We start from the raw sequence: 66,815 nt of genomic DNA, 5'->3' as shown, positions 1-66,815 counted from the left end.
AAATCCCTGGCTTCTGTGAAGGGGGGGGGGGGGCAAAAGAGAAATATAAATATGGGACACTCTGACAGTAGAGAGCTTCCTTCTACGACTGTGAGGCTTTAGAAATTGAAAACAGGGAGGATGATTAAAAAACCGGGGCAGGGGGGGCAGACTACTTAAATGCGGAAAGATCTCTGGTGTGTTGGGGGGGAGCACAAGGACCCCTTGACGCTGGAGAGCTTCCCCCTCTATAGGGCTCCACAAATGGAGGGGAAATAATTATGAGTCCCCTTGAAGTGGGGTGACCCATAAAGCCCCTGTGAACTACAGCAGTGCAGGAGTTAGAGTGGTGGGGTACCGCAGGGCTCAGTCCTGGGCCCAGTGCTCTTCAACATTTTTATTAATGACTTGGAGGAGGAGGTGCAGGGAATGCTGATCAAATTTGCAGATGACACACAATTGGGAGGGATAGCTAATACTTTGGAAGACAGAAACAAAATTCAAAGTGATCTGGATAGACTGGAGCGCTGGGCAGAAAACAACAGAATGACATTACATAGGGATAAATGCCAAGTTCTGCACCTAGGAAAAAGAAACCAAATGCACAGTTACAAGATGAGGGATACGTGGCTCAACACTACTACGAGCGAGAAGGATCTTGGAATTGTTGTCAATCACAATTGTTGTCAATCAGGGGACTGGAAACAAAGCCCTATGAAGAGAGACTAAAAGAATTCTATGATTCTATGAACACTGGAGGGGCCTGCGCAGGCACTGGAGTCACAGCAGCCACCCAAGGGTGCTCAGTGCATCTGATAGAATCATAGAATCATAGAATAGTAGGGTTGGAAGGGGCCTACAAGGCCATCGAGTCCAACCCCCTGCTCAATGCAGGAACCCAAGTCAGAGCATCCCTGACAAATGGCTGTCCAGCCTCGTCTTGAAGGTCTCCAGTGTGGGAGAGCCCACCACCTCCCCAGGTAATTGGTTCCATTGTCGTATTGCTCTAACAGTCAGGAAGTTTTTCCTGATGTTCAGCTGGAATCTGGCTTCCTGTCACTTGAGCCCATGATTCCGTGTCCTGCACTCTGGGATGATCAAGAAGAGATCCTGGCCTTCTTGTCTGTGACAACCTTTCAAGTACTTGAACAGCGCTATCATATCTCCCCTCAATCTTCTCTTCTCAAGGCTAAACATGCCCAGTGCTTTCAGTCTCTCTTCATAGGGCTTTGTTTCCAGTCCCCTGATCATCTTTGTTGCCCTCCTCTGAACCCTCTCCAGTTTGTCTGCATCCTTCTTAAAGTGTGGTGCCCAGAACTGGACACAGTACTCCAGATGAGGCCTAACCAGTGCTGAGTAGAGGGGAACTAGGACTTCCCGGGATTTGGAAGCGATGCTTCTATGAATGCAGCCCAAAAGAGCATTTGCCTTTTTTGCAGCCACATCACATTGTTGGCTCATATTCAGCTTGTGATCGACAACAATTCCAAGATCCTTCTCGCTTGTAGTGTGGTTGAGCCACGTACCCCCCATCTTGTAACTGTGCATTTGGTTTCTTTTTCCTAGGTGCAGAACTTGGCATTTGTCCCTATTAAATGCCATTCTGTTGTTTTCTGCCCAGCGCTCCAGTCTATCCAGATCACTTTGAATTTTGTTTCTGTCTTCCAAAGTATTAGCTATCCCTCCCAATTTTGTGTCATCTGCAAATTTGATCAGCATTCCCTGCACCTCCTCCTCCAAGTCATTAATAAAAATGTTGAAGAGCACTGGGCCCAGGACTGAGCCCTGCGGTACCCCACTCGTTACCTCTCCCCAGTTTGAGAAGGTCCCATTGATAAGCACTCTTTGAGTCCGATGCTGTAGCCAACTGTGGATCCACCGGATCGTTGTTTCATCTAGCCCACTTTGAGCTAGTTTGCTCATCAGGATATCATGGGGCACTTTGTCGAAAGCTTTGCTGAAGTCGAGGTATATGATGTCTACAGCATTCCCACGGTCTACAAGGGAGGTGACTTGATCAAAAAATGAGATCAGATTTGTCTGGCAGGACTTGTTTTTGACAAATCCATGTTGGCTTCGAGTAATCATGGCATTGTTGTCAAGGTGCTTCCAGATGGATTGCTTTATGATCTGCTCCAGAATTTTCCCAGGGATTGATGTCAGACTGACTGGTCTGTAGTTCCCAGGTTCCTCCTTTTTACCCTTTTTGAAGATAGGGACAACGTTAGCCCTCCTCCAGTCCTCTGGCACTTCCCCCGTCCTCCATGATTTCTCAAAGAGAATAGACAGCGGTTCTGAGAGTTCTTCTGCCAGTTCCTTTATGACTCTAGGATGCAGTTCATCTGGCCCTGGAGATTTGAACTCATTCAAAGTAATGAGGTGTTTCTTGACCATATGCCTGTCGATCTCCAGCTGCAATCCTGCCCCTTCAGCCTGTACTTCGCCTTTGCCAGGGGGGTCTTCTCCCTCTTTTGGGAGAAGACTGACTGAGCCAAAGTAGGATTTGAGCACCTCTGCCTTTTTTTTGTCCTCTGAGATCATTTTGCCATCCTTATTTAATAGCTGAACTACCATTTCTTTCCTCTGCCTTTTACTAAGCACGTAGCTGAAGAAAGCCTTTTTGTTGTTTTTAACATCCCTTGCTAACCTCAGCTCATTCTCAGCTTTAGCCTTCCTGATGCCATCCCTGCAATTCTGTGCTATCTGCCTGTACTCCTCCTTTGTTACTTGGCCTTTTTTCCACTTCCTATATGTGTCCTTTTTTGTTTTCAGGTCATCCCTAAGCTTTTTGTGAAGCCACATTGGCTTCTTCTGTTGTCTTCCACCTTTTCTTCTTGTTGGAATTGCTTGTGATTGTGCCTTGAGAATTTCCTTTTTTAAAAGCTCCCACCCATCTTGGACTCCTTTTCTCGCTAGCATCGCTTGCCATGGGACCTTACTGATCATTGTTCTGAGTTTATTTATTTATTTATTTCATTTCTATACCACCCGAAGCTCTCTTTATGAAAATCAGCTTTCCTAAAATCCAGGGTATGCGTTTGACTACACTCGGCTTTTGCTTCCCTTAGAACCAAGAACTCAAGTACAACATGGTCGCTTTCCCCCAGAGTTCCTGTAACTGCTACTTTATCCACTAAGTCATCTCTGTTGGTTAGGATCAAGGATAGCCAATCCTTTAGTTCCTTCCTCTACTTTCTGTAGGAGGAAGTTATCCGCCACACAAGTCAGGAATTTCCTGGAGGGGCCATGTTTTGCAGAATTTGTCTCCCAACAAATATCGGGGAAATTGAAGTCCCCCATTACTACTACATCATGCTTCCTTGAAACCTTGGCCATGTGCTTTTCAAAAGTTTCATCCTCAACTTCTCCTTGATTGGGTGGCCGGTAGTAGACTCCGACCACCAGGTTCCTTTTATTCTTTGCTCCATTTATTTCAACCCAGATGCTCTCGATGGGGCTACCAAGCTCCTCCTCCTGTATTTCTGTGCAGAGATATGTATTTTTCACATACAGTGCAACCCCACCTCCCTTTCTGTTCCTCCTGTTCTTTTTGAACAAGTTATATCCTTCAATTGCTGTATTCCAGTCATGAGAGTCATCCCACCTAGTCTCAGTTATACCTATCAGGTCATAATTTCCCTCTTGTATTAAGAGTTCAAGTTTGTTCTGTTTGTTTCCCATACTCTGGGCATTAGTATATAGACATCGAAGACCATGTGCTTCATAGTCTGGCTTTCTTCCTACATGTGTCTGAAGACTATTACTGGGCGCTATCAGAGCTGTTCTCTCCATTGCAGTGCATGTGCCTACGTCCATTGTTACCCCCAACATTACATCTCCCTTCCCCGTAGGATTCAGTTTAAAGCCCTCCTGATGAAGTTCTTCATGCTGTGGCCAAACACATTCTTCCCAGCCTTTGTGAGGTGCAACCTATCCCTTGCCAACAGCCCATCTTCCAGGAAGTATAGCCCGTAGTCCCAGAATCCAAATCTCTCTCGTTGGCACCACCTTCGTAGCCAGTCATTCACCCGGAGTATTTTTCGTTCCTTTCTGTCCCTCTTCTAGCTACTGGAAGGATGGATGAGAAAACTATCTGGGCCCCAAAGTTCTTGAGTTTTCTTCCCAAAGCTTCAAAGTATCATTTGTTCCCACATGGCTGAGAAGAAAGGGATACCTGTCAGTGGGCTTTATGAGCGCAGGCAACCTTTCAGTCACGTCTCTAATCTGTCCTCCCGGGAGACAACATACCTGGCGAGTCCACGGGTCTTCGCGACATACTTGGGTCTCGATCCCACGCAGCAAGGAGTCTCCCACTACTACCACTCTTCTCTTCTTCTTCTTGTAGGCCTGGGTTTCATCGCCTCTGTTTGACTGACCTTTAGCCTCTTGCTCACTCTCATGTAGGTTCCCCTGTGATTCTTGCTCTGCAGGCTGTCCTCCAGTCTCATCCGCAAGTACCTGGAATCGGTTCCACAGCTCCACTGCTTCTACTGGTGCAGAGTGGCGTCTAGTTCTTCTTCTCCTAACTGTCACCCTTTTCCAAGGAGTATCCTCTATTCCATTTTTCTTCACCTCAGCATTTCTCACTGCCTCATCTTGCTGTTGCTCTTCAAGCTTCTGGTCTGCCCTTTGCTGCTGTAGTTCCCCCATTCTGTCCAAGAACTCTTCGTGTTCTCTTATTCCCCGGAGGGTCGACAGTCGCTGCTCCAGTCCACTTACTTTTTCCTCCAGCAGCGTGATCAACTTGCACTTGTTGCAGGTGTAGGCCATGTTGTTCTCAGGCAAGAAAACAAACATGGCACACACCTTACAGGTCACCACCACTGGAGAGTCTTGTCCTTCCATAGCCTCTTTTCCCTTTTTGTGTCTAGCTTTGTGATTGTTCTAGACAAGCCTGTGCCTGCTCCTCTACTCAGCAGAGGTTAAAAGCAGAGTCCCACTGGTGTGAAAGTGTGTGTTACAAGACAAATAAATGGAAAAAAGTTAGTTAAAATAAAAAATAAAAATAATTTAAAAAAATGTTAGGGGCCTCCCCCTTGACCTCCCCTGCTGACCTCCCCTGGCCAACTCCTGTTTGCTCCCCCTGTCCGTCCGCTCTGGTCGCTCTCTCTCTGGGAGCTTGCCTGCTTCTGTAGTCCCTGGACCAGCTGGAGCAGCTTGCTCCGCTCTGCTCTGCTCAGCTGGGAGGCGGGAAACAGACTAAAGCTTCCCCCCCACTCAGCTGCTGGGAGTACTCAGGCCACACCCCTCCAATTCAGTTGGAGCTCTCAGAAGCACCTGGTGAGCTCACAGCCAATCAGAAGGATAAAGGGCAGCGCCCTGGGCTTCCTGCAACCCACTTACCTCTTAGCCTCTGCCTCCTTTGTCTCCTCAACCACTGCAACTCCCCTGACCAACTCGTTTGCTCCCGCTGTTCGCTCGCTCTGTTCGCTCGCTCTCTGGGAGCTTGCCTGCTGGATCTGACGAAAATGCAGATTGTTCATTGAATAGAAGGGAGTGAGTGGAGGGGAGGCTATTTCCAGAGGGGTAGCTATGTTCGTCTGTTGCATCAAAAACAACGAAGAGCACAATCCTATGCGTGTTTAGACAGAAGGAAGTCCTACCACTCCCAGCATTCCCCAGCCAGCTGGCTGGGGAATGCTGGGAGTGGTAGGACTTTCTTCTGTCTAAACACGCATAGGCTTGTGCCCTAAGAGTCTTGTGGTACGTTAAAGTAAGAGCGGGGAAGCTCATTCAGCCCAAGAGCCAAATTCCATTTCGGAGAAATGCTTGGAGGCTGCATTCCAGTGGTAGGTGGCCCCGAAGGCAAAAGAGGCAGCCCCCCAAATGCCAACCTATAGCTTAAAGCTCTTCTTGCTAGTAACTAAGCCTTGGAGAGGCATTTCGACCTTTTCGACTGACCAAAACTGCTCAAAAGCCAGGGAACCACCAAATGATTTGGATTCCTGCATTGAGCAGGGGGTTGGACTCGATGGCCTTGTAGGCCCCTTCCAACCCTACTATTCTATGATTCTAATAATAAATAGTCTAGAAGGTGTCAGATTCTTTTTGTTGCCTTTGTGACCTTATATGTTTAGTTAATTTTTCAATTAACAAAACACGTGGCTATTTACAGATCTGTAGGTTCTTTCCAATTCTTTGCTGTTAGTTGACAGAATGCCACCATCATAACAGTCAACATTTATTTTTCTGGTAAATGTTCATTAAGGCCGCTAAGATAGATAACATCAACTTAGGATCCATGTGTACTTCCCCTCCTATTATATTCCCCCCTCCCTCCAGAAGTCATGTATTTGTCTACATTCCCTCTACATATGTTGGTAGATACCCCTCCAACAGGTTGTTTCATATATATAACTTAAAGTTATCAAGGTTAAATACCACCACTCTACTACCCTCAAGAAGTTTTCCCATAGTTTTGGTGACACTGAACGATACAGTTTTTAAACCCTTCTTCCATTCAATTTCTTTTCCCCTATCTTTTCTTGTATGTCACATTCCCATATTTGTTTCGGACCGATGGTTGTTCCCCTTGATTCCATAAGTAATATCCTATGTATGTTGGATATGAGGCCTTTGGCTGGCAGTTCAGATACAAGCATCAATTGTGCAAATGTCACTGGAGTCCACCCAGAGAAGGGCCTTAAGTGTGGTGGCTCCCTTCCTGTGGAACTCCCTGCCTCTAGGGGTCAGGCAGGCACCAAAAGAGCTGAAAAGGTCTTTTTCAGGAAGGCTTGCTTGGTTAACCAGCCTCGGTTTTATTGGCACTGTTTTTTAAAGAATAATTTAACATGTTTCTTTCTTTCCACCTTTGTTAATTTTATCTCTTGTTGTTCACTGCTCCAGAATCTTACATAGGGAGCAGTATAGAAATGTTATAAATGGACTGTTTCTGAACTAAAGGGTTGGTACTAAAATGGGGTACCTGCTATAGTGGCCACCAGTTTACCATTGTGTTACCTAACTGGTCCTTCAGTTCTGGACTTGTTTCGGAGGTAATTTCCACAAATAGATCCCTTAACCTAAATAATCTGACCTATTTCTAGGTGCTAAATTGAATAAATTTGTCTTCGTCATAAAAACTCGGATGTGGTAAAACTAGTATAAGAGGGAAAACAAATGGGGATGTTATGTTGCCATTTTCTAGAAATGTTAAGTGTGCTAGATGCAAGAAGGAATTAGCAATCACCTCCAAACCTTTTGCTATAGAAATAGCAGAGGGGAGGCCTTGAATTTTATGTTTGCTAATTCTTATCGATTCCATATTTATCCAGTGGTGTTCTTCATTCATACAAATTAGAATCATAGAATAGTAGGGTTGGAAGGGCCTACAAGGCCATCGAGTCCAACCCCCTGCTCAATGCAGGAATCCAAGTCAGAGCATCCCTGACAGATGGCCATCCAGCCTTGTCTTGAACGCCTCCAGTGTGGGAGAGCCCACCACCTCCCTGGGTAATTGGTTCCACTGTCTAATTAAATTTATCACCTGCCTAATGTGGAATGTCTCAAAGTATAGTTGTGTATTTGATATTCCTTCATTTCTGGAATGTCTGTATAAGATCTTTTTAAATCATTCTATATTGTTTTATTATGAAAAAAATTGCCAGTTTAACAATTTCTGTGGGATTGCAATCAGCAGAACCTGAAAGAGGTATGAGTCTGGGAAGTCTTGCCAATTTCATCGCCTCCACCCAGGCAAGAGAGATTAATGCTGGTCCAATTTCTCATATCTTTTATTTGGTTAATTAAGGGGGAAACAGTTTATTTGATTAGCTTTGGGAGATTTACAATGACAGAATCTTCATTCACCCTACATCGCTAGACAATTGATTCAAACGGGGTGTGTATAAAAATCAGTTTTTCTGCCCTCTGACTACCGATGCCCCAGTAATAATTACATTAACATATGGACAGACAATGTAAACTTCCCCTTAACCTCGAGTTTGATTTTGGCAGAGGGGGAACCCCTTCCGAGCACACCCCTGCGGAGGACCTTAACACATTTGCTTTGACAAACTTTGAAAGACTAGAGCGTGAAGATTTTCCCCACTACAAATTATTTAATAAAATATAACGACACTTCCCTAAGACATCTTATATTGCAGCACTATCTCTTTGGATCAGTCCCTTGTTCTAATGTCAGAGCTACGTGAGTTCGTGTGAATGACGTGCCAATTGATGAAGCTGCAAATGGAGCAGACAATGGCATTCCAGAAGGTGGAGACTGCTGAGGAGAACACATCAGAGTCACAAGAAGAATCTGCCAGTTGATGAAGAAAACCCTCCTTGTGAATCTGATGTGTTCTCCTCGGTAGCCTCCACCTTCTAGAATTCCCTCTTCCATTGTCTGCTCCATTTGCAGCTTCTTCTTCAGTTGGCACATTATTCACACATAACGACAACCCAGAGGATGGGTTGAGTATAGGCTCAATTGTACATTGTTACGTGTGTCATGTGCTGACCATGCACAAACCAGGAAGGGAACCCATTCTTTGTTGGTGGGTTGTGAACTCTGGATTGTTCATGGTTAACAACTCAGTTAAGCACAGTGCAGGGCTCGCTCGTAACCACAACCCGCGATGCAGCGACAAACCATGCCCAACCCATACTCTGGGTTGTCATTATGTGCAATGCATGTCTTTACCTGCCTTTGGGGATCAATTGAAGTTAGTTTAATTTGTTTTGCCTCCCTGTGAAGTGAGCATAAACCTAGTTCTGATAATTGATGGAAAATCTGGTGTGACTTACAGCAGAGCTGCTTTATATAGGGAATGTATGGCAACACAGCACTTAGTATTGGAAGTAATAAATGCAGGCTAGAGCTAATTTAAAAGTTCAATTCAGCTTACTATATTAATGCTCTAAGACACATCATGAGAAGCTAACAATGTTTAACTACAAGCACCCCATAAAGCTGGGTGTGTGAGTGTAAGTGAGCAAAGACGTGGTTTAACAGCAACTGTTCCATTTCCATTTAAAGAGACATCTACAATATTAAGGAAAGTGAAGTGCATGATGGGACCTGGACTCTACATGCTGTAATGACTCAGCAATTCGGACAATCTGTTCAAGCCAAGTTCCAATGTGTGGAACCTAAACAACGAATGCCCACTCTGACGTCTCATGCTGAATGCTGTCTCTGGAGTTTCTCTGTTGCAAGATAGCCACTTCAAGGTCTGTTACCGAATGACCTGGATCGCTGAAAGGCTTCTCCAAAGGGCGGCCGGGGACACAACCGGACACCGTCATACAGCTCCACGATGGACACAGAACTACCTCCTCGTACCAACACCCAGAGACCACGATGCATCCCTACTCACCTCAAGCTAACCACCTGGACAAACCACACGAGCCACTGTCTACAGCCAGGCCCTGGGATACAAGCGCATTGGTTCCTGTCCCTCTGACAGAGACTCAACCCTACAGGACCACTCTAAACAGGCCAACAACACTGCAACCCGGCCTTGCAACTAACACCGCTACCAGCAAACTGTGGAGGAGCCTTTCAGCACTTCAGGATATTCTGGAACAATCTTCCAAGTGGTTGCCTTGCAACAGAGAAACTAGAGAGACAGAATTCAGCGTAAAGCCTCACAGCTGACATTCATTGTTGCATTCCATACCTTGGAACTTGGCTTGAACGGACTGGCTGAATGGTGAGTCATTAGTGTGCAGAGCCCAAGTCCCACCTTGCAGTTCATTTTCCTTTATATTGTAGATGTCTCTTTAAATGGAAATGGAATGGTTGCTGTCTACCTACCCATCACTGAGTTTCCCATCCTGAACCTATCCATTCCTGTATCTAACTGAGTGGGTTAGGCCCACGAAACCTCATGCCTTAGTAATAAAAACATTGTTCGTCCTAAAGGTACCACAGATTCTTTTTCAGGAAGAATGTCCTCAGGAAGAGGAGGCCTCACAGACTTGTGTGACCCCCAGCTCTAAGCACAGCGATCCCCATGAAGAGGATGATTCCATGAATTAAGTGAAAGCAGGGCTAACCTAGGCCAGCCCCATGAAGGGCAGTTGCCAGCCAAGTGTGTAACGCAGCAGCGAGGAGAAGTATCCCCATAAAGAGGTGGCTTCTCAGGGATCTGTTAACCAGAGTTCGAAACGTGGTCAGCCCCATGAAGAGGCAGCTTGCCAGGCAACTGAGACCCCCAGCTCTAAGCGCAGCGATCTCCATCAGGAGGACGATTCCATGACTTATGTGATGGCAGGTCTAACCAGCAGAGGAAACGCCTATGTGGTCTTTGGCCGGACCAGCCAAAGCAGTGTCCTGGGTCCATATGTTGAGGAGACAGACAACCTGGGACTGAGGAGTGAAAATGCACAATTACACAGAAGGAGGAACAAAACACCAAAACTAACACAGGATAGAAGTCACTAATTTCCATGTCCATAGGGGGACCTGTCTTTTCAGATTTCCCTGAAACTGAAGCTGGATTTCAATAGGGTTTCCCAGAGATGTATTAAACAGAGGTCTAAAAGGAGTCATCCCAAGAAAGGAGAGGCTTTTCTGGCATGTGTGAAGGCCAGCTCTGCTATTCCTATTAATGGCAGTTTGTCAAGGCATGTGTAAAGCCCAGGACTAAGCTCAACCATCCCCATTAAGAGGAGGTGAGACTGGCCTGTGGTCACAGCACAGTTTCCAGGCATCCCGAGAATAGAAGCTGCATTTCACCTTTCCTTCAATCCATCCACAACAGGAAAGCTGAGGAAATGTCCTTGCAGTCTTCAGCAAGCCCAGCCAAAGCAGGAGCTTAGCATTGCAAGTAACACCGCTACCAGCAAACCTGTTCAGGAGCCTTTCAACATTTCATGTCATTCCGTAACAATCCTCAAAGTGGCTGCCATGCATATCTGGAGCAAACAGACAAGGTGGGGCTGAGGAATGAAAATGCAGTTACACAGGAATAAAACACCAAAACTAACAGAGTGTAAAACTTACTCATTTCCACATCTAGAGAGGGACCTGACTTTTCAGATGTCCCTCAGACTAAAGCTGGATTTCAACAGGGTTTCTTTGCTCAGTTGATTTTCAGAACAGCCAGGGCTGGGTGGGCAAGGGAGAGAGATGGAGAACAGAGTAAGTGCCCAATCTACCCTTTCACTTGCCAGTCCAAAATGTAGTGTCCTGTGCCAGGGAAGAAGACCTCTGTAAAAACTCTCCACCCAGCCAAAGTATGGGCAAGACTGAGAGCTCACAGAAACTATGTCTTTGGCTATGCAGCCACAGCTGAACTGAGTCTGGCTCATTAGTACTCACAGCTGGGTCTTTCCCCTCATGAGTAGGTTCTTCCAGCCTTGATCTCTTTGATGCTTTCCTCCATTGCCCCTTGCCCCTTTTGGTGCTCTGTAGCACTGAAACTTTTAAAAAAGAAAAAAACTCTTTAACAATTCCTGCACAGCTGGTTCTCCCTCCTCATGAGTAGACTCTTCCTTTGAGCAGTGCCTTCCAGCCTTGACCCTTTCAGCACTCTGCATTGCTAAATGGAGCCATTAAAAAATATAATCTTGAGGAGCTGGTTCTTCTGAAACTGATTTTCTCCATGCAAAGCAGGCGCTTTACCAGGCCCATCCCTTAACCCCCCTTAGCTCTGTAGCACTCAAAGTACCAATAAAAAAAAATCCATGGGGTATATGTAAAGTGTGGGAATGGACTCGCAGCTTTCTTCAGTCGTGGGCTCCAGATGGGAGGAAGCCACGAACTAATCTTCTCCTCTGTTAATTTAGACTCTGAGTGCATGTTGCGAGTATTGGGTGATTTATGGCAGAGGCCTGTCTTGAAGGGTGGGGTGGGGTGGGGGGTTCCTGGGATTGCTGAGAGAGAATTAAGGACTGAATCGTAGAGGAGGAGCAGCGTTTCAGACCCAGGCAGTTAGAATCCCAGAAGCCGCATCGAGTCACCTAGCTCACCTCGCTAGCCACAGCGGAAGCATTTATTCAGCGCGTCCTGGTCTACTCAGTGCATGGGGAATGGACGGACGCTCGCCCACGCACCGCAAGCGGCCCCTCTGCAACACAGGCGAAGTCTTGTGCCGAGGGCTGACTTCCACAGATTGCACCGCGGGAGCAGCTCTGCCACGTGCAAAGCCCTCACGTGAAAACAGGCTGCTTACTCATAAGGCAGCGGCGGGTCCCCGCGGGCCTCGGACACGCGCGCTCTCCTCGGCTTCTCCCGCTCCTTCTCCAGCGCCGCCCGCCAAACGCAGCCGCCCTTCCCCGCTCTTTCCACCGAGCTGCACCCCCAGCCAATCAGAATCGACTGTGCCTGCTCCCGCCCGCCGGTTCGCGCTGAAAGCGATTCCCCCGCCTCCCCTCGCCCCGCCTCCCAGAATATTGCGGAGCAGCCAGGGCCTCGGGGCCATCTTCGAATCAAAATACCTGCAGCGGATAAAGAGTTGTTTTTCAGAGAAAGCGATTCCAAATGGAAATACTTCCTTGCTGAGTGGTTTTAGGGAGCGACTGCTATGACCCCTAACACAGCAGTTTCTAGGGATCATCTCTAAACAGACAAAGAAATCAGAATGTAATAAGTAAAAGGTGACTGCGGTCTAACATAACGATTGATAAGCACCATGTTCAAATGGCTTACACGTGTGAGGATTACTAAAACTCTCTCGGATTTTTATCCTTACAAATCTCCTGTACTTCTGAATGGCCATAGGAATACAATGGAATCATGGCAGCAGCTCCACAGAAAACAGCAGGGGCCCCAATATTCCTCATGTGTGTAATGGAGTACCTACAGTGGTGCCCCTAGCAATCCCCCCTCATTGCACAGGGCCGTAATAGTGTAAGAGGCTTATGGGCACCAACACCAGAGACAAGATGAACTATTAAACAAGTTAATGTATTAAAGGGATATTCTGTACATGAGGGAATGCTAATATTTACTTTGCGGGTTTCAAGACTTGTTGTTGTTGTTGTTCAGTCGTTCAGTCGTGTCCGACTCTTCGTGACCCCATGGACCATAGCACGCCAGGCCTTCCTGTCCTGCGCTCTCTCCCGGAGCGTGCTCAAGTTCATATTCATTGCATCCGTGATGCTATCTAGCCATCTCATCCTCTGCCGTCCCCTTCTCCTTTGGCCTTCAGTCTTTCCCAGCATCAGGGTCTTTTCCAGGGAATTTTCTCTTCGCATTAGGTGGCCAAAATATTGGAGCTTCAGCTTCATTATCTGTCTGTTTCCCGCCTCCCAGCTGAGCAGAGCAGAGCAGAGCAAGCTGCTCCAGCTGGTCCAGGGACTACAGAAGCAGGCAAGCTCCCAGAGAGCGAGCGAACAGAGCAAGCGAACAGGGGGAGCAAACAGGAGTTGGCCAGGGGAGTTGCAGTGGTTGAAGAGACAAAGGAGACAAAGGAGACAGAGGCTAAGAGGTAAGTGGGTTGCAGGAAGCCCAGGGCGCTGCCCTTTATCCTTCTGACTGGCTGTGAGCTCACCAGGAGCTTCTGAGAGCTCCAACTGAATTGGAGGGGTGTGGCCTGAGTACTCCCAGCAGCTGACTGGGCGGGAAGCTTCAGTCTGTTTCCCGCCTCCCAGCTGAGCAGAGCAGAGCAGAGCAAGCTGCTCCAGCTGGTCCAGGGACTACAGAAGCAGGCAAGCTCCCAGAGAGCGAGCGAACAGAGCGGGCGGACAGGGGGAGCAAACAGGAGTTGGCCAGGGGAGTTCGGCAGGGGAGGTCAAGGGGGAGGCCCCTAACATTTTTTTTTATTTTTTTTTACTAACTTTTTTTCATTTATTTGTCTTGTAACACACACTTCCACACCAGTGGGACTCTGCTTTTAACCTCTACTGAGTAGAGGAGCAGGCACAGGCTAGTCTAGAACAATCACAAAGCTAGACACAAAAAGGGAGAAGAGGCTATGGAAGGACAAGACTCTCCAGTGGTGGTGACCTGCAAGGTGTGTGCAATGTTTGTTTTCTTGCCTGAGAACAACATGGCCTACACCTGCAACAAGTGCAAGTTGATCACGCTGCTGGAGGAAAAAGTAAGTGGACTGGAGCGGCGACTGTCAACCCTCCGGGGAATAAGAGAACACGAAGAGTTCTTGGACAGAATGGGGGAACTACAGCAGCAAAGGGCAGACCAGAAGCTTGAAGAGCAACAGCAAGATGAGGCAGTGGGAAATGCTGAGGTGAAGAAAAATGGAGTAGAGGATACTCCTTGGAAAACGGTGACAGTTAGGAGAAGAAGAACTAGACGCCACTCTGCACCAGTGGAAGCGGTGGAGCTGTGGAACCGATTCCAGGTACTTGCAGATGAGACTGGAGGACAGCCTGCAGAGGAAGAATCACAGGGGAACCTGCATGAGAGTGAGCAAGAGGCTGAAGGTCAGTCAAACAGAGGCGATGAAACCCAGGCCTACAAGAAGAAGAAGAGAAGAGTGGTAGTAGTGGGAGACTCCTTGCTGCGTGGGATCGAGACCCAAGTATGTCGCGAAGACCCGTGGACTCGCCAGGTATGTTGTCTCCCGGGAGGACAGATTAGAGACGTGACTGAAAGGTTGCCTGCACTCATAAAGCCCACTGACAGGTATCCCTTTCTTCTCATCCATGTGGGAACAAATGATACCGCCAAGCGGAGCTACGAAGAGATCACGTCAGACTTTGAAGCTTTGGGAAGGAAACTCAAGAACTTTGGGGCCCAGATAGTTTTCTCATCCATCCTTCCAGTAGTTAGAAGAGGGATAGAAAGGGAACGAAAAATACTCCGGGTGAATGACTGGCTACGAAGGTGGTGCCGACGAGAGAGATTTGGATTCTGGGACCACGGGCTATACTTCCTGGAAGATGGGCTGTTGGCTAGGGATGGGTTGCACCTCACAAAGGCTGGGAAGAATGTGTTTGGCCACAGCATGAAGAACTTCATCAGGAGGGCTTTAAACTGAATCCTACGGGGAAGGGAGATGTAATGTTGGGGGTAACAATGGACGTAGGCGCATGCACTGCAATGGAGAGAACAGCGCTGATAGCGCCCAATAATAGTCTTCAGACACATGTAGGAAGAAAGCCAGACTATGAAGCACATGGTCTTCGATGTCTATATACTAATGCCCAGAGTATGGGAAACAAACAGAACGAACTTGAACTCTTAATACAGGAGGGAAATTATGACTTGATAGGTATAACTGAGACTTGGTGGGATGACTCTCATGACTGGAATACAGCAGTTGAAGGATATAACTTGTTCAAAAAGAACAGGAGGAACAGAAAGGGAGGCGGGGTTGCACTGTATGTGAAAAATACATATCTCTGCACAGAAATACAGGAGGAGGAGCTTGGTAGCCCCATCGAGAGCATCTGGGTTGAAATAAATGGAGCAAAGAATAAAAGGAACCTGGTGGTCGGAGTCTACTACCGGCCACCCAATCAAGGAGAAGCCAAGGATGAAACTTTTGAAAAGCAAATAGCCAATGTTTTAAGGAAGCATGATGTAGTAGTAATGGGGGACTTCAATTTCCCCGATATTTGTTGGGAGACAAATTCTGCAAAACATGGCCCCTCCAGGAAATTCCTGACTTGTGTGGCGGATAACTTCCTCCTACAGAAAGTAGAGGAAGGAACTAGAGGATCGGCTATCCTTGACTTGATCCTAACCAACAGAGATGACTTAGTGGATAAAGTAGCAGTTACAGGAACTCTGGGGGAAAGCGACCATGTTGTACTTGAGTTCTTGGTTCTAAGGGAAGCAAAAGCCGAGTGTACTCAAACGCGTACCCTGGATTTTAGGAAAGCTGATTTTAATAAACTCAGAACAATGATCAGTAAGGTCCCATGGCAAGCAATGCTAGCGAGAAAAGGAGTCCAAGATGGGTGGGAACTTTTAAAAAAGGAAATTCTCAAGGCACAATCACAAACAATTCCAACAAGAAGAAAAGGTGGAAGACAACAGAAGAAGCCAATGTGGCTTCACAAAAAGCTTAGGGATGACCTGAAAACAAAAAAGGACACATATAGGAAGTGGAAAGAAGGCCAAGTAACAAAGGAAGAGTACAGGCAGGTAGCACAGAATTGCAGGGATGGCGTCAGGAAGGCTAAAGCGGAGAACGAGGTGAGGTTAGCGAGGGATGCTAAAAACAACAAAAAGGCTTTCTTCAGCTACGTGCATAGTAAAAGGCAGAGGAAAGAAATGGTTGTTCAGCTATTAAATAAGGATGGCAAAATGATAACAGATGACAAAGAAAAGGCAGAGGTGCTCAATTCCTACTTTGGCTCAGTCTTCTCCCAAAAGAGGGTCTATGACCCCCCTGGCAAAGGCGAAGTACAGGCTGAAGGGGCAGGATTGCAGCTTGAGATCGACAGGCATATGGTCAAGGAACACCTCATTACTTTGAATGAGTTCAAATCTCCAGGGCCAGATGAACTGCATCCTAGAGTCATAAAGGAACTGGCAGAAGAGCTCTCAGAACCGCTGTCTATTCTCTTTGAGAAATCATGGAGGACCGGGGAAGTGCCAGATGACTGGAGGAGGGCTAACGTTGTCCCTATCTTCAAAAAGGGTAAAAAGGAGGAACCTGGGAACTACAGACCAGTCAGTCTGACATCAATCCCTGGGAAAATTCTGGAGCAGATCATAAAGCAATCCATCTGGAAGCACCTTGACAACAATGCAGTGATTACTCGAAGCCAACATGGATTTGTCAAAAACAAGTCCTGCCAGACAAATCTGATCTCATTTTTTGATCAAGTCACCTCCCTTGTAGACCGTGGGAATGCTGTAGACATCATATACCTCGACTTCAGCAAAGCTTTCGACAAAGTGCCCCATGATATCCTGATGAGCAAACTAGCTCGAAGTGGGCTAGATGAAACAACGATCATGTGGATCCACAGTTGGCTACAGAATCGGACTCAAAGAGTGCTTATCAATGGGACCTTCTCAAGCTGGGGAGAGGTAACGAGTGGGGTACCGCAGGGCTCAGTCCTGGGCCCAGTGCTCTTCAATATTTTTATTAATGACTTGGAGGAGGAGGTGCAGGGAATGCTGATCAAATTTGCAGATGACACAAAATTGGGAGGGATAGCTAATACTTTGGAAGACAGAAACAAAATTCAAAGTGATCTGGATAGACTGGAGTGCTGGGCAGAAAACAACAGAATGGCATTTAATAGGGACAAATGCCAAGTTCTGCACCTAGGAAAAAGAAACCAAATGCACAGTTACAAGATGGGGGATACGTGGCTCAACCACACTACGAGCGAGAAGGATCTTGGAATTGTCGTCGATCACAAGCTGAATATGAGCCAACAATGTGATGTGGCTGCAAAAAAGGCAAATGCTATTTTGGGCTGCATTCATAGAAGCATCGCTTCCAAATCCCGGGAAGTACTAGTTCCCCTCTACTCAGCACTGGTTAGGCCTCATCTGGAGTACTGTGTCCAGTTCTGGGCACCACACTTTAAGAAGGATGCAGACAAGCTGGAGAGGGTTCAAAGGAGGGCAACAAAGATGATCAGGGGACTGGAAACAAAGCCCTATGAAGAGAGACTGAAAGAACTGGGCATGTTTAGCCTTGAGAAGAGAAGAGTGAGGGGAGATATGATAGCGCTCTTCAAGTACTTGAAAGGTTGTCACAGAGAAGAAGGCCAGGATCTCTTCTTGATTATCCCAGAGTGCAGGACACGGAATAATGGGCTCAAGTTACAGGAAGCCAGATTCCGACTGAACATCAGGAAAAACTTCCTGAGTGTCAGAGCAATACGGCAATGGAACCAATTACCTGGGGAGGTGGTGGGCTCTCCCACACTGGAGGCCTTCAAGACGAGGCTGGACAGCCATTTGTCAGGGATGCTCTGACTTGGATTCCTGCATTGAGCAGGGGGTTGGACTCGATGGCCTTGTAGGCCCCTTCCAACCCTACTATTCTATGATTCTATGATTCTATGATTCTATGATTCTATGTCCTTCCAATGAGCACTCAGGGTTGATTTCCTTTAGGATGGACTGATTTGACCTCCTTGCAGTCCAGGGGACTCGTAAGAGTCTTCTCCAGCACCACAGTTCGAAAGCATCAATTCTTCGGCGCTCAGCCTTCCTTATAGTCCAGCTCTCACAGCCATACATTACTACTGGGAAAACCATAGCTTTGATTAGATGGACCTTTGTCGGCAAGGTGATGTCTCTGCTTCTTACTATGCTGTCTAGGTTGGCCATAGCTTTCCTCCCAAGGAGCAAGCGTCTTTTAATTTCATGGCTACAGTCACCGTCTGCGGTGATCTTGGAGCCCAAGAAAGTAAAATCTGCCACTGCTTCCATTTCTTCCCCTTCTATATGCCAGGAAGTGATGGGGCCAGATGCCATGATCTTCGTTTTTTTAATGTTGAGTTTCAAACCAGCTTTTGCACTCTCCTCTTTCACCCTCAACAAGAGGCTCTTGAGATCCTCTTCGCTTTCTGACATTAGGGTGGTATCGTCTGCATATCGGAGGTTGTTGATAATTCTCCCGGCAATCTTAATTCCGATCTCTGATTCATCCAACCCGGCATTTCTCATGATGTACTCTGCATATAAGTTAAATAAGCAGGGTGACAATATGCAGCCTTGTCGTACTCCTTTCCCAATTTGGAACCAATCGGTTGTTCCGTGTCTGGTTCTTACTGTTGCTTCTTGACCCTCGTACAGGTTTCTCAGGAGACAGGTAAGGTGGTCTGGTACTCCCATCACTTTAAGAATTTGCCACAGTTTGTTGTGATCCACACAATCAAAGGCTTTAGCGTAGTCAATGAAGCAGAAATAGACGTTTTTCTGGAATTCTCTTGCTTTCTCCATGATGCAGCGAATGTTGGCGATTTGATCTCTAGTTCCTCTGCCTCTTCTAAACCCAGCTTGTACTTCCGGTAGTTCTCGGTTCGCATACTGCTGAAGCCTAGCTTGTAGGATTTTGAGCATCACCTTGCTGGCATGTGAAATGAGCGCAATGGTGCGGTAGTTTGAACACTCTTTGGCGTTGCCCTTCTTTGGAATTGGAATGTAAACTGACCTTTTCCAGTCTTGTGGCCACTGTTGAGTGTTCCAGATTTGTTGGCATATTGAATGCAGCACTTTAACAGCATCATCTTTTAGGATTTTAAATAGCTCGGCTGGAATACTGTCATCTCCGCTAGCTTTGTTGTTACTAATGCTTCCTAAGGCCCACTTGACTTCACTCTCGAGGATGTCCGGCTCAAGTTCAGAGACCGCACTATCATGGCTATCAGGGACATTCAAATCTTTCCTGTATAGTTCTTCTGTGTATTCTTGCCACCTCTTCTTAATCTCATCTGCTTCTGTTAGGTCCCTGCCTTCTTTGTCCTTTATCATGCCCGTCTTTGCACAAAACGTTCCCTTGAGATCTCCAATTTTCTTGAAGAGATCTCTAGTCTTTCCCATTCTGTTGTTTTCCTTGATTTCTTTGCATTGTTCATTTAAGAAGGCCTTCTTGGCTCTCCTTGCTATTCTCTGGAACTCTGCATTCAGTTGGGTATATCTTCCCCTTTCTCCCTTGCTTTTCGCTTCCCTTCTTTCCTCAGCTACTTGTACAGCCTCATCAGACAGCCACTTGGCTTTCTTGCATTTCTTTTTCTTTGGGACGGATTTCGTTGCTGCCTCCTGAACAATGTTACGGACCTCCGTCCATAGTTCCTCAGGCACTCTGTCTATCAGGTCTAATCCCTGAAATCTATTCCTCACCTCCACTGTATATTCATCAGGGATATGATTTAGGTCATACCTGAATGGTTTAGTGGTTTTCCCGACGTTCTTCAATTTAAGCCGAAATTTTGCAAGAAGCAGCTCATGATCTGAGCCACAGTCAGCTCCAGGTCTTGTTTTTACTGACTGTATGGAGCTTCTCCATCTTTGGCTGCAAAGGACATAATCAATCTGATTTCGATATTGACCATCTGGTGATGTCCATGTGTAGAGTCGCCTCTTGTGCTGTTGGAAAAGAGTGTTTGCTATGATCAGCATGTTCTCTTGGCAAAACTCTATTAGCTTTTGTCCTGCTTCATTTTGTACACCAAGGCCATGCCTGCCTGTTATCCCAGTGATTTCTTGACTTCCTACTTTAGCATTCCAATCCCCTATGATGAAGAGGACATCTTTTTTTGGTGTTAGTTCTAGAAGGTGTTGTAGGTCTTCATAGAACCGATCAACCTCAGCTTCTTCGGCCTCAGTGGTTGGGGCATAGACTTGAATTACTGTGATGTTGAATGGTTTGCCTTGGATTCGTACTGAGATCATTCTATCATTTTTAAGATTGTACCCCAGTACTGCTTTTCCCACCCTTTTGTTGACTATGAGTGCTACTCCATTTCTTCTAAGGGATTCTTGCCCACAATAGTAGATATGATGGTCACCTGAATTAAATTCGCCCATGCCTGTCCATTTTAGTTCACTGATTCCCAAGATGTCGATGTTCAATCTTGCCATCTCATGTTTGACCACCTCCAGCTTACCTTGATTCATTGATCTGACATTCCAGGTTCCTAAACAATATTGTTCTTTACAGCATCCGATTTTCTTTTCACCGCCAGACACATCCACAGCTGAGTGTCCTTTCGGGTTTGGCCCAGCCGCTTCACTCTTTCTGGCGCTACTTGGAAATACCCTCTGCTCTTCCCCAGTAGCATATTGGACACCTTCCGACCTGAGGGGCTCATCTTCCGGCGTCATATCTTTTAGCCTTGTGATACGTTCCATGGGGTTTTCTTGGCAAGAATACTGGAGTGGGTTGCCATTTCCTTCTCCAGTGGTTTCAAGACTGCTTAGTGACAGTTCTGAAGGACTCAGGCGACACTAGCTGCTAGATGCTGCTGGACAGCCATCTGTCAGGGATGCTTTGACTTGGATTCCTACATTGAGCAGGGGATTGGACTCGATGGCCTTGTAGGCCCCTTCCAACCCTCCTATGATTCTGTGATTCTACAAGCTTCTTAATGATTTCTTTTGCCTCAGTCCAAATTCCCTAAACCTTCACCCTAGCCAAATACACCCACAACCAGGTCCAGCTCTTGGGCGGAATCTTTTTCTGACTCCCAACACTTGTATTTATATTGTCACCAGCCATGCATGGTTTCCCCACACAGAAGGTATAGTTTAATAGTTTAATATTCAGGCCTTAGCTGTGCACTACGCACAGTCTTCCTCTGACTCCCAGAACTTGTATTTATGTTGTATTTATGACCGCTTGGACAATCTATCTGGCTTTTGTACTGCCTGCTTGTGTCACCTTCTTCTGGTAAGATTTTAGGGCAGCCTCCTGGTATAACACAGCTGCCCTATACCTGATCGTCACTAGCCACGTATGGTTGCCCCACAGAGAAGGAATAGTTCAATATTCAGGCCTTAGCTATGCACTTTCTCCTCAGCTTTCCCCTAGTCCTTCTAAAACACCACCCACCAAACAGCAGATAGTCTCCCTCACTGACTACCACAAGCTGACTAACTCCAGCTGACTTTTCCCACTCTTTTCCACCTGGCTACACTCCCCAGCCCCTCAGAATCGACTTTACCCGCTCCCTATGAGATTTCCTCTCCCCAGCACTGCCACCACCTATGGGTTAACAAGTTAATGTATTAAAGGGTATTTTGTACATCAGGGAATGCTAATATTTACTCTGGGGTTTTCAAAAGACTGCTTAGTGACAATTCTGGAGGACTCAAGAGACACTGTAGCTCCTACAAGTCTCTTAATTACTTCTTTTACCTCAGGCCAAATTCCCTAAACCTTCACCCTAGCTAAATACACCCACAACCAGGTCCAGCTCTTGGGTGCCGTCTTTCTCTGACTCCCAGAGCTTCTATTTATGTTGTATTTATGACTGCTTGGACAGTTTCTTTGGGTAAATTGTACAATGTTTTACTGCCTGCTTGTATCACCTTCTGGGAAAATCACAGGGCAGCCTCCAGGCATAACACATTCACTACAGCTTTCCCCTAGTCATTCTAAGACACCACCCACCAAACACCAGACCTTCTCCCTCACTGACTACCACAGACTAACTCCAAGGGTAGGATACCATAGGGGCCTATCCAGCCCGTACTGCTGGTAGGCATGATGTAGCGCTTCCAGGGGCATGCCCTAAACCAGTGGAAATGAGTTTGCACTCTCATCCAGCTGTCTTTTTGCCACAGGATACACAACAAGCCAGGGAGTTTCAGAAAAACATCTATTTCTGTTTTATTGTACACAGAATACATCATACAACGTACTGGGCTTGATGAATCCACGGCTGGAGTTAAAATCGCTGGAAGAAGCATTAGCAATCTCAGATAAGCAGATGATACTACTTTGATGCCTGAAAGCGAGGAGGAGCTGAGGAACCTTATGAGGAAGGTGAAAGGAGAAAGTGCAAAAGCTGGGTTGCGATTAAACCTCACAGAAACCAAGATTATGGCAACCAGCTTGATTGATAACTGGCAAATAAAGGGAGAAAACGTGGAGGCAGTGACAGACTTTGTCTTTCTAGGTGCAAAGACTGCTGCCAACGCTGACTGCAGCCAGGAAATCAGGAGACGTTTACTTCTTGGGAGGAGAGCAATGACAAATCCTGATAAAATAGTTAAGAGCAGAGACATCACATTGACAACAAAGGTCTGCATAGTTAAAGCAATGGTATTCCCCATAGTAACCTATGGCTGCGAGAGCTGGACCATAAGGAAGGCTGAGCGAAGGAAGATAGATGCTTTTGAACTGTGGTGTTGGAGGAAAATTCTGAGAGTGCCTTGGACTGCAAGAAGATCAAACCAGTCCATACTCCAGGAAGTAAAGCCAGACTGCTCACTTGAGGGAATGATATTAAAGGCAAAACTGAAGTACTTTGGCCACATAATGAGAAGGCAGGATACCTTGGAGAACATGCTGATGCTAGGGAAAGTGGAAGGCAAAAGGAAGAGGGGCCGACCAAGGGCAAGATGGATGGATGATATTCTGGAGGTGACAGACTTGACCTTGGGGGAGCTGGGGGTGGTGACGGCCGACAGGAAGCTCTGGTGTGGGCTGGTCCATGAAGTCACAAAGAGTCGGAAGCGACTGAACGAATAAACAACAAACACAACACATCCTGACTGCTAACCCATATTCTACAAGGTCAGGTTAGGGATACTTCTGGATTGAGAGATGAGACAGAAGTCAAATTAATATTTATCTTTTCTCCCTTGTGCTTCTCTTAGTTGGTTTTACAGTACCTCTCAAGAGGCAATTGGGGCTCATTGGAGGTGAACATGCATTCAGGAGGAGGCTGAAATGGGTCCCCATTGTCATAATCCTGGTTGAAAGTTTGGGTATCTGGCAATGGAAAAAAAAGAAAGACAAGGGAAATGGCAGCTGACAGAGGTACAAAACAGCTCTTTTCATCTTTAGCCTCAATCAACAGGAATTGGGGTTGGCCAGGGCCAGTCCTACCATTAAGCAAAGTGTTGCAGCAGATGCTCAGAGGTGGGGAGGGCTTTGAAATATTGGAGGACAGTGCTCTGTGTGCCACATGGCCAGCATTTTACCCCCAAGCTAGTCTGCTGCCTCCCAGTGGAGTGGAAGACCCTGGCCCATTGCCAACATCAAAGTAAGATTGAACTGCCAGTCTGGTCACTTTCTGTGACAGGTGCCATGATATCCTTCACTTCAGGCAGCAAAGTATCTTGGACTGTGTCAGGAGCGCCCTAGTGGCCTCTTTCAGTCTACTCCAATAGCCAACTCAAGACATAGACAAAAGGATTCAAGGCTTTAATCCTTTCACAACTTAATGACTCTTTCAGATGCTAATCACCAGCGTCTAAGCAATGAACAGCAGAGTAGCCCATGCTCCGGGTTAGGCAGTTGGTCCCCATTTGAAGGAGAATCACTTGCAGACCCTGAACTTATGGGCTAGGGAGAGTTCCTCCCTCTTTCCCTTGGGTCCACGGGACGCGACCGTTGCTTGCGCACCAAACGGGCGCTACGCCTCCTTTCTGCACCCTCCATCACTCGTCGCTCCCTGCATCTGCGTCGAGCGTCTCGCAAGCCCCCCTCCCGCACTCTCTCACTGCTAGGGTCACTATCTATCTCAGGAATGCTGGCAGGAGGAATCTCTGCCAGCTGCTGTGCCTGTGAGGGATGAGCGGGCTCCTCTCCCACGGATTGCTGTTCCTCCTCAGAATCAGAACTGCTCTGGGGTTCTATGGGCTCAGTTTCCACCCTGACAGACTGGCTGTGTACTTGGAGCATCCCAATATGCATCTTTCCTTTGGTTTTCTGGGACAAGGCATATTTGGTCAATACAGTTGAATAATGTGGCTCATGTTACCCTTCACAGGTGTAGTCCCCACAATGCCAGAGGATGGGCATCAGAATGCAGAAATCGTGAATGGGAATTGCCCAAGAAGAAGATGGAGATGACCAGACGACATTGCATTACACGGTTGTGTCAAACGTGGACCAAATGAACGTATAATACACCTCTAAGGTATTACATTATTTGGGTACCAAAGTGTTCAATACTTAATGTACAAAACTCAGGGAAGATGGGAAAGTGGAAGGGGAGCTCCATCAACAGGATTGCCTCCCTCCTCAAAACTAGCTGCTGTTTCTGCAAAGGAGCTCCTTCCACCAAAAGCTCCCCTCCCCTTTGTGGCTGCCATGTCAAAAGTTACCTCAAACAGTGTATGAAGCTAGCAGTTTTCCTAGTTAAAGTGGAGGGAGGGAGAACAGAACACTATAGCCATAGTTCTGTTTCTCTCATAAATGTCAACTCATCAACAGTTTTGGCAACCAAACGCAGGGATATCATGATTCCATTGAGCCATCCAGGCCAATCCAGGTTTGTCTTCAAGCACTACAATTCTGATCCAATTAGATAACTCATTAATGCATTCTAACAGCCAGCATCCATCCCCTTTAGATAAGGAAAAAAACCGCTTGACAGCATTAATTGGGGTAGTTCCCATTTATTTCACTTTACAGCAGTAGTGTCATACTGGCACCTTCTTTTATTGTTAAGGCTGGTTTGTGAGTTTCTGTAGTCAAAACTGAGCAAAAATAAGTTTTATTATAATGAATTATAATAATTTTTAGTTCCTCTTTCTTTTTGTTATTTTAAATGGGTTTTAAGCCACCAGTATGAAAGCTGCCTTGGAAGAGTTTTGATTACACAAAAATATTTGAAAGACATAAATTTATGTCCTGTGTTTTGCCTGAAAAATATTAAAATGTCCACATTCAATTTTGCCTAATAACGGGGGTGTCTTGTACTCGCTTTCCATTTCTTGCGCAAGTATGCAAATAATGTTGATCTCTGTGCCGTGATACTGAGTGAGGCCCAGTTTTGCATGAGTACTGTCCAGTTCCTTTAAAAACCTATGCACTGCTGAGCTGCTCTTCCAGTGGACTTCCTTTAGAACTCCATCCCCCTTGGGCAGGAAAGCTCGCATCCATAGGCCACTTAGAATATATCACACATTACATCTGCCAGAGATTGCCAGAGCCATGTCCTTTTCCATCCACACTTTGTCTTGTCCTCCATGGCTAGAGTTAAAGGAAACAGGGAATGTGGTGGTGAAAACCTAACGGTCGGACAGAAGTGTGCAGAACTGGCCTATCTCGCAAAGCAGTTGTGGCGTGGCTTTATGCCAACCTATTCCCAAGGTTTGTGATGAAACAAGTTACACATCTGAAGTGTTTTGCTTCAATAAAAGCATAGACCCCCCGCCCTCAGTTACCTGTCTTAGAACACAATCCTTCACATGGAAGTAAGTCCCGCCTCTCAGCTGAGCAGAGCAAAGCAGAGCAAGCTGCTCCAGCTGGTCCAAGGACTACAGAAGCAAGCAAGCAAGCTCCCAGAGAGAGAGCGACCAGAGCGAGTGAACAGGGGGAGCAAACAAGAGTTGGCCAGGGGAGGTCAAGGGGGAGGCCCCTAACATTTTTTTTTATTTATTTGTCTTGTAACACACACTTCCACACCAGTGGGACTCTGCTTTTAACCTCTACTGAGTAGAGGAGCAGGCACAGGCTAGTCTAGAACAATCACAAAGCTAGACACAAAAAGGGAATAGAGGCTATGGAAGGACAAGACTCTCCAGTGGTGGTGACCTGCAAGGTGCATGCAATGTTTGTTTTCTTGCCTGAGAACAACATGGCCTACACCCACAACAAGTGCAAGTTGATCACGCTGCTGGAAGAAAAAGTAAGCGAACTGGAGCAGCGACTGTCGACCCTCCGGGAAATAACAGAACACGAAGAGTTCTTGGACAGAATGGGGGAACTACAGCAGCAAAGGGAAGACCAGAAGCTTGAAGAGCAACAGCAAGCTGAGGCAGAAGTGGGAAATGCTGAAGTGAGGAAAAATGAAGTAGAGGATACTTGGTGACAGTTAGGAGAAGAAGAACTAGAAACCACTCTGCACCAGTGGAAGCAGTGGAGCTGTGGAACCGATTCCAGGTACTTGAGGATGAGAGTGGAGGACAGCCTGCAAAGGAAGAAGTACAGAGGAACCTGCATATGAGTGAGCAAGAGGCTGAAGGTCAGTCAAGCAGAGGCGATGAAACCCAGGCCTACAACAAGAAGAAGAGAAGAGTAGTAGTAGTGGGAGACTCCTTGCTGCATAGTCAATTCCAACAAGTAGTAATAGTGGGAGACTCCCCAGTTTGTCTGCATCCTTCTTCAAGTATGGTGCCCAGAACTGGACACAGTACTCCAGATGAAGCCTAACCAGTGCTGAGTAGAGGGGAACTAGTACTTCCCAGGATTTGGAAGCTATGCTTCTATGAATGCAGCCCAAAAGAGCATTGGCCTTTATTGCAGCCACATCACATTGTTGGCTCATATTCAGCTTGTGATCGACAACCATTCCAAGATCCTTCTCGCTTGTAGTGTTGTTGAGCCACGTATCCCCCATCTTGTAACTGTGCATTTGGTTTCTTTTTCCTAGGTGAAGAACTTGGCATTTATCCCTATGAAATGTCATTCTGTTGTTTTCTGCCCAGTGCTCCAGTCTATCCAGATCACTTTGAATTTTGTTTCTGTCTTCCAAAGTATTAGCTATCCGGCCCATTTTGTCATTTTATGACAATTTTGTGTCATCTGCAAATTTGATCAGCATTCCCTGCACCTCCTCCTCCAAGTCACTAATAAAAATCTTGAAGAGCACTGGGCCCAGGACTGAGCCCTGCGGTACCCCACTCGTTACCTCTCCCCAGTCTGAGAAGGTCCCATTGATAAGCACTCTTTGAGTCCGATGCTGTAGCCAACTGTGGATCCACCAGATCGTTGTTTCATCTAGCCCACTTTGAGCTAGTTTGCTCATCAGGACATCATGGGGCATTTTGTCGAAAGCTTTCCTGAAGTCGAGATATATGATGTCTACAGCATTCCCACGGTCTACAAGGGAGGTGACTTGATCAAAAAATGAGATCAGATTCGTCTGGCAGGACTTGTTTTTGACAAATCCATGTTGGCTTCGAGTAATCACGGCATTGTTGTCAAGGTGCTTACTGATGGATTGCTTTATCATCTGCTGCAGAATTTTCCCAGGGATTGATGTCAGACTGACGGGTCTGTAGTTCCTAGGTTCCTCCTTTTTACCCTTTTTGAAGATAGGGACCACATTAGCCCTCCTCCAGTCATCTGGCACTTCCCCTGTCCTCCATGATTTCTCAAAGAGAATAGACAGCGGTTCTGAGAGTTCTTCTGCCAGTTCCTTTTATTACTCTAGGATGCAGTTCATCTGGCCCTGGAGATTTGATCTCATTCAAAGGAATGAGGTGTTCCTTGACCATATGCATATCGATCTCAAGCTGCAATCCTGTCCCTTCAGCCTGTACTTGGTCTTTGCCAGGGGGGTCATAGACCCTCTTTTGGGAGAAGACTGAGCCAAAGTAGGATTTGAGCACCTCTGCCTTTTCTTTGTCATCTGTTATTGTTTTGCCATCCTTATTTAATAGCTGAACCACCATTTCTTTCCTCTGCCTTTTACTATGCACGTAGCTGAAGAAAGCCTTTTTGTTGTTTTTAGCATCCCTCGCTAACCTCAGCTTGTTCTCAGCTTTAGCCTTCCTGATGCCATCCCTGCAATTCTGTGCTACCTGCCTGTACTCTTCCTTTGTTACTTGGCCTTCTTTCCACTTCCTATATGTGTCCTTTTTTGTCTTCAGGTCATCCCTAAGCTTTTTGTGAAGCCACATTGGCTTCTTCTGTTGTCTTCCACCTTTTCTTCTTGTTGGAATGGTTTGTAATTGTACCTTGAGAATTTCCTTTTTTAAAAGCTTCCACCCATCTTGGACTCCTTTTCTTGTTAGCGTCGCTTGCCATGACTCTTGCCATTCTCAGAACTCATTGTTCTGAGTTTATGAAAATCAGCTTTCCTAAAATCCAGGGTACGCCTTTGACTACACTCGGGTTTTGCTTCCCTTAGAACCAAGAACTCAAGTACAACATGGTCACTTTCCCCCAGAGTTCCTGTAACTGCTACTTGATCCACTAGGTCATCTCTGTTGGTTAGGATCAAGTCAAGGATAGCCGATCCTCTAGTTCCTTCCTCTACTTTCTGTAGGAGGAAATTATCCGCCACACAAGTCAGGAATTTCCTGGAGGGGCCATGTTTTGCAGAATTTGTCTCCCAACAAATATCAGGGAAATTGAAGTCCCCCATTACTACTACATCATGCTTCCTTGAAACCTTGGCTATTTCCTTTTCAAAAGTTTCATCCTCGTCTTCTCCTTGATTGGGTGGCCGGTAGTAGACTCCGACCACCAGGTTCCTTTTATTCTTTGCTCCATTTATTTTGATCCAGATGCTCTCGATGAGGCTACCAAGCTCCTCCTCCTGTATTTCTGTGCAGAGATATGTATTTTTCACATACAGTGCAACCCCACCTCCCTTTCTGTTCCTCCTGTTCTTTTTGAACAAGTTATATCCTTCAATTGCTGTATGCCAGTCATGAGAGTCATCCCACCAAGTCTCAGTTATACCTATCAAATCATAATTTCCCTCCTGTATTAAGAGTTCAAGTTTGTTCTGTTTGTTTCCCATACTGTGTGCATTAGTATATAGACCTCGAAGACCATGTGCTTCATAGTCTGGCTTTCTTCCTACATGTGTCTGAAGACTATTATTGGGTGCTATCAGAGCTGTTCTCTCTGTTGCAGTGCATGCGCCTACGTCCATTGTTACCCCCAACATTACATCTCCCTTCCCCGTAGGATTCAGATTAAAGCCCTCCTAATGAAGTTCTTAATGCTGTGGCCGAACACATTCTTCCCATCCTTTGTGAGGTGCGACCCGTCCCTTGCCAACAGCCCATCTTCCAGGAAGTATAGCCCGTAGTCCCAGAATCAAAATCTCTCTCGTCGGCACCACCTTCGTAGCCAGTCATTCACCTGAAGTATTTTTCGTTCCCTTTCTATCCCTCTTCTAACTACTGGAAGGATGGATGAGAAAACTCTCTGGGCCCCAAAGTTCTTGAGTTTCCTTCCCAAGGCTTCAAAGTCTGACGTGATCTCTTCGTAGCTCCGCTTGGCGGTATCATTTGTTCCCACATGGCTGAGAAGAAAGGGATACCGTCAGTGGGCTTTATGAGCGCAGGCAACCTTTCAGTCACGTCTCTAATCCGTCCTCCCAGGAGACAACATACCTGGCGGTCTACAGGTCTTCGCGACATACTTGGGTCTCGATCCCACGCAGCAAGGAGTCTCCCACTACTACCACTCTTCTCTTCTTCTTCTTGTAGGCCTGGGTTTCATCGCCTCTGTTTGACTGACCTTCAGCCTCTTGCTCACTCTCATGTAGGTTCCCCTGTGATTCTTGCTCTGCAGGCTGTCCTCCAGTCTCATCTGCAAGTACCTGGAATCGGTTCCACAGCTCCACTGCTTCCACTGGTGCGGAGTGGCGTCTAGTTCTTCTTCTCCTGTCACCCTTTTCCAAGGAGTATCCTCTACTCCATTTTTCTTCACCTCAGCATTTCCCACTTCTGCTTCATCTTGCTGTTGCTCTTCAAGCTTCTGGTCTTCCCTTTGCTGCTGTATGTCCCCCATTCTGTCCAAGAACTCTTCGTGTTCTCTTATTCCCCGGAGGGTCGACAGTCGCCGCTCCAGTCCACTTACTTTTTCTTCCAGCAGTGTGATCAACTTGCACTTGTTGCGGGTGTAGGCCATGTTGTTCCCAGGCAAGAACACAAACATTGCACAGGTCACCAGCACTGGAGAGTCCTGTCCTTCCATTGCCTCTTTTCCCTTTTTGTGTCTAGCTTTGTGATTGTTCTAGACTAGCCTGTGCCTGCTCCTCTACTCAGTAGAGGTTAAAAGCAGAGTCCCACTGGTGTGGAAGTGTGTGTTACAAGACAAAGAAATGAAAAAAAGTTAGTTAAAAAAATAAAATAAAAAATGGGAAAACAAGAAAAAAAGATTAAAAGATAGAGATTAATGTGTTGATTGACCTATCTTCTATGAATCTGTCTAATCCTTTTAAAGAGTTATCTATATAGACTCTATCTTTGGAAGATAATCTTACTCAGTCATGAGTGATCACCATGATGATGACAAGGCCATCGAGTCCAACCCGCTGCTCAATGCAGGAATCCAAGTCAGATGCAGGAATCCAAGTCAGTAACTAACACAACAATGGGACAATGCATAACACATTGGATTTCAACTCCACTATTACTTCAGTGTACCAATATATCTCACCAGTTACTTACAATAAAAGTTTACACTTGCTTAGACTATTTTAAAATCTCATTCTCATCTCAACAGCATCATTCTAGCACATGCAGCATCCTCAACAAACATTCAGTTTAGCTTGCATTTTCTTCTCTGTGAAGTAACATTTACTGCTACACACAGAAGGTTGGGCTTAAGCTGCAATACATGTTCAAACACATTAGCTAATACATGACCATACAGATGGTCCTCAGCCAACACTCACTCTCTATTGCCAGTCACACACAGTCATTGCGTCTTGATTTTTACACGGGAGAAGCTGATGCTGTTGTAGCTTTTGGGTGGCATATAGGACAATCTGTCCAGCAGACCCAAAGGACAGGCATTTGATGACTACGAGGAGTAAAATGCTCTCACTCTCATGTGACAAGAACAATAGCCACAAATAAAGATATAAAGACATTTTCTCTAAAAGAAAAAATGAAGTTACTGTATACATTAAACACATTATTCACATTTATGCAATTTGCTTGATCTAAATCATTGTGGCACCTTCACTCTAGGGCATTGACTCAATCGATTCTACCCTTTTTATGTGCTACTACAAGGTGGGGCAGAAGAACTGTGGGCGCTACCAGGTGGCTGTCCAGAGAGTGCCACAAATGGTCAGTGTACTGAGAACAACCAGTGAGTCTCCACCTTTCTTTTTCAATGTTTGGGCCTGATTTCGGAGTTGTGCAACTTTTTCAGAAGTTACCATGGGAGACTGGCTTATTGCTGAAAGGAATAAGGCAGTAGCCGTAGTGAGGGCAAAAAGTTCTTCTACTTGAGCAGACGTACAGTTAGGCAAAAGACTGTCCTATTACAGTATGGGAAGTATATATCTTCAGCTTTTCTTTGACAAGACCCATCTACAAAATACACACAATCTACTTTAGTCAGTGGCTCATCTGACAAGTCTGGACGTGGCTTTGCTAGGCGCTCAGCCACTTCTAAAGAATCATAAGGGATACTTTCAGAAGCATCAGGCAGCAAAGAAGCAGGATTTGGAGTGGAACAACATTACACTGCAATATAAATGCTAGAGAGAAGCAAAATGTCGTACCTGAAGAGGCATGATTGAGACAGGTGCTGAGTCTTTGCTGTAAGTAGAAGAGCTGCCACTGAGGTACACAAAGAGTTAAAGGAGGACATAGCACAATATTTTCAGAGGTTTGAACAAGGAAGGCAGCGGCTGAAGAATCAAGGAAAGTCCTGTAATATGTCACTAGTCAGTTCTTATTTCCATGCTTTTAGGCAAGCGCACTAAGAGCACAATATTTGTTTTTCATAACAGAAGAGAGTGAATGGAATCATTAGGAAACCCAAGTTGTTTTAGAACAGTGGCTGTTTTGGAGCAGCGGAGGCAGATTCAGCTTCGGAAGACCAGGGAAGTGGCTCAGGAATATCTAAATATACTCTGTCAGGAACAAAGATAGTGCAACTAAGTTTACACAAAAGGACTCTGGTCAATAGAAAGAAACGGGTGTTGATGAAGTTATAAACCTCTTGGCTGTCTTAGAAGTTCTGGGGAGGAGGGGGATGTGTGAAGTGTTTCTATCAGCTGGCAAGGCCAGTGGTGACACTTATTTTTCTTATGCTCAACTTTGGCTACCAAAAAATGGCAGCAATGCAAGAATGTTTTTCAACAATGTCTGTAGACGATCCATATAGTCTGCTGTTGTCTCACTTTTGATTTGTTTACAATTGATGATTTTTAAAAATTTGTTTTTTAGCCTAATCAGTTTTCTGTTGACGAGTGTCAGGGATTATTCCTAGGCATGTGATGCGCACTTGGTCTAAAGTATTAAGATCAGCTGGTTCTTGATTTGGCCAGTTTGCTTGTTATTTTAATCTAGTGTGCACTTCTTGGGGCAAAATAATTCGCATGAGTTGGTTCATGCTAGCCCAACTAGGATTTTAACAAGTGATCACCGTTTGCAATTCTTCTCTAAGTTTCTGTGGCTTTTCTCTGATGTTTCAAAATTTGACCTGGTCTTTCAGCTTTTCTTGGGAGTCCTTAGGACTCCACTCCCTGGGACTTAGGTGACCTTTTTGATGTCTCAACATACCAATCAAGGAATGCATTCTCATTGACCCTATGCCACCTTGGACCCCGAGATTCCAAGGCTCCCTCTAAATGCACAATTCTGTCCAAATCAAAGGTCCCATCCAAGGGCAATGTTTTGGACAGGTCAAGTTCCATTTGTCCAAAACTTGCAAGTCTTAGGTCCATAATTCCTGTACATGTACACAGAAGGTGTCCCTTTGGGAGCTCCTTCAGTGTACATATTTGGGATGTTCAGCCGGTATCTGGCTTCCTGTAACTTAGAATCATAGAATAGTATGTCCCTTTTGGGGCTGCGGGATTTCTTTGGAAGACTCCGACCCCATTCTCAATTCACACAGGAGCACACAGGAAAATAATCAGGAGGTTTCCACAGGTTGCGAGAAACGAAAGGCACTGCTAAATTCCAAGGTACAGTCAGAGAACGACTCTCACTGAATTGGAGGCACAATCACTAACTCATGGTCTAGGGAGCTCCTACCATGGCAGGGAGTGAAGGAAAGGTTGGATCACTCACTGCAATCTCCGTTCATTCAGGTATGATTTATTCAGGAGGTCTGTGCCTTGCCAGCCAGTTCGTACCATGGAGGGAAGAAGGAAAACTCACTCACACAAGGTTCTAGCAAGTATAATTTGCCCTGCTCCTTTTTACCTCAATTCATAACAGGCAACTCTCATTTGGTTCTTTTCGTCAGTTCATACAAGGCAACTCTCATTCACCTGACACCATATCCCATGGACCTCTGTAACTCCCTAAAACAAAACAAAAACTTACCAAGTGCTTAAATTACTGACTCTCGCTTTAAAAGCGGTATCCCATCAGCCAAGGCAGAATCATCCCACGGCCAGCCTCACTATGAATCCCAGACTTAGAGATTTCAAAAGGTATCTTACCTTGGTGCGCGCGTCTGGGATATTCAGTGAATGGCGGTCCAAATTGGTTCGATTCTCCTCAGCATTTGGGATCTGAGTCACGCCACCAAATTGTTAAGGAAATATCCAAGGCAGCTTAGGTTGAACAGTCAGAAATTTATTAAAGCACATCACGGCCGTGGGAGAGACAGACGAAACTGTGTCTCCCCAAATAAAAGAAACAGGATGCATTTATTCATACTGAAAGTTGGAGAACAAAGAAAATACACTAGGCATGCTCAGAAACCAATTAGTACTCAGCAACAGTCTTATCAGCACAGCGACCTTATGTGTAGGGATGAGTTACTTTGGTGGATAGGAATTCCTGCTTATGAGCAAGTTACAGTCACCTTCTCATGGTCAGACACATTCTCTCAATCCCATAGAATCATAGAATAGTAAGGTTGGAAGGGGCCTACAAGGCCATCGAGTCCAACCCCCTGCTCAATGCAGGAATCCATCAGGCACCTTGGTTGGTTGCTTGAACCAAACTACTTACAAGGCCCAGTCAGGCCTACCTTCACACTGGGGAACATGGGTGGGAGGGTGCTGTCATTATTTATTTTACTCTTCATTATTAATTTCATTTCTATACCACCCCATAGCCAAAGCTCCCTGGGCGGTTTAGAGCAATTCATAAAAAAAAACCCTTGTGTCCTGCTTGTGGGTTCCTGGTCGACAGCTGGTTGGCCACTGTATGAACAGAAAGGTGGACTAGATGGGCCCTTGGTCTGATCCAGCAGGCCTCTTATGTTCTTCATGGGGGGAGGCCTCTGGAACAATGAGTGGGGGTTCTTGGGAGTAGGGTAGGTCTAGCTGTAGTGCAAGGACTGGGGGATACCTCAAGTCAGGGCTTCCACCCTTGGAGCCAACCTTCCAACCACCACATCCCAATTCACCCACCAGCCATGCAACCTCCCTGTGCCCACCCACCCTGTGGGCACATCAAGCACCCTTTGCCCACCAACCTGTAGAAACAAAAGCTATTCAGACAGGGAGGGGACACCACCTCCTTCCTCTCTCCCCTCCCCACACCCCAAAGCAAGGAGTGCTTTGTATGGAGATAGGGTCCAAAGCTGAACCCCACTTCTCCACACCCGCCACCCCCCCCCCCCCAGTGTGGCATCAAGCAATAGATGCAGTGCCCAGGAGATGTATGCCTGAGGCCATGCAAAGGGACCCATTTCTTTCAGGTTCTTCCTCAAACGGGCATCATGTGTGTTGGAAGGACACGCAATAGTGCCTGCTTAGTCCTAGACCCCACGTAGAAGAGCTCAGCGTCTCCCTCTCAAGGGTCTGTTCTTTCCCTCCTGCATCTCATGACTCCCTTTGAGCAAGAGAAGGGGCAATTTAAGTGTGGGGAACACTCACATCTAAGCAGGATCTTTGCCCAAACCACAGATATTACTACACTCAAGAGACCTTCAGAAATCTGGCCGGGGTTCTGTCCAGAGCTACATTAGGGGCAGCAGACACACATCAAGGCTTACCAACGGGGCTCATAAAAGTCAAATTGCCTCAGAGCATGTGCAAAGTGTGCAGTGGCCACACACCCCTCCCCCCTAGAATTAGGAGACCTGCCAACCCACCAAGCCTGGCTCCGCCCCCCCATCTGCTTTCTCGTATCCATGGCAACCAAGGAGGAATTGTGGTTTCCAGCCTCCCATTCGCCTCCTGTTGCTGGGCCGGGTTCACGGAAGTGCTTCGCCCAGGGGTGTCCTTGTGAGAAGGCCGGTGGTCTTGCAAACTCCCCAGGGCGGCCTTCCCCAACGTGACGCCTGCCGGATGTTTTGGACTGCGGCCCCAGCATTCCTGACCATTAGCTGTGCAGGATTGGGCTGATGGGAGCTGAAGTCCAAAACATTTGGAGGGGGACAGCTGCCTCCGTACATTTCAGGCGGGTGCAGCTGCTTTCTGCAGGGGTGACCTGCTGTGAATCCCATGCTGAACCCCCTCGGGGAAAAGGCAGCAGCTAAAGGGAGGGAGGGATCAGCAAGGGCTAGACCCTGCCCTGCTCCTTCCTCCAATTCTACGGCAGCAAAGTTGGTCCTGTGGGAGAGAAAAGCCTGTCATTGCAGCGCTTGTCTGTGGCTGCCAGGAGGCAAGTGCAGGTTGATGCGCCTCTGCTTCCATCTGAAGGCACTCCGGGTTCCTTCTCACAGAAAGAGAAGCCAAAGGAAGGAAGGAAGGAAGGAAGGAAGGAAGGAAGGAAGGAAGGAAGGAAGGGGCAGGAGTTGCCTCTGCCACACCCTCTCCCCAGAACTCAAGGAAACAAGAGGGAGTATGCAAATCAATAAATTAAATATTTTATTCCATAATTTAAAGGGAAAACAATCCAGAAAATAAGACACCAGCATAGCTGAGAAAGCCAGTTTCTTTGTGCTAAAAAAGGGGGCGGTGGTCAGCGCTTTGCATCTCTTGTGCTGACATGTTTGCTGGGCATTAAGCATCTCCTTCCCCACAAACAGCCACAAGGGATGGGGGTGGAAGAGTTGAAGAGCTGAGCCTGCTGGTTCCACTGAGAGCTGCCAGTTGCCATCTTCTGTGTGCACGAGAGAGAGAGCTGGGTGGCTGCCTGGCACTTGTCTTCCCCCCCTCTTCATGAAGACGAAATCCACCACATTGCTAAGCAGGCAAGTCTGCAAGTGCCCTTGTCCATGCCCCCTCCACATACACACTCCCCCATCACACACTTAGTAAAAAATGTTCCCTAGCAAAAAATGAGACAAATCCAGGGTATAAAAAAGAAGTGAGAGCTGGCGCTCATGTCAAGGCCTCTCCCTCACAGCCTGCCCCTAAACCATCACCTGGAAACTGTTTTCCTTCCCCAGGGCAAAAAGCCTACAAGATTTTCCTTCCCTCCCTCTCCCCCCCTCTTCAGAGCCCCAGAGGAGCGATCAATGGATTTCCCCAGACCCTCCTTTTCATCCCCTTACAACTGAATCCCCTCCCCGCCACACACACATACAGTTGACTGATCTGGTGGGGGGGCAGGGGGGAACCCAACCCAGCTTCCCTTTGAGTGGATGGAGAGAGGTGTGCTCTCCCTCTGGCCGGGAGGGTAATGCCACAGGAAATCAGCCCTTCAGAGGTGCCAAATTGGTGTGGGTCACCATGCCCCCAAGAGGAGCAAGAAGAGGAAGAGGGGGAGAGCAGTGTGGGGGGAGGGCTCAGTCCCACTGCTGAGCCTTCCCCCACCCTGGTTCTGCCGGGAGGAGGCGCCCTTCCCAGGCCGCTCCCTGCGGGGGCCCCGGACCTCAGGGGAGGGGCGGGAGCCCATAAGGACGCCCCCAGCACCCACTCCTCCTGGCCCTGGGGCTGGCCGGTCTTCGCTGTATCCAGCACCTGAACCACTGCTGCCATCTTCATCTGAAACACAAAATGGGGGTGGGGGATGGAGAGAAAGGATAACATGTCATTCTGGGACTTTGGGTTCAAAGGAGCCCTTCCAAACATCTCCTTCTGAGATCTCTTTGCCAGTTGGAGGGAGGGGGACAAAGGGACATCATTGAGTCTGTTTCCCGCCTCCCAGCTGAGCAGAGCAGAGCAAGCTGCTCCAGCTTAGGGGTGCACGAAACTCACTTACCTGGTCTCGCAGCTTTTCGCGGTGGGGGGGAGGTGCTTCGCTGCTCTCCCCCCGAAGTTCAGGCCGGGGGGGGGAGGCTTCCCGCCTCGCCCGGCCGAAATTCAGGCCGGGGAGAAGGCGCCTCGCCTCGCCCAGCCGCGAAATAAAAAGTTAAAAAAAAAAAACAACGCCCCCGTGATAGGCTACGTGACGATTAACGTAGCCTATCACGGCTAGATCTGCAAAGTCAGCCGTGATAGGCTACGTAAATCGTCACGTAGCCTATCACGGGTGACTTTAAAAAAATTTTTTTTAAAAAGCACGTACGCAAATGGCGGCCCCCATAGGGAGCCGCCATTCGCGTTCCTTATTTGGTCGCTGTAGTCTACGTAAATCTTTACGTAGACTACAGCGACCAAATAAGGAACGTGAATGGCGGCTCCCTATGGGGGCCGCCATTAGCCGTAAGCGCTTTTTTTTTTTTTAAGTCACCCGTGATAGGCTACGTGACGATTTACGGAGCCTATCACGGCTGACTTTGCAAATCTAGCTGTGATAGGCTACGTTAATCGTCACGTAGCCTATCACGGGGGCGTTGTTTTTTTTTTTAGTTTTATTGGAATGGCGGCGGCGGCAGCCGGTCGAAAGATCGGCTGCCGCCCCCACCCCTGACGAAGACCCGACGAACCGCCGCCGGGAGGGACATTCGGGAAAGGTAAGTCGCGTCCCGGGAGGGGTGCGGGGGGCGTGCGGAGAATTTCTCCCCGAAACGTCTTCGGGGGGCCGAACACGTTGGCGCTCGGCCCCCCGAAGTTTCGGGGAGAAATTCTCCGCCAACCCTACTCCAGCTGGTCCAGGGACTACAGAACCAGGCAAGCTCCCAGAGAGCGAGCGAACACAGCGAGCGAACAGGGGGAGCAAACAGGAGTTGGCCAGGGGAGTTGCAGTGGTTGAGGAGACAAAGGAGGCAGAGGCTAAGAGGTAAGTGGTTGCAGGAAGCCCAGGGGGCTGCCCTTTAGCCTTCTGATTGGCTGTGAGCTCACCAGGTGCTTCTGAGAGCTCCAACTGAATTGGAGGGGTGTGGCCTGAGTACTCCCAGCAGCTGACAGGGCGGGAAGCTTCAGTCTGTTTTCCGCCTCCCAGCTGAGCAGAGCAGAGCAGAGCAGAGCAAGCTGCTCCAGCTGGTCCAGGGACTACAGAAGCAGGCAAGCTCCCAGAGAGCGAGTGAACAGAGCGAGCAAACAGGGGGAGCAAACAGGAGTTGGCCAGGGGAGGTCAGCAGGGGAGGACAAGGGGGAGGCCCCTAACATTTTTTTAAATTATTTTTATTTTTTATTTTAACTAACTTTTTTCCATTTATTTGTCTTGTAACACACACTTTCACACCAGTGGGACTCTGCTTTTAACCTCTACTGAGTAGAGGAGCAGGCACAGGCTTGTCTAGAACAATCACAAAGCTAGACACAAAAAGGGAAAAGAGGCTATGGAAGGACAAGACTCTCCAGTGGTGGTGACCTGTAAGGTGTGTGCAATGTTTGTTTTCTTGCCTGAGAACAACATGGCCTACACCTGCAACAAGTGCAAGTTGATCACGCTGCTGGAGGAAAAAGTAAGTGGACTGGAGCAGCGACTGTCGACCCTCCGGGGAATAAGAGAACACGAAGAGTTCTTGGACAGAATGGGGGAACTACAGCAGCAAAGGGCAGACCAGAAGCTTGAAGAGCAACAGCAAGATGAGGCAGTGAGAAATGCTGAGGTGAAGAAAAATGGAATAGAGGATACTCCTTGGAAAAGGGTGACAGTTAGGAGAAGAAGAACTAGACGCCACTCTGCACCAGTAGAAGCAGTGGAGCTGTAGAACCGATTCCAGGTACTTGCGGATGAGACTGGAGGACAGCCTGCAGAGCAAGAATCACAGGGGAACCTACATGAGAGTGAGCAAGAGGCTAAAGGTCAGTCAAACAGAGGCGATGAAACCCAGGCCTACAAGAAGAAGAAGAGAAGAGTGGTAGTAGTGGGAGACTCCTTGCTGCGTGGGATCGAGACCCAAGTATGTCGCGAAGACCCGTGGACTCGCCAGGTATGTTGTCTCCCGGGAGGACAGATTAGAGACGTGACTGAAAGGTTGCCTGCACTCATAAAGCCCACTGACAGGTATCCCTTTCTTCTCAGCCATGTGGGAACAAATGATACTTTGAAGCTTTGGGAAGAAAACTCAAGAACTTTGGGGCCCAGATAGTTTTGTCATCCATCCTTCCAGTAGCTAGAAGAGGGACAGAAAGGAACGAAAAATACTCCGGGTGAATGACTGGCTACGAAGGTGGTGCCAACGAGAGAGATTTGGATTCTGGGACTACGGGCTATACTTCCTGGAAGATGGGCTGTTGGCAAGGGATAGGTTGCACCTCACAAAGGCTGGGAAGAATGTGTTTGGCCACAGCATGAAGAACTTCATCAGGAGGGCTTTAAACTGAATCCTACGGGGAAGGGAGATGTAATGTTGGTGGTAACAATGGACGTAGGCACATGCACTGCAATGGAGAGAACAGCTCTGATAGCGCCCAATAATAGTCTTCAGACACATGTAGGAAGAAAGCCAGACTATGAAGCACATGGTCTTCGATGTCTATATACTAATGCCCAGAGTATGGGAAACAAACAGAACAAACTTGAACTCTTAATACAAGAGGGAAATTATGACCTGATAGGTATAACTGAGACTAGGTGGGATGACTCTCATGACTGGAATGCAGCAATTGAAGGATATAACTTGTTCAAAAAGAACAGGAGGAACAGAAAGGGAGGTGGGGTTGCACTGTATGTGAAAAATACATATCTCTGCACAGAAATACAGGAGGAGGAGCTTGGTAGCCCCATCGAGAGCATCTGGGTTGAAATAAATGGAGCAAAGAATAAAAGGAACCTGGTGGTCGGAGTCTACTACCGGCCACCCAATCAAGGAGAAGTTGAGGATGAAACTTTTGAAAAGCACATGGCCAAGGTTTCAAGGAAGCATGATGTAGTAGTAATGGGGGACTTCAATTTCCCCGATATTTGTTGGGAGACAAATTCTGCAAAACATGGCCCCTCCAGGAAATTCCTGACTTGTGTGGCGGATAACTTCCTCCTACAGAAAGTAGAGGAAGGAACTAAAGGATTGGCTATCCTTGATCCTAACCAACAGAGATGACTTAGTGGATAAAGTAGCAGTTACAGGAACTCTGGGGGAAAGCGACCATGTTGTACTTGAGTTCTTGGTTCTAAGGGAAGCAAAAGCCGAGTGTAGTCAAACGCATACCCTGGATTTTAGGAAAGCTGATTTTCATAAAGAGAGCTTCGGGTGGTATAGAAATGAAATAAATAAATAAATAAACTCAGAACAATGATCAGTAAGGTCCCATGGCAAGCGATGCTAGCGAGAAAAGGAGTCCAAGAAGGGTGGGAGCTTTTAAAAAAGGAAATTCTCAAGGCACAATCACAAGCAATTCCAACAAGAAGAAAAGGTGGAAGACAACAGAAGAAGCCAATGTGGCTTCACAAAAAGCTTAGGGATGACCTGAAAACAAAAAAGGACACATATAGGAAGTGGAAAAAAGGCCAAGTAACAAAGGAGGAGTACAGGCAGATAGCACAGAATTGCAGGGATGGCATCAGGAAGGCTAAAGCTGAGAATGAGCTGAGGTTAGCAAGGGATGTTAAAAACAACAAAAAGGCTTTCTTCAGCTACGTGCTTAGTAAAAGGCAGAGGAAAGAAATGGTAGTTCAGCTATTAAATAAGGATGGCAAAATGATCTCAGAGGACAAAAAAAAGGCAGAGGTGCTCAAATCCTACTTTGGCTCAGTCAGTCTTCTCCCAAAAGAGGGAGAAGACCCCCCTGGCAAAGGCGAAGTACAGGCTGAAGGGGCAGGATTGCAGCTGGAGATCGACAGGCATATGGTCAAGAAACACCTCATTACTTTGAATGAGTTCAAATCTCCAGGGCCAGATGAACTGCATCCTAGAGTCATAAAGGAACTGGCAGAAGAACTCTCAGAACCGCTGTCTATTCTCTTTGAGAAATCATGGAGGACGGGGGAAGTGCCAGAGGACTGGAGGAGGGCTAACGTTGTCCCTATCTTCAAAAAGGGTAAAAAGGAGGAACCTGGGAACTACAGACCAGTCAGTCTGACATCAATCCCTGGGAAAATTCTGGAGCAGATCATAAAGCAATCCATCTGGAAGCACCTTGACAACAATGCCATGATTACTCGAAGCCAACATGGATTTGTCAAAAACAAGTCCTGCCAGACAAATCTGATCTCATTTTTTGATCAAGTCACCTCCCTTGTAGACCGTGGGAATGCTGTAGACATCATATACCTCGACTTCAGCAAAGCTTTCGACAAAGTGCCCCATGATATCCTGATGAGCAAACTAGCTCAAAGTGGGCTAGATGAAACAACGATCCGGTGGATCCACAGTTGGCTACAGCATCGGACTCAAAGAGTGCTTATCAATGGGACCTTCTCAAACTGGGGAGAGGTAACGAGTGGGGTACCGCAGGGCTCAGTCCTGGGCCCAGTGCTCTTCAACATTTTTATTAATGACTTGGAGGAGGAGGTGCAGGGAATGCTGATCAAATTTGCAGATGACACAAAATTGGGAGGGATAGCTAATACTTTGGAAGACAGAAACAAAATTCAAAGTGATCTGGATAGACTGGAGCGCTGGGCAGAAAACAACAGAATGGCATTTAATAGGGACAAATGCCAAGTTCTGCACCTAGGAAAAAGAAACCAAATGCACAGTTACAAGATGGGGGGTACGTGGCTCAACCACACTACAAGCGAGAAGGATCTTGGAATTGTTGTCGATCACAAGCTGAATATGAGCCAACAATGTGATGTGGCTGCAAAAAAGGCAAATGCTCTTTTGGGCTGCATTCATAGAAGCATCGCTTCCAAATCCCGGGAAGTCCTAGTTCCCCTCTACTCAGCACTGGTTAGGCCTCATCTGGAGTACTGTGTCCAGTTCTGGGCACCACACTTTAAGAAGGATGCAGACAAACTGGAGAGGGTTCAGAGGAGGGCAACAAAGATGATCAGGGGACTGGAAACAAAGCCCTATGAAGAGAGACTGAAAGCACTGGGCATGTTTAGCCTTGAGAAGAGAAGATTGAGGGGAGATATGATAGCGCTGTTCAAGTACTTGAAAGGTTGTCACAGACAAGAAGGCCAGGATCTCTTCTTGATCATCCCAGAGTGCAGGACACGGAATCATGGGCTCAAGTGACAGGAAGCCAGATTCCAGCTGAACATCAGGAAAAACTTCCTGACTGTTAGAGCAATACGACAATGGAACCAATTACCTGGGGAGGTGGTGGGCTCTCCCACACTGGAGACCTTCAAGACGAGGCTGGACAGCCATTTGTCAGGGATGCTCTGACTTGGATTCCTGCATTGAGCAGGGGGTTGGACTCGATGGCCTTGTAGGCCCCTTCCAACCCTACTATTCTATGATTCTATGATTCTATGATTATTCACTGATGGAGCTCATACCAGACCACAGTTCAAAACCTCCCCACCCTTCCCCAAATAAGAGGATCCCTTAAAAGGGAATAATTAATAATGCACTACAAATCTCTGTTCTCATAATATATATTTGACACAGGTTACTCCATGTACTGTAGCCGGGAAGGGATAGACAGGGGAACTTTGCAGGCTGAAGCTGGGGAGGGGGAGGGGAGGAGGAGGTTCCCGTTTGAAGGAACGTTACTGTATCCTCCAGGCAGTCAATCCCACCCTCCAACATTCGATCCAGGGAAAGACAGGGGCCCCACACACACTATTGTTACCGAGGGGCTTTCCCTATTACTGCAATGCAACGCAATACACACAGCATTCACAAAGAGTTTTCAGTCGTCCTGGTAGGGGATGGGGCAGTTTGGCGGGGATTGGCAGCCTCTAGTAACACCGGGAATCACTGCAAGAGCAGAGGTGCAACCAGTGCACGTAGTTCCAGCCCCAACACCAAGCAGGACGCTGAACAGACGGGAGATGGAGGCGGGACTTCTACCGAAGGACCAAGCGAGCCCGCATCTCTTGCAGCATCTGGCCAGCAACGCCTTTCCTCATGGCCTGGAGCAGAACTGCTGCTCCGGGCTGCTCAGGGCCTCTTCATCGCCTCCACTGGCTAGCCAAGTCACAACCGTGTCAGGGCAGCAGGCCGAGCTGCTGCAAGGATGGGGCGGGGTGGCAAAAGAAGTGCCACAACGCTGATGACAACTCATGGGGAAGCCCCCCCACAGCCCTGTGCCACCCTCTGCAAGGTGGGGGTGGTGCTAGGTTGGGGGGAGGGGCAGGAGCCTCACCTGCATCCTGGAAGTCTATGTCCTGCCCACTGCAGGCCCCCACCAGGCGAGAGGTGGCACTGCGCAGTGCCAGGACATGCTGCCGGGTGGGCATGTCAGGCCGTGAAATGTCCACCTCCACCTCAGGGTTGTTGATCTGGTTCACCAGCCCATCACCTGTCACATCTGGGAGGTACCTGGATGGTCATTGCAGGGAAAACAGTGGCCAAATGTGGGTGGAGAGAGCCTAACCCATACACAGATGATGCACCTCCGCTGGGCTGCAACCCCACATGCACACTGCACAAGGATGCCATCCATGGGCTTAAGAACCTCCCTCACATTTTCATCCATCCCTTCCCAGCTGCAACCCCCTCCCCACCCCCACCCCCACCCCCCACACAGACACACACAAAGCAATTAGGTTTTGAGGAAAGCAGGCATGGGAGCTTTTTAGAAATCCTGATTGCAGGGCAGGCGGTGGGGGCACAGGGGAGCGGCCCGGCCTCACTCTCCTCCAAAAATACACGGCCTGGCTCCCCACCCCCACGCAGCACACAAGCGCCAGATCCCCACAAGCGTGTGCCCCCCGCCACTTCTGCCCCAGGCTACCTGCCCCGTGCCTGCCCATTCCAGCAGCTGTCCTCATTGGTGACATCTGCAGCCAGTTTCTCATCACCGCAGAGGGTGTGAGGCAGCAGCACCCAGAAGCGCCTCATCAGGCGCAGCTTCTCCTTCACATCCAGCACCTGGCAAGGGAGAAAAGGGGGCCGTCAGGGACAGGTGACGCTCTCCGGCAGGCTCCCCCTCCTGAGCAAATGCACTCCCCTTCCCATCCACGTGGGGCATCCTCCCTTTGGAGGCCCAGCAGTGGCTCCCCTCCCGCCTCCCTCCCAGCTCCTCAGCTCCATGAGCCCCCTCCCCACTTGCCATAAGGGCGAGGATGGTGAAGGGGGTCATGTGGATGATCTTTCACAGGTAAGTTGTCCTCACTGAGTAGGGTCCCCCCCAATCCCACAATGCATTGGAGTTGCAAGAGGGATCATGCAGCACCAAGGAAACCAATCATGATGGCAAGATAGACTGCTGGTTAATTAGCCGACACAGAAATGGGATTTACACTTCCCATACTTAACGCTGTCAGGATTCCTTTACTCCTACTTTATTTCAACTCCGAAAACAAAGCCGAGAGGCTTCAGTCTACAGCTTTTAATCCATAACTTCACAGGGTCATACAGATGCAAATTCTCTCTCTCTCTCTCTCTCTCTCTCGGCTTCTGAGCGCAGCTCCTCACACAAGGCCATCGGGTAGACAGTTTAAGTTCCGTCCCTGCCTTGTCTCTCTTTGCTCTGCGCCTGGTGTCTATTAGATCAGACTCCACAAACCCTGCCTCCTTCTGCTGGCTGTCTCTCACAGGGGTGTGTGGAGAGGAACCCTCATCCTCAGCCAGCTAGGCGTTCGTAACCTGAGAAGCCGGCCCAGTAATGTCTGGACTAGCCTGGGAAAACACCTCCCCCATGTCTGGCAGAACCTGAACTTATTTATCAATGGGAATGTTCACATCAGTCATTTGGCCAAATTAACTTGATTTATTGATTTCATTTCTAAAATTCATACACTGCCCTTCAGTAAGAACACTCAGGACCACACACACAATGAGAACAATGAAAACTTAAAACAACTGGTCAAAAATAGTGAAAATTAACACAGCAGAGACAATAGCAAACATAGATGAGCAAAGAAGCAGCCTAAATAGATGCGGCAGATGTTAAAAGAGGCCTGGGAGAACAAAAAGGGTCGCTTGATGCCAAAAGGATCCCAGAGGACAGTGGACTGTTCCAGGCGAGTGTTCCACAGGCCGGGCACAGCCAAAAAGGGCATCTCCCCAGCCACCTCACCTCAGAAGGCCTTTGCCACCAAACACATGGTTGCCACCCATTGCTTCAGCCACCACCACCTGCCCCACATCCCAGAGGCCCCACAAAGAGCAGCCCAGGCACTGGGGGGTCCTTCAACAAACCTACCTCCTCACCACCCAGAAGAAGCCAGACTTCCACAGTCTCCTCCTACCAAACACCAAGCTATTGTGATTAATGCCTCTTAAGCCATTTAACAGCTCCGTCTTTGTTCAAAAGAGCCACAGGATTTTTGCTCTCATCTGAGTTAATGAGTAAGCTCTGGTTTGGGACATAACAGTAGTAGCCACGCAGCCCAGTAGCTGCCAAGACTCCTGGACCGAAAGAAGCCTCCATGTTTCTTTTTCCACAAGAGGAAACTTGTGGAATTTCCCCCCACCCCACCCTCTTTCTGTTGCTGAAGAGGCAATGCCTCCACCTTCATTGCACTCACAGCAGTGCAGAAGAAGCAGGAGAGGGACTATGACCTCTGTCAGCCCCTGCCGCCCTTGGCTAACCTCTCCCTGGCAAGTCCATCAGTTCGCTGAACCCTCTCTTCCTTCAGTACCCCCACGTTTCTGGGGTAGCCAGCCAGCTTTCCTGCTGAACCTTCATCTATCTTTTGCCATTTTTGTGCGAGACTTCAAAGAGGTAACAAGCTTGTGGCCTGCCCCTCTTTGCCCATGAGGGCAGCCCAGCTCCAGCTTCCTCAGCTCTTCCTCACAGCTGAGACCTCTCACCTGAGACCCTGAGGCATACTTGGCTCTCTTCTCTCTGGAGGCCCTCATTGTCCCACTTCAACCCACTATCTTTACATCTCCAATTACTGCTTCAATCGTAGGATCACAGTAGGGTTGGAAGGGGCCTACAAAGCCATCGAGTCCAACCCCCTGCTCAATGCAGGAATCCAAGTCAGAGCATCCCTGGCAGATGGCTGTCCAGCCTCGTCCTGAATGCCTCCAGTGTGGGAGAGCCCACTGCCTCCCTAGAGAATTGGCTCCATTGTTTCCAGATTCGTACATCATGAAACACTAATTATTAATTGAAATCAGAAATGGCTCACGTGCAACTCACACACTCCACTCATCAGCCCAGGAACTGCCACCATGACACGCAAACTGGTTCAATGTCTACTGGATCACCCCACCCACATGCTTCTCAACACTCTCAAAGAACTCTTAAAAGGTAGTGAGACAGGGCTTACATTCGCAGAAGCCATGTTGATGATTCTTCAGTGGGACTTCTTATATATGCTTGATAATTTATCTTTAATAACTGTTTCCACCAGTTGGAACAGGCGTTAACTGGTCTGTAATTTCCTGGATCCTCCTGGATCCCTTTTTAAAAGTTGGTATCATATTGGCCACTCTCCAGGCCCCTGGTACAGAGGCTGATCTTAGGGACATCATATATATTTTCGTTAAAAGATCAGCAATTTCACATTTGAGTTCTTTAAGAGCTCTAGGATGGATACCATCCGGACCTGGTGATTTGTTGGTTTTCAGTTTGTCAGTAACAAACTGAAAACCAAGAAATCACCTTTTGTCACCATTATTGGACTCAGTTCCTCAGACTCCCTTCCTGAAAACATCAGTTCAGACACAGGTAACTGCTCTACATCTTCTGCAGCAAAGACAGATGGCCTAACTTAAGTCACATTGATTTAAATAGGTCTACTCTAAGTATGACTGAGTGTGGATCCATGTAGGAGGAGCACGGCTCCTGGTACCTACCAGCCGGTCCAGATTGGTTCCTGCTGCAGTGGTTGGTTTCTCCTCAGGAGAGTAGGTTTGGAAGCGGCGTTTGGTCTCTTCACGGGCGGCACGGTGGGAGCGGGCAGGGACTGGCCGTGGGCTACCACAGCTCTGGAATACCTGAGGGAAGGGCAAGAATGTAGAGAAAACAGACTTCACCCTAAGCTTCTAGCCCGTGTTAATACAGTACTTCAAAGCAGAAATTCTTCTTCTGGAGAGCTTGTGAGAGATCAATTTTTAAGAAGAGCATCTAAGTTCTGACAGACAAGAGGGAGGTGGTGGGCTCTCCCAGACTGGAGGCATTCAAGACGAGGCTGGACAGCCATCTGTCAGGGATGCTGTGACTTTGATTCCTGCATTGAACAGGGGGTTGGACTTGATGGCCTTGTAGGCCCCTTCCAGCCCCACTATTCTATGATGCTATGATTCTAAGACAGTCCCATTTGGGTCTCCTGGAAGGAAGGAAGGAAGGAAGGAAGGAAGGAAGGAAGGAAGGAAGGAAGGGAGGGAGGGAGGGAGGGAGAGGCAATCACAGCAAGGGTCTCATACAGTCCACTTCAGGGCAGAGTTGCATGGCTGGGGTTCCCCTTTGCCTCAACTTCAGTCTGTGTTGCAAGGCATGGGGGTGGGGGTGGGGCTTCCAATAATTCACTGCAGTACAGTAGGAAGAAAGCTAGTCCCACCTTTGAGAGCACTCTAAGGCTTACCTGCGCAAGCAGCTGGTAGCCAGGGAAAACCAACTAAGGGCTTGTGTGTTTCGGAAACACATAGAATCATAGAGCAGTAGGGTTGGAAGGGGCCTACAAGGCCATCGAGTCCAACCCCCTGCTTAGTGCAGGAATCCAGGTCAGAGCATCCCTGACAGATGGCTGTCCAGCTTCGTCTTGAACGCCTCCAGTGTGGGAGAGCCCACCGCCTCCCTAAGTTAGTTAGTTAGTTAGTTATTACATTTATATCCCGCCTTTTTTCCTCCAATGAACTCAAGGCGACGTACATAATCCTCCTCCTCCATTTTATCCTCACAACAACCCTGTGAGGTAGGTTGGGTTGAGAGTATGTGACTGGCACAAAGTCACCCAGTGAGCTTCCATGGCCAACTGGGGACTAGAACCCAGATCTCCCAACTCCCAGTCCAGCACTCTAGCCACTACACCACACTGGCTCTCAGTTGGTTCCATTGTCATATTGCTCTAACTATCAGGAAGTTTTTCCTGATGTTCAGCCGGAATCTGGCTTCCTGTCACTTGAGCCCATGATTCCGTGTCCTGTACTCTGGGATGATCAAGAAGAGAGCCTGGCCTTCCGCTCTGGGACAACCTTTCAAGTACTTGAAGAGCGCTATCCTATCTCCCCTCAGTCTTCTCTTCTCAAGGCTAAACATGCCCAGTGCTTTCAGTCTCTCTTCATAGGGCTTTGTTTCCAGTCCCCTGACCATCTTTGTTGCCCTCCTCTGAACCCTCTCCAGTTTGTCTGTATCCTTCTTACAATGTGGTGCCCAGAACTGGACACAGTACTCCAGATGAGGCCTAACCAGTGATGAGTAGAGAGGAACTAGTACTTCCTGGGATTTGGAAGCTATGCTTCTATTAATGCAGCCCAAAATAGCATTGGCCTTTTTTGTAGCCACATCACATTGTTGGCTCATATCCAGCTTGTGATCAACAACAATTCCAAGATCCTTCTCGCTTGTAGTGTGGTTAAGCCACGTATCCCCCATCTTATAATTGTGCATTTGGTTTCTTTTTCCTAGGTGCAGAACTTGGCATTTATCCCCATTAAATGACATTCTGATATTTTCTGCCCAGTGCTCCAGTCTATCAAGATCGCTTTGAATTTTGTTTCTGTCTTCCAAAGTATTAGCTATCCCGCCCAATTTTGTGTCATCTGCAAATTTGATCAGCATGCCCTGCACCTCCTCCTGCAAGTCATTCATAAAAATGTTGAATCATAGAATAGTAGGATTGGAAGGAGCCTACAAAGCCATCGAGTCCAACCCCCTGCTCAGTTGAAAAGCACTGGGCCCAGGACTGAGCCCTGCAGTACCCCGCTTGTTACCTCTCCCCAGTTTGAGACGATCCCATTGATAAACACTCTTTGAGTCCAGTTCTGTAGCCAACTGTGGATCTGTGGATGCAGTTCATCTGGCCCTGGAGATTTGAGCTCATTCAAAGGAATTAGGTGTTCCTTGACCATATGCCGATCGATTTCAAGCTGCAATCCTGCCCCTTCAGCCTGTACTTCGCCTTTGCCAGGGGGGTCATAGACCCTCTTTTGGGGAAGACTGAGCCAAAGTAGGAATTGAGCACCTCTGCCTTTTCTTTGTCATCTGTTATCGATTTGCCATCCTTATTTAATAGCTGAACAACAATTTCTTTCCTCTGTCTTTTACTGTGCACGTAGCTGAAGAAAGCCTTTTTGTTGCTTTTAGCATCCCTCGCTAACCTCCGCTCGTTCTCAGCTTTAGCCTTCCTGACACCATCCCTGCAATTCTGTGCTACCTGCCTGTACTCTTCCTTTGTTGCTTGGCCTTCTTTCCACTTCCTATATGTGTCCTTTTTTGTTTTCAGGTCATCCCTAAGCTTTATGTTAAGCCACATTGGCTTCTTCTGTTGTCTTCCACCTTTTCTTCTTGTGGGAATGGTTTGTAATTGTGCCTTGAGAATTTCCTTTTTAAATTGATAGGGCTTGATAGGGCTACCAAGCTCATACTCCTATATTTCTGATATTTAACCTTCCAAGTCTATTTTACAAGCAATATTTTAGCCTGCAATGCACTTCACATTTTTGTTGCAGTTTTCTGTGCAGAGCCAGCCCTCCCATTAGGCAGAGTGAGGCAGCTGCCTCCGGTGGTGGACGCAAGGGTAGGGTGGGAAGGGGAGCAGCGATGAGACTTAAGAGGGAGGTGCCATATGGCCTGCCCAGTGCCCCTCAGCTAGCCTGCTGCTTTCTCAGGTGCAGTAGCGAATGCTGTCCTGCCCCAGCCAGTGCTGAAGTCAGATTCAACAGCCAGCCAGGTTGGCATCTGTCCGTGGAATGGAGGTGCCATCTTGTCCTTCACCTCAGGTAACAGCATGCCTTGGGCCAGCCCTGTTTCTGTGCTTTAAATGTAGTCTCCATTTCCAGTAGGCTATTCTTAAAAGGAGAATGGTGACCTATTCTCTGACCCCCCACACCCACAGCAGAAGACCCCAAGCTCACCTTGGCTGATGTCTGCATGCCATGCTCCTGCAGATACATGATGGCCTCAGAAATTTTCACTCCAATTGACTCAGCTGCCAACTCAAAGTTAAAGGGCCCTCCGAGACGCTCGGCCAGTTGAGTCAGTGCATCTTGGTGGAAGAAAAAGGAGGGCAGAGGGTTACACTGAGGGAGGGGGGTGGGTCTAGCATCGCCCTGCCCATCCATGTGCATGCACAGAGGGAAGCGCTGAGCCTCCACAGCGCCACAGAGGCCAAATACCAAGATTGTGATGCCATTTTCTTCACAGCTTTCTGCGAAGATGGTGTGGCCATTCTCCCTCACCTTTGCATGCTCTCCAGTAAGACAGCAAGAGTGAGACTGGTTTGTGGGCACCCAGCAAGCTCCGCAGCTGAGCAGGGAGTTGCAGCCACATCCAGTGCTCAGCCACAGCACCATGCTGGCTGCCCATGCAAACGGCTCCACTGTGAGAGAGATGCTGCTTGAGGGCGCGATTCCCTGCCAGCACTGTGTTTTCCATCGAGTCCCATCTATGCACACAATCCCCCCCCCCCCCCGCACCAGGCTTGCCCTCTGGTCTCACCAAGGAATCGCTCCCACTCGGGGTCCATCTCAGTGGAGCTTGCCAGGCAGCCTTTCATGACGTTGAGGCAAAATCCGCTGCAAGGCTTGAGGGCCGGGGTCCCACGGCAGAGCGGGCAGTAGGAGAGGCGCACGTGTGCCCGGCGGCACTCCCCGCTGGGGGACAGCTGTAGAGTGGCGGGGGAGAAGGAAGCCAGGCTGAGCATCCTGTGTCCCCCGCAGCCTCTCCAGACAGGAATAGGGGGAGGAAGGGGGAAGATGTAGAAAGGGAGATGGTTTCTCAGCCAAAGGATTTCCGCTGCTCCATGCAAGTTCCAGGGAGCAAAAGTTCTGCGATGAACAAACAGCTCAGTGTAGGAAGTCCTATGGCAAGGGTGGGCAACAGTTTTGTCACATGTGGTGGGCAGTGCCTGGGCTGGTGTGTGGGGTCAAGGCCAGCGTCTCCCTCACCCCTCCCCATCCATTCTCATGCAGACACTCATGGATCGGATGAAGCATGTGGTGAGGAGGGCCAGATCACACTCCAGCCAGCCCATCAAACAGTGACTGGAAGGGGGAGGAAGAGGTATAGGGAGAGCTGCCCCCCCCTCCTCAGCCAAGCTGGGTTGGCCAGACCACAATGTGTTCAGAACATAAAACACTTTCACAATGGCTTCTACTGTTTAAAACAGACAGGGGCAGTGGATCACAGCAAACGCTGTAGCAGGACAGCAGGAAACAGAGCTCCTTGCCAGCCCGCCCAGCCTCTCGCTCTTGGAGAGTCCCCCGGACAAGACATCAGGTGGGCAAGTGGCTTCTCCAGAGAGCTGCGTCAGCTGCAAAAAGCAGCCAATGCCCTCCCCCAAGAAGCTGCCAGCCAGATCTCTCATGCACGCAGGTGGGTGGGCAGCCTCCAGGGCCACCTCACAATGCTGTGGTGGGAGGAAGGACCTGGGTGCCTCTCTGAGGAGCCCCCCCATCTCTCATCCAGGGAGCGGGGAAGGGGAGGATAAGGCAGCAGCAGAGGCATCCACGCACACTCTCCCATCTCAGGCAGTGGGACATCTTGAGCAGCCACTGAAAACAGAGGTTGGGACCCTTTTTGTATATCAACGGTATAAAAGAGTTACCCTCAGGGAGAATCACTCAGGGGCTGCATACCAGGGGTGGGTGGGGTTAGTGCTGACAGCGGGTGGGGACACCCCATTTCCTCTCCCCTCCCCCCCATACATACACTTCTCTTTCCCCTGCCCCCCTCCCAATAGAAGTCCCACCAGGTGGCAAGTATCCTTAGAAAAAAAGCTTTTTCCCCTAAGCCTAGTTCCCACAGGGGGCGAATGAGGAGGGGGCCCCACAGGCTGGACCTAGAGGCACCACAGCCAGATCCCATCCTGAGTACACCTGCACCCCACCTCTGGTTTAACACCAGTGTTGTTCTCAGAGAGCCTTCTCCGCAGATCGCACGGGTTTTCCAGACAGTGCTGGCAGCAAATTAGAAGCTGCCATTGGAACACCTCTGTCTCTGCGGTCAACACACAGCAAAGCAACGAAGTGCCCCACTAAGTCTTGCACTGTCTGTTATAGAAAGTTCCCAGGGAAAATGTCCTGAGGCATTTGAGTAGCAGCTGTTTCTGGCTGCCTGTGATAAGTTCCGGGTTTTGTTGTTGCTTTTGTCTAGTTCAGGAGACAGCAGCGTTCACAGGAGCTACTGAAAAAAACCTACACAAGAGAGATGTTCTGTCTGCTGCTGAACTGGGCTGGGGGATCACCTTATACAAGTGCATAACTGACCAGGCACCTTTGCAGGTCTTCACTCATTGCCCCTCTTACAGCTTTGTACAGACTTTTGTTTAGAAGATCTGTGAAGCTCATAGACTTGGTGTAGCTTTGGGGAGGGCATTTGGCAGCTAATGGGGGTGGAGAGGATGAGACAGGCGTAGCAAAGTCAAGAGACATGGAACAGACAGGGGTGGGGTGGGCAGCTTCCCCTCCCCTCCCCTCCCCTCCCCAATCCCCACAGATGCTATCAGATGCCAGAGGGCACAACATCAGCACCCCACAGCCAGAGGCAGCAGCCCCTCACCTTGACTGCCTGGGCAACCACGTCTCGCCCTGTTGCCAGGCCCTGAACAAAGGCCCGAGCAGCAACGAAGGCCCGGGTCACCTGGAGAGGAGCAGAAGAGAGGGGGAGAGCAGTCAGCGCAGCACTGCATGCCAGTTCCCATGCACACATCTGTCCCTCCATCCCCCGGCCCCATCATGTAGACACACCGATGGAGTTAGAGGAACCGTGAGTAGCTGCACAGGAAAGGATAGCGTGGGTGCTTTCTGCTCATGGGGCCTGGGGATGCGCGCCCATGCAGGCCTCTGTGGCCAACGGCTGTGTGGGACTTGGGTATGTCAGGAAATCCTCAGTTTCTTTACTTATGATAAATGTTTACATCCTGTCTACCTTACATAACTCTTGGGCCTCAGTCCAGTCCACAAGGCCAGGCAGGCCTCAAACATTCCTGAAACCTTTTCCGCTGCTAAACTGACTCTCCCTCCTGCCCACAGCCCAGCACCAGATGTCCGCTCCACAGGAGGAGGAGTCACAGCCGCCCCCACAGGCACTTTGCTGCTGACTGAGGAACTCTTCAAACACTGTCATACAATGAGGAGCAGGTGCAGAGCCCCCTCGGAACAAAGCAGCAGCCTCTCTCCCCAAACGGGCTGGGCCGAGAACACGAACTGCAGCTCCCTGCTGCAGCCCCCGCTGCTGCCTGGGGCTTGGTAGGTGCATGGTGGGGGCCACACGAGAACAGACGCCACCTGCAGGCCTCTTGAGGACAGGCGGGCTTTATTGGCAGGGGCGGGGAGGGAGCAGCTCTGCCCAGGGACCTCCAACCCATCCGGAACTTGGCTAGAGGGGAGAGGGAGAAAGTCTCCACCTGCGGTCAGACTGCATCTGCCTCCCCAGATCTTTGTGCTTCCCCACCCTGCACGCCAGGCTTCCTCCACCTACCCCACACTCAACAGAATCCTAGAGTTGAAAGGGGGGCCATAGAGGCCATTGAGTCTAACCCCCTGCTCAGTGCAGGAATCCTGTTGAAAGCATCCCTGACAGGTGGTTGTCCAGGCTCCGCTTGAAGGCCTCCAAGGACGGAGAGCCCACTGCCTCCCTAGATGGCTGTCATGAGGAAATCCAGGAAATTTCTCAAGTTTTTTTCTCTAAAGTCACCATTTACGTAAGTTGCAGCTGTAATTTGTGTAATTTGCACAAATTTTGGGCATAATTTTTTAATGTGCACAAATTTTGTCCATAAAATTGCTTGATTTTGCACAAATTGCACCTCCAATTTGCATAAATTAAGGAATTCACAGCTGTGATTTGCACAAATAAAGGAAATTTGTACAAATTAAGCAAATTACACCAAAATTTGAGCAAATTAAATGGCCATTTGAGGGGGGGCAGAAATCTGCAAGCTGGCCCAAACTTATACAGATTGCATTGGGCCAGCTCATGGGTTAGCAAGCCAGAATCCAGGGGGCCGAGCTGCTGAAACCTCAGTGAACATCACCCCCTGGGACATAGTCCTCCAGCATCCCTACTCCCTGCGCAGTTGGTTCCATTGACCGACTGCTCTGACCATTAGGAAGTTCCTCCTGATGTTTGACAGAAATCTGCCTTTCTGTAACTTAAGGCTATTATTTTGTGTCCTACAGTCTTGGATGAGAGAGGACAGGTTGCAGTATGATGTTTTCTGTTCTCTTCTGTATGATGTTTTAGGTACACGAAAAGTGTTATCCTGTCTCTCCTCAGTCTTCCCTTTTCAAGGCTAAACATCCCCAGTTCCTTCTGTCTTTTCTTGCAGGATTTATTTCTTAGTACCCTGGTCATCTGTGTTCCCTTTTCCAAACTCATGAGTCTTGCACCTCACTGATTTTGATGGCCCAACTCCAAATGATGTCCCCCCACAAATTTCACAAATGAGTTTGGGAATGGCCAGGCTATCCAGGAGGGCCAATGTTGGGCTGTTTGTGCGTCAGGAGTTCTCAAAGAACGTGGAGCCGAAGGGGTTTCCTGATGGTGAGTGAAAGATCCCATGGAGCAATGCTACTCAGTGCGGGGATTTATTCGGGGGTGGGAGGACAGCAGGAGGGAGGGAGAGGGGGCACCTCCTAAATGAGATGGCTGTTTAGGAGGGGACGCTGCGCACAAGGGGACGAGCAGCTCAGGATGAGGGGGCCCTGAAGGAGGGGAGAGGTCACCTGCACTCGGAGCTGGCGGGGACTGTCCCCAAAGGCCCTCAGACCATCTGCCTGGCGCCCCACACACTCCAGGTAGCCCTCTGGGAAGCTATACTGGGGGTTGAGCAGTGGCACCATCCGCTCCAAGAGGCGAGCCCAGAAGTCACTCAGGGCCTCATCCAGGCCAGGCCGGGCCCCTTGAAGGTGACGTCGCAGCTCCACAAAGAGTCCCTGGAAAAGGCGGGCATGCTGGGCGTACAGCCGCCCATAGGAACGAGTGAACATGGCCTGGAGAGAGCGTTCAGCTCCTGTGAGAAGCTCCCGGAAGAAATCTGCAGATGGGAAGAAAGACACCGAGGACAGGTTGGTTTCATGGGAGCCCAAGCTCAGTCCCAGAAGATGTGCAATGTGATAAGAGAGGGCTCCTGAGCATGTGCAAATCGCCTTCTCTTCCCCACCAGCCATGGCCATCTGAGACACCTACAGGATGCATGGGAAGGGCTTCCAAGCAGACACTAGCCCCAGCACCTATTATAGATGAGTTGAACAATTACTGGAGAATGTGGACAGGACAGGGAGGGACTGGGCAGAAACTGGAAATAAGGGCTTGCAGTGCAAAGCGAAGGGGGCGGGGGATGCCTTTACAGTATGTGCCCAAGGGGGAAGAAAGAGACCCTCCCCCTGGAGCTCCCCTGCAGCGCCAGATGCAACAGCAGCGGCTCAAAGGGCAGCCACAGCCCCATTCTATGGATCTCACGTTTCAGCTACAAGCAGAAGCCAATATGGGGGGGGGGGTGAAGGGAAGGAGGGGGAGGCTTATCTAGGAGCCAGGACTCCTGGGTTCTCGAGGAAGGCTGGTCAAGCATGTGGAACAGACAGGGCAGGTGCCAGGACCCCCCCCCTCACCCTGAAAGCGGCGTTGGCGGGAGCTGAGGGTGCTGAGCAGGAAGGCAGCGGCTTCCCCCGCCAGGGCCTGCAGGTCCCCCCGGCTTTGTTCGCTGAGGCGCTCCTCCGTCTCGCTGGCGCAGCACGTGTAGTCCTGGGGGCAGATGCGCAGGTGCTCTCCTGGGGGGGGAGGAGCGGTCAGCCAGCCTCCCCAGCCCCACCTCCTCTCCACGAGGGCGCCACAGTTTTCGAGGGGGGCAGAATGATTTCACTCCTTCCTCCTCACCCACTGGGCAGTTTCAATCTAAGCTGCCCAGACCACTTCAGAATAATTTGGGCTGGGCTGAAACAACCTACCTGAGGATAAAGCCGCTGAACCCACCGATGCTTCCTTGCTGTCTCCTTCTCTCCGCCGATTGCCCCCACCCCCCGCGACAGCCAGCGGAACTGGGTGGCTCCGATTTTGGTGGGGTTGTGCATCCATTCTGAGTTTCAGTCAGAACCAGCCGGAACTCTGAAGGAGCCAAAATGGGTTCAGCCCCTTGGATGGCTCCTTTAGAGCTATGACTGAAACCCAGAATGGATTGACGGCCTCACCGACACCGGGGCCCCCAGCCTCCACTGGCGATGACTCCAACCACCCCCACAAAGAGCTGGAGAGTCCTTCCAGGGGGCGGAGCCCCCCTTCCCAGGACAGCGGAGGGGAGAGGCTCCTGGTTTGGTGGGGGGGAGCCGAGGCAACCCAGCGTGGGGCGGGCGGGGGAGTTTGTGAGAGGCGCGCCGAGCAGCTCCTCGGACCGACGGGCGTCATTCCCGGCCGGCCTCCCCCCGCCCCGCCCGCCCTCACAGTAACGTCCTGGCGGAGACAGCGCCCCGTCGAAGCGAGGAAGGATGGGGGGGAGGGGCGCCCCCCAGTAAGTTGTGTCCTGGAAACCCGCAAAGCAGACGCGGGCGGGGGGAGGGAGCCGGGTCTCCTCCTCCCCCACGAGGGTCGCCCCGATCCCACGTGGCGCGCCTAGAGGCGCGACATCCCTCCCCTCGAGCTGGGACACCCCAGGAAGTTTGGTCGAAACGCGCCCCGAGCCCCGGGGCGCGGGGGATGGCGGGGGCCCTCCCAGGGGCCGCTGCAGGTGGAGCCCCTTACCCGAGATGAGGCTGGGCGGGAGCGAGGCGAGCGCGAAGCCCCGGCCCGCCAGCGCTTGCCGGCTCTCCGCGCAGCTCCGCGCCCCGCGAGCCTCGCCGGCGGCAGCGACGGAACAGAGCAGCGCGCCCAGCGCCAGCAGGAGCGGCGGCGGCCCCATCCGCGAGGTCAGCGGCGCCAAGGCCCGGGGAAGGGAGGCCCCCGCGGGGAGTCGCGTCCCGGGCCGCGCCGCCGCGATCCGGCCCGGAGAAGGAGCGGAAGCCGCCGAGTCCCCCCGCGCGGCGCGGCGCGGCGCGGCGCCGAGACAATGGAGGGGAGCCGAGCCCATGGCCGAGTTCGCCGGGCCCTAGCGCCGCCCCTCCGCCAGGCAACAGACAATGGGCCCCGGCAGAGGGGCCGGGGTCCTAGCGCCCTCCCGCCCGCGCCGCGCGGATGCGCCACGCAAGCTCCGCCCGACCAGGGGGCCTACGTAGCACCCGGGGGAAAGAGGTCCCGCAGGCCGGGGGGGAGCACCTGTTCCCGCTCCCAGTGGCTCTGATCCTGCAAGTAGTATAGCCCGGTGAGTGACAGACACCCGTCAAGACGATTCAGTGTCAGGGCTGATAACTGGAGAGACCCTCCGAGTCGATCTCTCCCACAGCTCCGTTTTTAATTTAAGGGACAGCCGGGACTTCTGCCTGCCCTAACTGGAGTAATTCGTCAGCACTCAGAACGTGCTCCGAAACACCGACTGCCTCACATATCTCTGGCAATCTAAGAGGGCTGTTGGCGCCGCCTTTCACTCCCGACACAGCACGCGACGGTAGAAGCGCTGCTGCCTCTCCTGAAGATCCATCCAGCGAGCCCTCCTCGCTGCCCCATAGCCGGGGGCTTGCGGGCCGCTCAGGAAGCACGGCTCAAAGTGGCGCCCCTCTCCCGTTTAAGATGAGCCAGGCCAAGAGCCCTGAAGCAGGCGCAGGCCCGAGGCGGCTCCTCCAGCCCAGCATTCTGGCCCACGCTAGCCAGCCGCGCGCCTGGGGCCCCCACGGCAGGACAGGAGCGCCGCAGCCCCCTCGCGCCCATGCTCCCCAGCCACGGGCGCACGGAGGCAGAATGGCGCTGAGCCTGGAGGCCGCAGGCAGCCATCGGGGCTGGTAGCCTTGAGAGCCGCCGCCGCCGCGAGTGCGTCTGGCCCCGTTCAACGGGGCCATCCAAACTGGCGGCTGTCGCTGCTGCCTGTGGTAGCGTGCGCCACAGCCCAGCGGCGCTGCGCGAGGAAGGCCGCCCTTGTGCCTGGGAGAAAACCTCCTCCCGGCGCCAAGCGGCCGTCTCCTCGCACCGAGGGCGGGCTCGGCCTTCGGCGTCCTCCGGGCCAAGCGCCGCTCCCTGACAGGCGACGCCCGCCCGCGAGGGAGGGGTGCAGCGGGAGCGGCAGCCACGGCGCTGGACCACGCAGCACGGCAGGCGCGCTCGCTCCCTCGGCTCGTATCCGGGCGGCGGCACGTCCGACGCCTTTCCGAATGCTCCCGCGCAAGGAAGCCGCCTCTCTCGCGGCAGCCGCACACCGCTGATGCGCGCGTTCTTACGCGGCCAACGGCGAGCGGCCGCTGAAGACGCCTCCTCCGCCCACGCTCTCCCCGCGCTTGGCCGCTCCCCGAGTCTGCCGCGCAGCCCAAGGCAGGGAGAGCCAGCCGGAGGCCCAAGGGAGCTCGGGGTGGCGGGAGCTTGCAGCCGCCGCTCCCCTGGCAGGCAGCAGGGGCAGCGCTGCAGCGCTGCGCGGCCGGGAAGGCGGGTTTTCTTCTGGCCTTGGCGGCCGGCGGGCGCTCTTCTCCGGGCGCGGGGAGGAGGAGAGCCGCGGCGGCCGCGCCCCGCTTGAGTGCGCGGAGCTGCTCGCGGCCGCCCGCCCCGACGTGACGAAACCCCAGGGGCGGCCGTGCGGGTCTGCCGCAGCAAAAACAACGGCGCGTCTTGCGGCACCTGCCAGGCTCGCGCGCCGATCCTGGCAGAAGCGTCCGTAGACCGGCGCTCGCTTCGCCGGATGCGCGGAGCACGATCGAGAGCTTCAGGTTTAGACCCGGTGCGTGTGATAGTTTGGGAGGGGGCGGGGGGATCGTTGTGAGCCGCCCAGAGAGCTGTTGGGCGGTACAGGGACGTAATTAATTAATTAAAGCAGATGGAAAAGCGGTGAGAAAATTTGCTTTGTGAAAGGCTGCGGTTAATAATGTGACTGGCACTGTCAGAACTTTCTGCATTCCATTTCCTTCTGACTTTACCGTTTTCCATTCTCTGTCTCTCTCTCACACACATACACACGCACGCACACTGTGTACTGTATATATTATATACCTGAAACTCTCCATATACCGTTATCCCCTGTTGTTGGAGTGGACTTTGGTGCAAGATACATTTGACTCCAAAATTCAATCACTGATTCCTGTGGGTCTGTGCATCTAGATCTGTTTCATGACTGTATCTAGATCCCACCCATTGTTTTTATTGTTTAATTATGTAGGCTACCGGAGATGGAAACTCAGGATATGAATAAATCTTTTCTAATCAATCCATCAGGTGTACCTTCTTAGTGCAGTTTTGGGGAGGGGCCATCACTCAACAGCAGCACGTGGGCTTTAGATGCCGAAGGCCAAAGAGGAGCCCTTGTAGAACATCTCTCCTAAAGGGGGGGCTCTGTGGAATCTGGGAAGGCTAGTGATGCCCAGCACCAGCTTTAAGCCCCCTTCACTGTGCACACAGCCCACAGTCATTATGCTCCTCCTAGAATCACAGAATAGTGGGGCTGGAAGGGGCCTACAAGGCCATCGAGTCCAACCCCCTGCTCAGTGCAGGAATCCAAGTCAGAGCATCCCTGACAGATGGCTGTCCAGCCTTGTCTTGAACGCCTCCAGTGTGGGAGAGCCAACTGCTTCCCCAGGTTATTGGTTCCATTGTCCTAATCATTATGAGGCTCAATGGCAAAATAAGGAGCCAACCTGTAGCATCAGCACTGAAGGGAGCTACATCTGAGAAGGCACTGTGCAGCTCTTTATCTCTGAAACAGATTATCTGCAGTAAGAAAAAAGATGGAGGAAGTGGTGGGAAACCATGAGAAGAGTATGAGCAGAAGACTTTGACATCTGGACCCATCATAAAATTCTACGAATGAGACAAGGCAATGGGACCATGAAAGCTTCATTTAGAAATATGTAATGTTGGGGGTAACAGTGGACATAGGTGCATGCACTGCAACGGAGAGAACAGCTCTGATAGCACCCAATAATAGTCTTCAGACACATGTAGGAAGAAAGCCAGACTATGAAGCACATGGTCTTCGAGGTCTATATACTAATGCCCAGAGTATGGGAAACAAACAGAACGAACTTGAACTCTTAATACAGGAGGGAAATTATGACTTGATAGGTATAACTGAGACTTGGTGGGATGACTCTCATGACTGGAATACAGCAATGGAAGGATATCACTTGTTCAAAAAGAACAGGAGGAACAGAAAGGGAGGTGGGGTTGCACTGTATGTGAAAATTATGTATCCCTGCACAGAAATACAGGAGGATGAGCTTGGTAGCCTCATCGAGAGCATCTGGATCAAAATAAATGGAGCAAAGAATAAAAGGAACCTGGTAGTTGGAGTCTACTACCGGCCACCCAATCAAGGAGAAGACGAGGATGAAACTTTTGAAAAGCAAATGGCCAATGTTTTAAGAAAGCATGATATAGTAGTAATGGGGGACTTCAATTTCCCCGATATTTGTTGGCAGGCAAATTCTGCAAAACATGGCCCCTCCAGGAAATTCCTGACTTGTGTGGCAGATAACTTCCTCCTACAGAAAGTAGAGGAAGGAACTAGAAGATCGGCTATCCTTGACTTGATCCAAACCAACAGAGATGACTTAGTGGATCAAGTAGCAGTTACAGGAACTCTGAGGGAAAGTGACCACGTTGTTGGTGAGTTCTTGGTTCTAGGGGAAGCAAAACCCGAGTGTAGTCAAAGGCGTACCCTGGATTTTAGGAAAGCTGATTTTCATAAACTCAGAACAATGATCAGGAAGGTCCCATGGCAAGCGACGCTAACGAGAAAAGGAGTCCAAGATGGGTGGGAGCTTTTAAAAAAGGAAATTCTCAAGGCACAATTACAAACCATTCCAACAAGAAGAAAAGGTGGAAGACAACAGAATAAGCCAAGGTGGCTCCACAAAAAGCTTAGGGATGACCTGAAAACAACAAAGGACACATGTAGGAAGTGGAAAAAAGTCCAAGTAACAAAGGAAGAGTACAGGCAGGTAGCACAGAATTGCAGGGATGGTGTCAGGAAAGCTAAAGCTGAGAACAAGCGGAGGTTAGCGAGGGATGCTACAAACAACAAAAAGACTTTCTTTAGCTACGTGCATAGTAAAAGGCAAAGGAAAGTAATGGTGGTTCAGCTATTAAATAAGGATGGCAAAACGATCACAGAGGACAAAGAAAAGCGCTCTTCACGTACTTGAAAGGTTGTCACAGAGAGGAAAGCCAGGATCTCTTCTTGATCATCCCAGAGTGCAGGACACGGAATCATGGGCTCAAGTTACAGGAAGCCAGATTCCGGCTGAACATCAGGAAAAATGCCCTGACTGTTAGAGCAATACGACAATGGAGCCAATTACCTGGGGAGGTGGTGGGCTCTCCCACACTGGAGGCGTTCAAGACGAGGCTGGACAGCCATCTGTCAGGGATGCTCTGACTTGGATTCCTGCATTGAGCAGGGGCTGGACTTGATGGCCTTGTAGGCCCCTTCCAACCCTACTATTCTAAGATTCTGAAGAATGAGAGACTAGGGCATAATCTGCAGCCACCGGGACATAATAAATTTTGTGGCCTGATTTTGTAGTAGGGGTAAGCAAATATTTAAGTTACACAGAACTTTCCATCTTTTATTATGGGCTGTTTCCCGCCTCCCAGCTGAGCAGAGCAGAGCAAGCTGCTCCAGCTGGTCCAGGGACTACAGAAGCAGGCAAGCTCCCAGAGAGCGAGCGACCAGAGCAACCGAACAGGGGGAGCAAACAGGAGTTGGCCAGGGGAGTTCAGCAGGGGAGGTCAAGGGGGAGGACCCTAACATTTTGTTTTATTTTTTTTACTAACTTTTTTTCATTTATTTGTCTTGTAACACACACTTCCACACCAGTGGGACTCTGCTTTTAACCTCTACTGAGTAGAGGAGCAGGCACAGGCTAGTCTAGAATAATCACAAAGCTAGACACAAAAAGGGAAAAGAGGCTGTGGAAGGACAAGACACTCCAGTGGTGGTGACCTGCAAGGTGTGTGCAATGTTTGTTTTCTTGCCTGAGAACAACATGGCCTACACCTGCAACAAGTGCAAGTTGATCACGCTGCTGGAGGAAAAAGTAAGTGGACTGGAGCGGCGACTGTCGACCCTCCGGGGAATAAGAGAACACGAAGAGTTCTTGGACAGAATGGGGGAACTACAGCAGCAAAGGGCAGACCAGAAGCTTGAAGAGCAACAGCAAGATGAGGCAGTGGGAAATGCTGAGGTGAAGAAAAATGGAATAGAGGATACTCCTTGGAAAACGGTGACAGTTAGGAGAAGAAGAACTAGACGCCACTCTGCACCGGTGGAGCTGTGGAACCGATTCCAGGTACTTGCAGATGAGACTGGAGGACAGCCTGCAGAGGAAGAATCACAGGGGAACCTGCATGAGAGTGAGCAAGAGGCTAAAGGTCAGTCAAACAGAGGCGATGAAACCCAGGCCTACAAGAAGAAGAAGAGAAGAGTGGTAGTAGTGGGAGACTCCTTGCTGCGTGGGATCGAGACCCAAGTATGTCGCGAAGACCCATGGACTTGCCAGGTATGTTGTCTCCCGGGAGGACATATTAGAGACGTGACTGAAAGGTTGCCTGCACTCATAAAGCCCACTGACAGGTATCCCTTTCTTCTCATCCATGTGGGAACAAATGATACCGCCATTGGTTCTAAGGGAAGCAAAAGCCGAGTGTAGTCAAAGGCGTACCCTGGATTTTAGGAAAGCTGATTTTCATAAACTCAGAACAATGATCAGTAAGGTCCCATGGCAAGCGATGCTAGCGAGAAAAGGAGTCCAAGATGGGTGGGAGCTTTTAAAAAAGGAAATTCTCAAGGCACAATCACAAACAATTCCAACAAGAAGAAAAGGTGGAAGACGACAGAAGAAGCCAATGTGGCTTCACAAAAAGCTTAGGGATGACCTGAAAACAAAAAAGGAAACATATAGGAAGTGGAAAGAAGGCCAGGTAACAAAGGAAGAGTACAGGCAGGTAGCACAGAATTGCAGGGATGGCGTCAGGAAGGCTAAAGCTGAGAATGAGCTGAGGTTAGCAAGGGATGTTAAAAACAACAAAAAGGCTTTCTTCAGCTACGTGCATAGTAAAAGGCAGAGGAAAGAAATGGTGGTTCAGCTATTAAATAAGGATGGAAAAATGATAACACACGACAAAGAAAAGGCAGAGGTGCTCAATTCCTACTTTGGCTCAGTCAGTCTTCTCCCAAAAGAGGGTCTATGACCCCCCTGGCAAAGGCGAAGTACAGGCTGAAGGGGCAGGATTGCAGCTTGAGATCGACAGGCATATGGTCAAGGAACACCTCATTACTTTGAATGAGTTCAAATCTCCAGGGCCTGATGAACTGCATCCTAGAGTCATAAAGGAACTGGCAGAAGAACTCTCAGAATCGCTGTCTATTCTCTTTGAGAAATCATGGAGGACGGGGGAAGTGCCAGATGACTGGAGGAGGGCTAACGTTGTCCCTATCTTCAAAAAGCGTAAAAAGGAGGAGCCTGGGAACTACAGACCAATCAGTCTGACATCAATCCCTGGGAAAATTCTGGAGCAGATCATAAAGCAATCCATCTGGAAGCACCTTGACAACAATGCCGTGATTACTCGAAGCCAACATGGATTTGTCAAAAACAAGTCCTGCCAGACAAATCTGTTCTCATTTTTTGATCAAGTCACCTCCCTTGTAGACCGTGGGAATGCTGTAGACATCATATACCTCGACTTCAGCAAAGCTTTCGACAAAGTGCCCCATGATATCCTGATGAGCAAACTAGCTCGAAGTGGGCCAGATGAAACAACGATCCGGTGGATCCACAGTTGGCTACAGCATCGGACTCAAAGAGTGCTTATCAATGGGACCTTCTCAAACTGGGGAGAGGTAACGAGTGGGGTACCGCAGGGCTCAGTCCTGGGCCCAGTGCTCTTCAACATTTTTATTAATGACTTGGAGGAGGAGGATCAAAATAAATGATCCCCACTATTCTATGATTCTATGAACTGGTGGTCCTCCAGATGCTTTGGCTAGCAGGTCCCACCAGCTCTAGTCAGCATAGCCAGTGGTGAAGGATCCTGGGAGATGGGGTGGGGGAGGGTAACCAGTGACTGCAGCAGGTCAGGGCACCCCATCTATGATTTCATACCACCAGGGGGAGCCTCAGAGCCACAGTCAGCAAACTTTGCAGTAGTGCTTTCCTTGGGTCAGTGACGTAGAAAAGGAGGCAGGATGGACTCTTGCTAAAAGGAATCAACAAAAGGACCTTCCCCACAATGAACCCCAGATGCCCTCACACTGACGGGATGGAGAGTTCACCCCCCCTCCGGAATTCTCCATCTTTGACTGAGTCTGTGGCCCCCCAAATAGCAGCAGCTTGCCTATGAAGGCTACAAGAAAGTCAGTGGGGAAAGTCTGTTTTTAGATGTGCTCTTCCAAGGCAACAGCAATCCCTGTGAGGCTAACCTTTTGGAATTCTACCACAAAACCATTGCTAAGGAGATTGCAATTTGGACTGTACTGAATGTCCCCAAAGCAAACAAAATAGGTCATACACTTGCAAGCATAGACCAAAGTGGAAGTTTCCATTCAACTTGTAAATGTTCCAGTAAAAGCTGCAGGAAGTTCTCAAAGTTTTGGCCACTTTTAGAATTTGTAATTCACTCTGAACAAAATAGGTGAGGTGGACTTGTGTGAGTGTCTGTGAGGGGCAACTTCTGGTGGAGTAGGAATATGCAAGGTGTACGTTCCTCAGAATTCACAAAGCTTACATTTTTTAAACTTCCACAGGACCAGCCAAGAATAGAATCATAGAATAGTAGGGTTGGAAGGGGCCTGCAAGACCATCAAATCCAACCCCCTGCTCAATGCAGGAACCCAAGTCAGAGCATCCCTGACAAATGGCTGTCCAGCCTCATCTTGAAGGCCTCCAGTGTGGGAGAGCCCACCATCTCCCCAGGTAATTGGTTCCATTGTCGTATTGCTCTGACACTCAGGAAGTTTTTCCTGATGTTCAGCCGGAATCTGGCTTCCTGTAACTTGAGCCCATTATTCCGTGTCCTGCACTCTGGAATGATCAAGAAGAGATCCTGGCCTTCTTCTCTGTGACAACCTTTCAAGTACTTGAAGAGTGCTATCATATCTCCCCTCAGTCTTCTCTTCTCAAGGCTAAACATGCCCAGTTCTTTCAGTCTCTCTTCATAGGGCTTTGTTTCCAGTCCCCTGATCATCTTTGTTGCCCTCCTCTGAACCCTCTCCAGTTTGTCTGCATCCTTCTTGAAGTGTGGTGCCCAGAACTGGACACAGTACTCCAGATGAGGCCTAACCAGTGCTGAGTAGAGGGGAACTAGTACTTCCCGGGATTTGGAAGCGATGCTTCTATGAATGCAGCCCAAAAGAGCATTGGCCTTTTTTGCAGCCACATCACATTGTTGGCTCATATTCAGCTTGTGATCGACAACAATTCCAAGATCCTTCTCGCTCGTAGTGTGGTTGAGCCACGTATCCCCCATCTTGTAACTGTGCATTTGGTTTCTTTTTCCTAGGTGAAGAACTTGGCATTTGTCCCTATTAAATGCCATTCTGTTGTTTTCTGCCCAGCGCTCCAGTCTATCCAGATCACTTTGAATTTTGATTCTGTCTTCCAAAGTATTAGCTATCCCGCCCAATTTTGTGTCATCTGCAAATTTGATCAGCATTCCCTGCACCTCCTCCTCCAAGTCATTAATAAAAATGTTGAAGAGCACTGGGCCCAGGACTGAGCCCTGCGGTACCCCACTCGTTACCTCTCCCCAGTTTGAGAAGGTCCCATTGATAAGCACTCTTTGAGTCCGATTCTGTAGCCAACTGTGGATCCACCGGATCGTTGTTTCATCTGGCCCACTTCGAGCTAGTTTGCTCATCAGGATATCATGGGGCACTTTGTCGAAAGCTTTGCTGAAGTCGAGGTATATGATGTCTACAGCATTCCCACGGTCCACAAGGGAGGTGACTTGATCAAAAAATGAGATCAGATTTGTCTGGCAGGACTTGTTTTTGACAAATCCATGTTGGCTTCGAGTAATCACGGCATTGTTGTCAAGGTGCTTACAGATGGATTGCTTTATGATCTGCTCCAGAATTTTCCCAGGGATTGATGTCAGACTGACTGGTCTGTAGTTCCCAGGCTCCTCCTTTTTACCCTTTTTGAAGATAGGGACAACGTTAGCCCTCCTCCAGTCATCTGGCACTTCCCCCGTCCTCCATGATTTGTCTGGCAGGACTTGTTTTTGACAAACAAGTTGCTCACCTGCTCAGAGTTTCAACACCCGACTAGCTCTGCTGCTCTTTTCTTGATGCTTGCAATAACGTATGCACATGAGAC

The 66,815-nt window shown here is 49.2% G+C and overlaps 1 protein-coding gene across 3 annotated transcripts; it reads right to left on the bottom strand.

The window, feature by feature from the left end:
* Positions 1-35,889: 35,889 nt before the first annotated feature.
* GPC2 (glypican 2) lies at positions 35,890-57,558 on the bottom strand. Of its 3 annotated transcripts, XM_084807031.1 has the most exons (10): positions 57,169-57,558; positions 56,046-56,204; positions 55,161-55,471; positions 52,993-53,073; positions 50,932-51,097; positions 50,349-50,479; positions 47,130-47,270; positions 44,113-44,249; positions 43,522-43,697; positions 35,890-36,975 (listed from the first exon to the last, which is right to left on the bottom strand). In XM_084807031.1, exons 1-10 carry the CDS (start codon positions 57,491-57,493, stop codon positions 36,716-36,718), a joined length of 1,887 nt encoding a protein of 628 aa, XP_084663157.1. In that variant the 5' UTR covers positions 57,494-57,558; the 3' UTR covers positions 35,890-36,715. The 3 variants fall into 3 exon arrangements, with proteins under 3 accessions (XP_084663157.1, XP_084663158.1, XP_084663159.1); XM_084807033.1 differs by lacking the exon at positions 43,522-43,697 and having other exon boundaries at positions 35,892-36,975; XM_084807032.1 differs by lacking the exons at positions 43,522-43,697; positions 44,113-44,249.
* Between the last annotated feature and the right edge of the window lie 9,257 nt (positions 57,559-66,815).

This window comes from Heloderma suspectum, chromosome 6 (genome assembly GCF_057233095.1).
Source record: "Heloderma suspectum isolate Gila_16-S chromosome 6, 16-S_ref, whole genome shotgun sequence".
Lineage (NCBI taxonomy): Eukaryota > Metazoa > Chordata > Lepidosauria > Squamata > Helodermatidae > Heloderma > Heloderma suspectum.
Note: the sequence above shows the minus strand (reverse complement) of the source record. Positions and strands in the feature narration are given on the sequence as shown.

Excerpts from the sequence above, each read along its gene's own strand:
- GPC2 (XM_084807031.1), bottom strand. The coding sequence starts at position 57,493 with ATGGGCTCGGCTCCCCTCCATTGTCTCGGCGCCGCGCCGCGCCGCGCC. Across the intron at positions 53,074-55,160 it reads CCCGCCAGCTCCGAGTGCAG|GTGACCCGGGCCTTCGTTGC; the intron begins GTGACCTCTCCC and ends GCTCCTCTCCAG. Across the intron at positions 50,480-50,931 it reads CGAGTGGGAGCGATTCCTTG|ATGCACTGACTCAACTGGCC; the intron begins GTGAGACCAGAG and ends TCTTCCACCAAG.